Source organism: Choloepus didactylus, chromosome 3 (genome assembly GCF_015220235.1).
Source record: "Choloepus didactylus isolate mChoDid1 chromosome 3, mChoDid1.pri, whole genome shotgun sequence".
Taxonomy (NCBI): Eukaryota; Metazoa; Chordata; class Mammalia; order Pilosa; family Megalonychidae; genus Choloepus; species Choloepus didactylus.
In genome coordinates, this window is record NC_051309.1 from 57,013,986 (window position 1) to 57,074,933 (window position 60,948).

The 60,948-nt window shown below is 40.7% G+C and overlaps 1 protein-coding gene and 1 pseudogene across 1 annotated transcript; one reads left to right on the plus strand and one right to left on the minus strand.

Annotated features, from left to right (window-relative positions):
- Positions 1-36,576: 36,576 nt before the first annotated feature.
- LOC119530260 lies at positions 36,577-43,928 on the minus strand (annotated as a pseudogene).
- A 12-nt stretch (positions 43,929-43,940) lies between these two features.
- SRD5A3 (steroid 5 alpha-reductase 3) lies at positions 43,941-59,635 on the plus strand. Its single transcript, XM_037829836.1, has 5 exons — positions 43,941-44,269; positions 50,307-50,449; positions 52,289-52,486; positions 55,939-56,073; positions 56,927-59,635. Exons 1-5 carry the CDS (start codon positions 44,049-44,051, stop codon positions 57,184-57,186), a joined length of 957 nt encoding a protein of 318 aa, XP_037685764.1. The 5' UTR covers positions 43,941-44,048; the 3' UTR covers positions 57,187-59,635.
- Positions 59,636-60,948: the final 1,313 nt, after the last annotated feature.

Here is a 60,948-nt window from a genome sequence, read left to right on the forward strand (position 1 = left end):
ATATTACCCATTTGAGTATCCCCTATGTAAATCTCATTTGATGGATTTATTATATTAATAAGTGCTAAGAAAACATTTATTTCCTCTAAAGAACTAGTATGATTCCTCCATTTTGATAATGAACTTTACAACACTGATTGTATTTCCCTTCTTGTTTTGGCTGCCAGAAATCTCTCAGTTAAAGTTCAAGTCGTACTCCAACAACTATGCTCACCTGATAGTAAGGATGATTGTTATTTTCTTTTCCCTAGACATGATTTTATTTTTCTATTTAGAATGGAATTCTACATGGAATGTACAAAGGCAAAAATCATGTAGAGTAAAATTACCAGAGAAAATATCTTATATTGCCCTAATAGACGCTAAATAATTAAGTATATGTACAAAATATAAGGTTAACTATAGTTATTATTTCATTCTTGTTCTTGAATTCCAATATATTAGACATGCCATTACAATTAAACTGCACCCATATATTTACCTTGGTCCTAGTATTATGCTTCTATTTTATTATATTCCTGTTTTAAGTTGTCTCCAAGCTTTTGAGGTACAAGGTAGGAAATGAACATATTTATGGAGAGGGAGAAGGAGAGGGAGAAAGAGAGAGAGCAAACCTACATAATTATGACTCATAAAGCAGTCTGTTGCTATCAACATCTCTTTAAAGATTTGATTCCTTCCAAAAGATAAGACCCAATGTTTATATAGCACTATATAGTTGAAGTGTTTCCATACATACCCTCAAGCTTTATTTTAATCTATACAATTTCCATTTTCAGGCAAGGAAAATGAGACTCTGAAAGTTTAAGGAATTCATCAAGCCCCCTCTACTAGAAAACATCAGATCTGGAGTTTGAACCAAAGGAGAAGGCCCTTGGACTGGTTGAAGGAAAGTGGTGTTCCAGGGGAACAGAATATGATACTTGTCCTTTTTTTCCCAGGGTTTTTTTTTCCCCATTTTAAAATTGTGGTAAAATATGTATAAGACAAAAATCATTTTAACCTTTTTAAGTGTACAATTCTGTGTCATTATGTACATTGATCATGTACTACCTATTTCCAGAACATTTTCATCATCCCAAACAGAAACTCATTTTAAGGGGTTCCCTCAGTATCAACTCAATTCTGACAACCCTTGACTTGAGTGTTATATCTACTTGCATAACAGCCTATGCCCAGAAAAAAGGACAATAGGATCTTCTCTGAGCTTCTGGCTATCCTCTGGTTCCACAAAGGAGCTCAATAGTGAAACCAAGTATGGTCTATTTTAGGGGCCTTCACTGTTCATCCCTCCAGGACTGTACTCACCTGTCACTTTCCTGAGAATTAGGGAAGTCCTCTAGATTGGAGGCACACCTGTGACTTGGTGAGTGAAACAGGGTGACATGAGGGACCTCTTGCCCTTTGCCAGGGGGCTTTGTTAGTGCTCCTATAGTACCACCTGCGAGGCAGCCCCACCCCACACCTAAAGGATGAGACAGCATTCCTTAGGCAGTGGTTGATGTTGAACCTAACACACTGAGCCACTTTCATTCTCTTCCTCTCTTAGGATTCCTTTCCCCTTTTCTCCTCCTTCCTTGTTTCTCCCCTCCCACCCACATCTGCCTTGGGGCAACGCAACCACAGCGGCAGCCAGGACCTGCCCCCTAGTTCACCATGACACTTACCCACTGTGCTCACCTCTTACCTAGAACAAGGAACTTCCTCCTGAGGGGGCACCATGCACCTAATCCCTGCACAAGTGTCTTAGACTGGAACAGGCAGTCCTCCCTTGAGAAGGCTGACAAAATTGCAATCAAAATATGAATTTTCACCAACATGTCCAAAAGCTAGTCCCTGGCCTGTACAACCAACCTCCACTATTTTTTTTTTTTAAATCTGACAAGGCAGTGGCACAGAAATCATAGGCAGTTTGCTCCCGTGGTGGCATTAATATGTAGATAGATGTGACTTCGAAGCCTGGGTGTGCTTTTTTTTCTTTAATTCATTTTTATTGAGATATATTCACATACCATGCAGTCATACAAAGAATTCATTCAATTGTTCACCATACCATTATATAGTTGTGTGTTCATCACCAAAATTAATTTTTGAAAATTTTCATTACCACACACACAAAAATAATAAGAATAAAAATTAAAGTGAAAAAGAACAATTAAAGTAAAAAAGTACACTGGGTGCCTGTGCTAGTTTGCTAATGCTGCCGGAATGCAGAACACCAGAGATGGATTGGCTTTCATAAAAGGAGGTTTATTTGGTTACACAGGTACAGTCTTAAGGCCATAAAGTGTCCAAGGTAACATATCAGCAATCAGGTACCTTCACTGGAGGATGGCCAATGGTGTCTGAAAAACCTCTGTTAGCTGGGAAGGCACATGGCTGGCGTCTGCTCCAAAGTTCTGGTTTCAAAATGGCTTTCTCCAAGGACGTTCCTCTCTAGGCTGCAGTTCCTCAAAAATGTCACTCTTAGTTGCACTTGGGATATTTGTCCTCTCTCAGCTTCTCTGGAGCAATAGTGTGCTTTCAACAGCCATCTTCAAACTGTCTCTCATCTACAGCTCCTGTGCTTTCTTCAAAGTGTCCCTCTTGGCTGCAGCTCCTCTTCAAAATGTCACTCACAGCTGCACTGAGTTGCCTCTGCCCATCAGCTCATTTATGGGGCTCCAGTGATCAACTTAGACTGACCCCGAATGGGCGGAGCAACACCTCCATGGGCACAGCTCCACATAAACACTCAAAGAATTACAGTCTAATCAACACTGATAACATCTGCCCACACAAGATTACATCAAAGATAATGGCATTTGGGGGACGTAATACATTCAAACTGGCACAGTGCCTTTTTTTTTTTTGCCCCCATTTTTCTACTCATCCATCCGTACACTGGACAAAGGGGAGTGTGGTCCATATGGCTTTCCCAATCACATTGCCACCCCTCATAAGCTACATTTTTATACAATCATCTTCAAGATTCATGGGTTCTGGGTTGTAGTTTGATAGTTTCAGGTATTTACTGATAGTTATTCCAATTCATTAGAACATAAAAAGGGTTGTCTATATTGTGCATAAGAGTGCCCACCAGAGTGACCTCTGGGCTCCTTTTGGAATCTCTCTGCCACTGAAACTTATTTCATTTCCTTTCACATCCCCCTTTTGGTCAAGAAGATGTTCTCCATCCCACGATGCCAGGTCTAGATTCCTCCCTGGGAGTCACATTCCACGTTGCCAGGGAGATTTACTCCCCTGGGTGTCAGATCCCATGTAGGGGGGAGGGCAGTGCCAACCTCCACTATTGATGTACTGATTGGGTCTAGCTCAGCCAGGGCAGTGCTGAGGGAACCACTGCTTTCAGCAAATCATGCCAGAGATATAACGGTGCTTTTAAACAACAGCCCATATTGGGAAACAAATCCTTATTTTTAAAATAATTGTTACCAGGAATCACAGGCCCAGCTCATAAAGCAGGGAATTTCAGAAAGCACTTCCTATATAATGAAACCCTCTGTTCTGAAGCAAAACGTTTCAATTACTGCTTAATATTCACATGCAATTAAATAAACTGTGGATTAAAAAAGAAAAGAGGTAGCAGCCAACAAATAATTTCGGCACTAGAACTGAAATTAATCAGAACATTTAAACCAATATTCCTCCTGACCAATTGTGAAGAATTACACATTGTGCATTTATCTTACCTAAAATGAAGAATATTCTTTTGTACTCATAGAAGAAAAACTTTCTCCAAGAATTTGGTGTGCAAAATTAACAGCCAATTGCCTCTCCCTTTGGCTGCATTGCAGGGGGTGGGGTAAGAAGGCATCTTTGTCTCCCCAGCTGGCACAACCTAGCTGCTCAGTAAAGAAGAGTTGAGACACTGGTAGAGCACAGGCTCATTTTAAACCTGGCTCACACAGCTAAACTTCTTCCCAGACACCTCGGGTCTCTCTTTAGCACTACGCTTTTCAACACCAGTTGTGGGGAGGGTTTGAATTCTTTCCATTTGGCGCTCCTGGGCCCCATGCAATTAGGGGGTGTCCCTGAGCATACTTTGAGACAATTATGAAGTCATGCTGTCACTCCATTGGAGCTGCAGAGGCTTGTCTGCCTGAAGGACACACAGCACCTCAGCACAGACTTCCCCAGTGTGTGCCTGAGTCTCAAGTCCCACCCACCCAAGAGATCCTCACAGATGGAGACTTTCACAGAGATGTGAGAGAAGCAACTGTTTCGATTGTGCTAGGTTTAGACAAGACAAGTATAAAGATATATTCCAAATGACTAATGCAGAAACACACTTATAAACAAAATAATAGAGGAAATAAGGAGAAAATGACCTCTCCACGTAGTTTTAAAAAATGCATGTAGCAAATATTAGTAAATTCTACATAGAAGGTAGATACACTTGTATCTGAAAATTTATTTTCTTCAAAACATATCTTTTTACCTTAACAATGATTACCCATGAATGGGAGTTAGTTTTCTACTTTGTATGCTTCTATCTATTTTTCAAGTTTTAAACAATGCACACATTGTTTATAACAAGAAAAATATATATTGTTAAAATTCTACAGGGCAAGTTCCCATCTTTAGAAACAATTGACACATTAGGTATAAAATACAATACCTATAAATAGGAAAACAAACAATAAAGGGAAAGTAAGTACATGATCATTTCACAGAATCTCTGAAGAACTTCCAAACATATCCGGCTCATAAAGCAGATCCATTGGTAGGGATGCTATAAGAATTTCCAATGTAGGACGCATACCATAGGGATGGAGGGTGGGTACCTCTGGACCCCACCACTATTCCAGGCATTTTCTCCAACCCATATCTAGGGGTGCTGGGATGGAACAGATCTGCAGAAGGGATACCCCACTATTTACTAAGGACATAAGAACTCCTTAAGTTTTATGTGCTAAGTAGGATATCTGTGTCATAGAGAAAAACAAATGGGATATAAATGCAAATTAAAATAATAAAGTGTCATTTCCCCTATCCCATAAGATTGGCAAAATGTTTAATGTTTGAAGATATCAGGTATTGGTGAGGATTAGAGAAAATGGGTCTTTTGTACAATGATGGTAGGAGTTTAAGTTGGTTTAGCTACTCCAAAGGACAATTTGGAAATTTTGTTAACTACACACAGACAGACAGACAGACAGACAGACAGACAGACAGACACACACACACACACACACACACACACACACACACACACACACACACACTAGCCTTGTAAAGTACAGGGCTGATTATCGCAAGAGCAAAGCAAATAATACTTTTCAGTCAGTCTGTAATATCACAAAACCTAAAAACAAAGATCTTGAAAATTATATTGTATGCAATGACAATTTGCTAAACTGAAAAAATTCCAAGTGATTATGGTAAGAGGTCTTTAGCTAATTGCCTTTTGAGAACAAGGATTAGGTGGAGGATGAAATCCAATCAACCAATTTCATTATATCCAAATTCAAATTACAGTATCCTACAGAAACAATCATGTATGTACATAAGATTGCTCATTGGAGCACTGTTTGCAACAGAATGGAAATCACCCAAAAGTCCATTAAGAGAGACAATGTTTAAATGACAATGGCTTCATGCTATGACGTAGCAAAAGAATGAGGCAGATGTACATAAACAGACATGGAAATATCCCCAAGAAAAATTACTGAATAAAAATTTTAGAGCTACAGAATGATAAACACAACTGATACAGCTGATGCCACCTATGTAAAACTCAAATACATATATTTATCTGGATATAATGTGTAAATGAATTTTTAAATCTTTGAAAGAATATACAATTATCCCTTCCACATCGCGACTTTCCCCATCGTGGTTCCAATATTATCACCGATCGGCATAAGAAATTAAATGGGAATTTTAGGGGAATTTCCCGGAAGCCGCCACTGCGACATTAATGAGTTGACCGTAAGGCATATCAAGAAAAAAGAGAAGGACACCTGCGAAGTCACTGCTGCTGCTACACCAACAACTGCAAAACATTTGCATAAATCACGAGATTCGCATCTCTTGCGGGTAGAAAGTGCAACGTCCCTTTAGGTGCAGTATTGATATGAAAAAGGCATTCCGGTAGTCTCTGGCATCACACAAGAAAAGGCTAAGGCCTTATATGATTCCCTAAAGGAAAGTGAAGGTCAAATGTTTACCGCTACAGATTTTCAGGTCAGCAAAGGCTAGTTTGAAAATTTTTTTAAAGGTTCAGCCTATGCAATGTAAAAACAACCAGAGAAGCAGCATATCAGCTAGGGAGTTTCCTGAAGCCCTGAAAAACAAAAAACGTTTTTTTGCATGGATTTTCCAGGTGGCAAGAGTGCTGCGCCCTTATCTGGAAGGGATAACGGTATACTAAAATGATAGCAATAGCTACATCTGGGGAAAGAACTGGGATGAAAGGGGTAAAACAGACTTTAACTTCATCTGGAATGTTTAATGTTTAAATTTTACAGTAAAAATGTATTTGTGTATTCCTTGTACAATTATAAAAAATATTTTAAAAAGAAAGGAAAAATAATAAAAATTTAAAGAAAGAAAGGCACTCTTAGGGAAAGAGGCACAAACCCATGTGGACCATGCCCACGAGGGGAATCCCATGTGTTCATGGATTTACTTCTTTGGTGCTTTCCCTTAGGACTCTGGAAAAAGCCACATTTAGCAAAAATTTTCAACTTTTGCTCACCTGTGTTTTAATTCCCCTTTAAATATGCCTTGATTCTTTAGTAAAGAAAGCTTCCTGCCCCAAGGAGGAAGAGAAGTGGGGGAGGAGAGGGAAAGCAGGGAGACAAGAGAGAGGTGGATGAAGAGGAGGAGGAAGAAAGGAAGGAGGAGGGGAAGAAAGGGGAAGAACTAGGGAGAAGCACACTCATCCCTACACCCTGTGAGATAGAGCACCCACCTCACCCTTTCTCAGAAAGCTGAATATAGAATTTACCATATGATCCTCAATCCCACAAAGTATATATCCCAAAAGAACTGAAAACAGGGACTCGAACAGATACTTTCACACTGCCGATTATAGCAGCATTATTCACAATTGCAAAAAGGTAGAAACAACCCAAGATTCCATCAACAGATGAACGGCTAAACAAGTTGTGATATGTACATATGATGGAATATTATTCTGCTGTAAAAAGCAATGAAGTTGTGATACATGCTTCAACAAGGTTGAGCTTTGAAATCATGATGTTGAGTGAAATAAGCCAGACACCAAGGGAAAAATACTATATGATTCTGCTTATATGAAATACCTAGAATATGCAACGTCACAGAAACAGAAAGTAGATTTTAGGTTACCAGGGGCTGAGGGAAGAGAAATGGGGAATTATCGTGGTAATAGATTGTGTTGATGACAGCACAATATTGTGGATACAATTAATACCACTTGAAAATGATTAAAATGGGATATTTTGAATTGTACATGTTACCCCCACAAAAAGTTAGAAGAAGAAGAGGAAAGAAAGGGGCAAGCACCTGCCTTAGAATCTGGTCCTACCATTTAATGGTGGTGTGAACTTGATCAAATGCCTTAATTTTGGGATCTTCAGTGTTCTCTTCTACAAACAAGAAAGTTAGTAAGAAAGCATAGGTAAGTTTTCTGGTTTGGTGCCTTGTACATAGTTTGGAATAAGTAAATAGTGGCTCTGATCAGGGCTACTGGGTACTGGGAGCTGAGGCCCTGGAGGTCGGGGCTGGCTGGGCTCTTCTGCATTGGAGTTAGATTAACTCCATCTGATGGAGGCTGACCGAGTCCTACCATCTGTTATTTGGCAAAGAGAAGGGAAGTAGATTTATTGGCGAACATGAATCTGAACTCAACATCTTCAGAAATTCATAGACCCAAGGTTCATCAGGTCCATAGGTTATTATCATCAGACTATATTTGCAGCACTCAACAAATTCCAAAGTACTTACCTTCATGTTGCCTAAGTTGATTCTCAAGACAACATTTTTAGATAATCAGGGCAGATATTATTTGCATTTCCAGAGGAGGAAATTAAGGCTCAGAGAAGCAAAGTGACTTGCCAAGGCCATTTAGGAGTACAGCATGGATTAAAACTCAGTTTCATGTGGTTCAAAGCCTGTGCTCCTTCTACTGCACTTTTGTGCCTTCCCATTGATCCAGTAATATGAGCAGATGAGAGACAAGCCATGGAAGGCAATATCCCACTCCTACTACCAATTTATCACACACCACAGTTTGTTTTGTAGCTATACCGCAGAAACGACAGCAAATATCAGCTTCCTTTGTGGAAAAATCCTATCTCACTTCAATTTTGTATATCATCCAAAACCATCATGCTTGAATCTCCCTTATCTAGCTTTAAGATACCATACATGTCAAGCCATTGTGTGCCTTTCTCCTTAATGTTTTCACTCTTTCTCCAACTTTCCACTCTTTATACTCCATATGTGTTTGAGTTCCTTCTTGGAGGATATTTTGTTCTTGGAGGATATTATGAGATCCTGTTCTAACCATGAATAGTTTTTTTTCTAAGATCCCTTCCTAGTGCCAGAGGTAGATTGTCCCTTAATCTTTGGGGAGATTGAAATAGATTTTCCTTCTTGGCTTACGTGGGTTTGTTATTGGTCAGCAACAAAAGAGGAAATTTGACGCAGAATAATCATTTGGACTGGTTTTCAAGAACCTGGTGAAAAGTTTCAAGATTTTCATGTGTTCCTGTGTAGTCCCATACAGAAGAAGAAGAAGGAAAAGGAAGGGGAGTGTGGGGGGGGGGGGGCGGGGGACAAAGGTTGGGGAGGAACAAAATAAAAGAAAGAATCTCTTTTACATCAGAAAATGTTGACATTTTCAAAACAACGTATTTTTTTCGCCTGTGGCCCTTAAGCAATGCATCCAAATCAGGGCCTATAAAAATCACCCCAGAGTCACATTTCTGCAGTGTCTCTTTGCTTCCATAATATGCTGAAGTAGTCATAAATCCTTTGTCTTAAAGATGGGAAGGAAAGACAAATTTTTCATCCAGGCAACTTGGATAAGATAGGGAGCCAAATACCACAACATCTTTGTAAGCCCTTTTTCAATGAGATTACTTAAAAGACTGGCTTCCACTGCCAAAGCAAAGGAAATAATGGAGGAAGTTTGCTGCATAATTTAGATGGACTTGGTGCAAATTCCTCAAAAAATTGAGAACTGGGGGAATTAGAGGGAATAGACTTTCTTTGCTGGGGGAGTAGCTGCACTGTTCTGCTTCATTTGTCATTGGATATTGAGTTTCTCTAAAAAATAAAGTAAGCACATATGGGTGTAGCTTTTTGATATTTCTATTTTATTATTCTACAAAATTGATATTTATTGAGCATTCACTATCTAGGCCATGTGCTAAGTCTTTATGTCATCCTATTTGCATATATCATCTCATTTAATTCTCATGACAAATCTTCAGGAAAAAATATCAATCTGATTTTCAGTTGAGGAAACACATTCCAAGAGCAATTCAGTGAGCTGCCCAAGAGAGATTCAGTAAGCTACCCAAGATAACAGAGCCAGTAGGTGGCAATGAAAGAATTCAAATTCAATTCTATCACTAAATTCCATGCTCTCTGTGCCCCACAGTACACACACACACAAACACACCATCTTGTCTTACTGGAATCAAAATGGGAATACATAAAACTGCTGGGAAATGCATGCATAATCAAATATAATGAATATATTTTTACTATGGGTATGTGGGAGGAATTTATATTTGTGAAGTGAGTTGACATGAAGTCATGTCAGGAACTCAACTCATACCTCCATGAGAGTGATTTTCTATTCACTCACAGGAGAGTTAATAAGAAAATATAAGTATGGTTTTGGTCTATTTTATAGACGTAGAAAATAGAGTTTAAGTGGCTTGTCTTAGGAATTCACTAGTCAAATGAGAACTGAAATCAAAGGTCCCTGAGCTCCCTGGCCTTGTTTAAACATGTTAAGGCTTATCATTATAAAAGATACCCCTCTGCTATCTTAGTTATTGTAGATTGTAGTATTTGTTGACTGATTTGTTGACTGATGGGCAATTTCAGCTCAAGACAGAAGAGAGCTTTCCTAATGCAGTGTAGTAGTTTAGAGAATGAACTTTAGGGTAAAATAGATAGCATGTGAATTCTCTACCTCTTAATAGCCATGTGCCCAGGACAGGTTATTTAATCAACAGAGCACATGTTTCCTCATTTGAAATGTGTGGTAATGTGTGGATAGTAAGTAACTACCTCTTTGGTTTACTGTGAGGATTCAACAAGTTGACATACATAAACCACTTGTTCATGATGCTTAGCATATTATAGTTATCAATAGAAGCACACTAAGACAAAAGAAATAATACCAGTCTCAAAAAAATTGGACATTGGCCATACCTCCTCAAAAACTAACTCTGAGTTTTAAAATTATTCTTCTAGAAAATGTTATCTTTCAGGTATAACATGCCAGTAATATAGACATAATTACAGAGTTGAAATTGCAGTTAATTTTTATATTCATCACTTCCCCTTCAGACAACTCCATACATAAGCCACCAATACAAAGTACCAGTCTTCCTATATTAGATAAAATACAAAGATGGAGAAATATTTTCCTCCACTTCATAAAACAACTGTGTCCCAAAGTCATTATTTAGATCAGACCTGTAGCAGTCAGCAATTTTTCTGTTTCCACTTTTGCTCTATTAAATAGCTGGTCACCATCCTGTGGCAAAACTTCAAGTAATCAGAGATCAATCTTACATAGCCCCTCCTCCAAGAATAAATAACAATGACTTTAAGTATTCATTTTATAATTTATTTTGTCATAATAATACTAATTTCATTAGGCTCTGGTTTATTGGGTAAGGTTTCAGGAACATAATGTACTACCCATTAATAGGTACTAGAAACAAATTTTGAATGAATAAAGAGAAAAAAGTAAACGAGTAAAAGAATAAATAAGTGGTCTTTTGCAGTTCTCTCCCATGATTGTAGACACATTTTCAGGGACAAAACAAAGAGCATTAGCACCACCTGGAGGCAGGAGCCTATTTAAAATTTACAGTCAACAAGTATGAAAGGGGCATCAGAGATAGCCCAGCCCCAAGCTGTCATAGGTAGCACAAAAGCATATTGAGCGCTTGAAATGTGGTGAGTCCAAATTAAGATGTGCTGTGAGTATAAAATGAACACCAGATTTCAAAGACTTAGACATGAAACAAAGGGTATAAAATACCTCATTAATAATGTTTATGTTGATGACATGTTAAAATATTTTCAGTTATATGAGGTTAAATAAAATATATTGGTACAATTAATCTTACCTATTTCTTTTTACCTTTTTAACGTAGCTACTAGAAAATTTAAAATTGTGTGTGTAGCTCACATTATATTCCTATCCGACAGCACTCATCATGCCCCTTACTCATAATGCGGGCCATCAACCAGCAACATGGACATTACCTGGGAGCTTGTTAGAAATGCAGAATCTCAGATGCCGTCCCCTGATCTACTGAATTGGAATCTGCATTTTTGCAAAATCCCCAGGTGCCCGGAAAGTGTATTAAGACTCGCCAATCTGATCCAAATCCCTCGTTTTACAAAGGGGCAGACATGGCTTGTTCATGGTTATCCAGCTTATTACCCTAAAGCCTGATTCCCCAGTGGTCTCAGAACTACCAAATACCGCATCCCACAGTGCATCACCCTGCAGACGCTTCTTGCTCTTAGAAGAAAAGTAAAGCAGTTGCTGTTTCGCTGGCAAAAACAAAACATTTTATTTTAAATAGAATATAGCATCTTCTGGGAGATTTCTAACAGAATTCTAGAGTGTTCTTCAGCACTTGTGTAGGTAAATCACTGCTCTGATGCGGAAAATCTGTGCTTTCTAAACAATTATTACAAATAACATGCTTTGACAGTGACAAAAGGCTAGGCTTTTGAATGAATAATGTGCATTTCAATCACCGAGTCAGTAAACACAATTTAAAGGAAATTGATTCCTTTAGGATAAGGAGTTAAAGAAGGAATTGTAGTTTTGTAACCGAGTTCCTTGAGGGAGGGTCTTATTCATTATTTGAATGTCCAGCTCCTCAATGTATGTTTGGCACATAAAAGGCTTTGAATAAATATTTGTTGAATGAACAGACTGGTTTCTGTAGATTAGGTTCTATATCTCAGGAAATGCCCCCTTCTTTACATTGTCTAGTAACAATGTAAAGAAAATTCAGGAAAACACTTATGTAGGAACAGTAGCTAAAATTAGTTGTGCTTTTATGCCAAAATCCCTTTGTAACTAAGCACATTGTCAAGAGAAAATTCAAACTGATACTAACCTTGGTTTGTGAAAATATAATCAGTTGCATAGAAAGAGGAGGTTCTAGGCAAAATAAGATAATATTGGCAAGTAATTCCAAGGAGCAAAAGTTGGTAAAAAATATTTTCATTCATCATTGTAAAGATTTTTGCTAAGACAGCTAAATGAATCAAGCCTAATCAATTTCCAGTATTTTATGCATATGACTGAAATGTTTTCTCTCATAAAAGATTACTTTTTTGTGTGTCAGCTGGAAACTGTAGATTTAGCTTAGGAAATGAATTTCTGTGTTATATGAATGGAATATACTAAGTAGAATAGGAAGCACATTAATGAAAATGATTTTTTTAAATGATGTAAGTCATATAGGAAGGAAAGTTTAACTCCCACTCTCTTCCTTTTAATTGTCTCATTTCCTCATGTTTTTTCCATTACTCATGTCATGTTTTGTTATTGACCTAAATAAAATAATCCTGCTTATTATATATAATAATGAACAAATGGCTGTCCAATATAATTATTGGAATTGTTATAAAAATAATGGGTCCAAACTATTAATTTATATATCATTAATTTGGTAATGAAGTATGCACTGCCTTATAACATTTCTTCCACTCATGTCTTGAATTGATATTGAATGATTCATTCATTCATTCAACAATCTTAATTGGGCCCTTACATGCCAGGCACTGATGCAGGCACTAGAAACACAACAGGGAATGAAACAGTCCCCGCCCTCCTAGAGCTTTGATTCTAGTGGGAAGAGACAAACAATAAACACACAAATGATGAAAGACATAGTATGTCAGATTGTAATAAGTGATGTGGAAAACAATAAAGGGGGGTAGGACAAAGGGAGGTACTACTTTATACAGGCAGGTCTCTACTAAGGTGAATTTTGAGCAGAACACGAAAGAAGTGAGGGAGGAGGCCATGCAGATATATGGGGGACAGCAATCTGCCCAAATGGAACAGAAGGACTGAGGTCCTAAGGCAGGAGCCTACTTAGCAGGCTGAGGAGCAACATGGAGGCCAGTGTGATGGGGGCGGAGTGAACACAGACAAATCAAGAGGAGATGCAGTCAGAAAGGCAGGAGGGGCCAGATAAAGGAGTACCATAGAAGCCATTATAAGGACTGTGGATTTCCCTCTACATTAAAGGGAAAGCCCCTGGAGGTTTAGCAGAGATGTGGCAAGATCAGATTTAACCTTTGCAGGGACCCATTCTAGCCGCTGTGTTGGAAATAGACGTTAGGGAGAAGATTTAGAAGATTATTGCCATAATCCAGCAGAAAGTGCTGGTGACTTGGACCAGGATGACAGTGGTGGAGATAATGAAATGGTGTCAAATTCTAGACATATTTTGAAGGTAACACTAGCAGGATTTGCAGGTGGATTGGATGTGATGTATGAAAAAACAGAGTTTTTTGAGCAATTTAAAGAATGGAGATAGCATTTCCTGGCAAAACTAAGACATGAGTAGTTTTTTTGGGGGGGTTGAGAGGTAAGGAGTGGGGAAGAGAAAGATCAAGGATTGCTTTCAGAGATAAACTTAAGATGGTTTTTGAATATTCATTTTTTTTTTTACTGGATACGTGAGACTGGAGTTCAAGGGGGGAGGTTGAGGCTAGAGTCTGGCATTATGTCAATCCATGAGACTGGATAAGTTCACCAAAGGAGTGAGTGTATGTGCAACAAAGAAGCATTCAGCCCTCAGCTTTGAGCATCCCAACATTTAAAGGGGTGGGCTGTGCTTTAATTGCTCAGATGTTTAGTGCTGCCATCCCCCAAACAAACTGCAAGCTCCTGGGGGCTACAGTTCAAGCCTCTGCATTCCTCACTGTGCACTTTGCCCATGGTGGGTATGTTCAATAAATATTTGGCAAACTAATGAATAAATGGACATTCCAGGCAATGTTCGGAGCGTTACGAAGAAAAAGGAAGAGTTATAAAGGGAGGACTGTATCTGGCATCTTCTCCCAGTTCCCACCATTCAGTCCTCGCCACGGGAGGAAGAATGACTTGCCTGGTTGATGAACTGGGGAAGGAAACTGAGAATGTGAGCCTCAGCAGTCTCTGGGCTCTTTCTTTTCCAGGAGGAGGCCCAGAGTTCTAAGTAAGATTGCCATTTGGGGACTAGGAGGAGAACAGGGGAGTGATACATAATTCCCCTCAAACCTTGATGTATTTTTAGTTACTTTAGTCTGAAAATATTGAGCAATGGGCGACTTTGGACTTCATGAGGATAAGAGGCTTTATAGGCTTCTGGGCTGGGTAAGCACAGACCTGTCTCTGCTAAGTCAAGCAGCAAAAAGTTTACAAAGGGAAGCAACTAGATCCCTCTGGTGTCAGAATGGAGGATGAACTTGAAGAGCGATTTTAAGACCATTGCAGTTGGTAAATCAAAAGATGAGAACCTGTGCTATGGCAGTGGTCGTAGAGACAGAAGTGAAAAGAAATTCATGAAATGGTATCTCATGACTGAATTTTCATTTCCTTGTTTTCTAGTGAGGATGAGCATATTTCATGTTTCTCCTTGTTTGAATTGCCTGCTCTTATCTTTTGCCTTTGGGAAGGAAGGGGGAAATGTGCTTTATGTTATTGATTTGCAGGAATTCTTTACATATTATAATACTCTTTTATCAGTAGCGTGCAGATGTCTTCTCCCAAATTGTACCTTCTATTTTCTCTCTTCTATGGTGTCTTTTTTTAATCATATTTTTTATTGTCGAATATGTCATACATACATAGAAGTGATAACTTTCCATGTGCAATTTAACAAGTAGTTTGAGAGCAAATTCTAAAGAATATTATAGGCTACAGTTCCACAGTTTCAGTTATTTCCTTATTATGAAATGTACCATACATCCAAAAAGGCAATATCTTTCAAAGTATGATTTAACAAGTAGATATATAGGAAATTTCCAAAGTTGTTATGAGTTACAGAATCATACTTTCAGTTATTTCCCTATTGTGAAATATAACACATAAACAAAAAGGTACAGCTTTCAAATTACAATTTAACAAGTAGCTATAGAACAAATTTCAAAGGATGCCATGTGTTACAGTTCCACATTTCAACTGTTTCCTTCTAGCCATTCCAATACCCAAGCAACCAAGAAAAAGAAAATTATACAAAGATTCAGCATTCATAATCCTTTGTTAAATTACATCTTGTCTGTTGCTCCCCTTCCTCTAGTTTAATCATCTCCTGATCTTCAGGGATGTCTAGGCAGTGACCACCCTAACCTGTTCACATTGAAAGGGGTCTCAACTTTATGAGAAAAGGGGACACATCTAGTTGACGTTCTTGAAGAGGCTATTGCCTCTGGGTTCGGGGACTTAGCTGGCAAGGAGCACTCTAAAGGATTTAAGTTTCTGAAGAATAAACTTAGTGAGTGAAACTTTTATAGCATCCCAGATAGGGATCCGGGTATTCTTTAAGGTTTTGGGGACTACTGTTGACTTGGGCTTATCACACTGGGCATATCCAGGTGAAGGTTGCATAGAAGTAACTGCCAGGACAGCCTCTTGATTCTGTTTGATTTTTCTTAGCCACTAAAACCTTATTTTGTTCCCTTTCTTTTCCCCCTTTTGGTCAAAAAGGCATTCTCAATCCCTCGATGACAGGGTCAGGCTCATTCCCGGAATCCACGTCCCACATCTCCAGGAAGGCTCATTCTTCTTGGGGTTCCTGTCCCACATTGGGGGGAGGGTGCTGAATTTATTTGCAAATGTAAGCTTAGAGAGAAAAAATACACATTTGAGCAACAAAAGAGATTCTCTGGAGGTAACTCCTAGGCATAATTATAGGTGGACTTAGCCTCCCCTTTACAGCCATAAGTTTCACCAGAGCAAGCCTCAAGATCGAGGGCTTGACTTATAGAGTAGAAGGCTCCTAAATTCACATAGCATATATTATGTCCACGATAATCAATCCATATGTCACATTATCATCACGTAGTTGTACGATCCTCATCACTCGCCGTTTTAAACAATTCTCATGACCCAAAACATCTCATAGCTATTTTCAGCCCTTGATTATTTGTCCCTAGTATTTGTGTAATAGTAGTGTGGTATTCCTATTATAGTTCCTAGTATGCAATATGTAGATTTTTCCCATATACCCTTCTGTTGTCAACTCTCTGTGCTAGTATCATACCTTAGAAGAGTATCATGCAAACACCTATCTATATTTGTGGTGCTGATCTGTGGGATATATGCCTTTAAACAACCCCTTTCAGTCCTATTCACTTTCAACACAGCTCTGATAGGTATAATCCCATTAACAAACAATCATCACCCCTCTCCATTATCATACCTTTGGATTCACCATCATTAACATATCTGAACACATTAGATTATCATTCCCCCTCACTAGCTGCTGTCTATCATTAGGTTCCCAATATTCTTATAAGAAATAATGCTGAGTGAAATAAATCAGACACAAAAGGAGAGATACTGTATGTTACCACTTCTATGAACTATCTGAACAATGAAAAATCTGGAGAAGTAGCATCAAGCCTCAATTCTATCCCCCAACATAGCTGCCTCCAAATGGTGTAGAGCACAAAGTAGGTAGTACCTGAGCTTTGGGGGCCAAGTAGCTAAGGGGAGCTGGAAGCCACAGATCCATGCCAGAAAGTCCAATTCTTGCGTGGAGAACCCATGGCAGAGCTGGACCTATGTCAAGAGAGGCATTGACCTGGAGCAGCCCAAAGCCAACAGGCCCAGGGAAGTGAGTGGGAAGACATGGGTCCCAGTTTCAGCTCCAAGGAAATAAGGCCAAAAGTAGTCCTTCAAAAGCTCAAGGCAGAATACTGAGAGGGCTGGCTATGGAGGAGGAAACCAAGCAGCTATGCTTTTATGGAGCCTGCCTTCATGCCTGGGGTAGGGCAGCCAGATTAAAGTCACCTGCTCAGGTTTGACCAACAGGAAGGAGGTAAGAACAGATGCTGTTTGACCAACAGGAAGGAGGTAAGAACAGATGCTGTTATAGGTGCATTGAGTTCACCTCCAATGGTCTTTCCTAGGAAGTCAGATTTAAGGTCACCTGCTGAGAGTGAAGGGAGGTGGGGCAAAGTGCCAGATGACTTGGATAGAAGAGGTTGTGAAGTCCCAGCACAGTGATGTGAGAGGAAGTTAACTAGGTTAAAGGATTGTCTGGTGGCTTTGATTGTTCAGCTGAGTGGAGATGTCATAATCCTGTAATGATCAGTGGTTCTCAGAGAAACAGAGAATGTAGGTGAGGGGTTCACACAGGGTTAGGATGTGCGGAGCTGCTGCAAAAGAAAGAAGGAAATGAGAATGATATGAATGGGGCAGAAAGCAGAGATAAGTAATGGTGAAGCATGAAAACAAGCTGGGAAGGAAAAGGAAGCAAAGCCTACATCTTCCAAAAGCATTCACTCCTCACCCCCCATTACCACAGTTTTAATTGAAGCAGACAAAGGCTTCTAACCGCCTTTGTCATCTTCTCCATTTTATCCAACTCTGTTCTACCCATTCTCCACCCTGCCACCAGAATAAACTGAAAGACGTAATCTATTCATGTTGCTCCCTGTTTAAAATTGTTCACTATGTCCACCTGCCCCACTGCCTAAATTTAGCAGTGATAGCATGTTGTACAAGATATTCTCTTCAGCAGAGGAACCCATATCGTATAGAAAAAGGAGCAGCTGCATCAAATTTGACATGTTTGCAGCTGAAGTCAACACGCCACCCGTAGTGCTTACAAAGTTCAAAGTCAATTCCTTCAGAGATTTGACCACTCACCCCCACACCCACGATTAAAATATGACTTTGCTCATGCCATTCACTTAGGCTAGAAGGTTCTCTCTCCATTTTGCTTCTTTATCTACTAGGAGCTCCCACCATTCTTCCAAACTCAGCTAATATACCACTTCTCCAAGAAATTTCACTGGCCACAGCAGTCAGAAATGATCTCTCTGTACTTCCATTTAGCCCTTATTCTGCTTCCATTGTAGTTACTTTTTTCAAATGTTCATGAAACTAACTTCTCTTGAACACTTGTGCAACAGGTGATGTGCATGGTTCTTTGACTTAGGTGAATCTTATTGATCTCCTTAAGGAAGATCATCATTCCCAGTGTACAGATAAGGAGAAGGCAGACAGGAGCTAACACTTATTGAGGACCTTTTCTGTGCAAGGAACTTTCCACACCTGACTTCATTCAATCTGCAGAGCAGCCCTGTGAAACGGGTTCTATCTTAGAGGGGACAACAAACCAGGATAGGATCACACAGCTTGTTGTAAATGAAGAAGTGGACAGTCAAACCCAAGTGTGTCTGCCTCCAAAGCCCATGGACTCTCCACTCTGATATGCTGCCCAAGAAGGCTGTGAGCCTAGCTTTTGAGGACCACCCACCACCCCATAGCTTATAGTATAAAACTTTATACATGATGGATGCTCATTAAATTTGTTCACTCATTCATGAATTCAGTCCACAGTATTTATTGAGTACATCCTATGACCTAGGCACTGTTGTAAGCAAAACAGCCAAAACTCTCAGTGTTTACCTCATGGTGTTTACAATCTAATGAGGACAATAAACAAAATAAAAAAGGAATGCACATGGCATGGTGTTCTGTTTTGCTTAAGCTGCCAGAATGCAATAAAATACCAGAAATGGATTGGCTTTTGTAAAGAGGGTTTATTATGTTACAAATTTACATGAAGCCATAAGTGTCCAAACTAGGCATCAACAAGAGGATACCTTCCTGGAAGAAGGACCAATGACATCTGGGGTTCCTCTGTCACACGGGAAGGGACATAGCAACATCTACTGGTGCTTCTCTCCTGAGCTCCAGTTTCAAAATGGCTTTCTCCAAAATGTTTCTGGGTGTTTCTGTCTCTGCATCTGGGTCTGTGCTGGCTCTCTTAAGGACTCCAGGTAACTAATTAAGACCCACCTTGAATAGGTGGGTCACATCTCCAAGGAAACAATGTAATCAAAAGATCCCACCCAACAATAGGCCTGTCCGCACAAAATTGGGTTAAAAGAACATAGTCTTTTTTTAACACAGTTTTGAGATATAGTCACATATCCTACAATCATCCATAGTCTATAACCAATTATTCACAGTACCATCATATAGTTGTGCATTTATCACCCCAGTCAATTTTTGAACATTTTCCTTACTCCAAAACTAAAACTAAAAATACAAGTAAAGAACACCTAAAACATTCCATCCCATCCTATTTTTTATTTATTTTTTGTCCCCATTTTTGCACTCATCTGTCCATACACTGGATAAAGGGAGTGTGAGCCATGAGGTTTTCACAATCATACAGTCACACCATGTAAGCTACATAGTTATGCAGTTGTTTTCAAGAATCAAGGCTACTGGGTTACAGTTCAACAGTTTCAGGTATTTCCTTCTAGCTATTCCAATACACTAAAAACTAAAAAGGGATATCTATATAATGCATAAGAATGCCTTCCAGAGTGACCTCTCAACTCCATTTGAAATCTCTCAGCCACTGAAACTTTTTGTTTCTCTTCACTTTCCACTTTGGGTCAAGAAGATTTTCTCAATCCCATGATACTGGTTCCAGGCTCATCCCTGGATGTCATGTCCCTTGTTGGCTGGGAGATTTATACCCCTGGGAGTCATGTCCCAAGTAGTGGGGAGGGCAGTGAGTTCACCTGCCATGTGGGCTTAGAGAGAGAGAGAGAGAGAGGGTCATATCTGAGCAACAAAGAGGTTCTCTGGGTGTGCTGGTTTGGATGTATTATGTCCCCCCCAAACACTATGTTCTTTAATGCAGTCTTGTGGGGGCACACATATTAGTGTTGATTAGGTTAGAATCTTTGGATTTGGTTGTTTCCATGGAGATGCAACCCACTCAACTACGGGTAACACGTTGATTAGATTATTTTCATGGAGATGTGACCCCACCCATTCAGCAAGGGTCTTGATTAGTTCACTGGAGCCCTATAAAAGAGCTCACAAACAGAAGGACCTCAGAGCAGCTGCAGCTGAACAGACATTTTGGAGATGGTCATTGAAAGCAGACTTTTGCTGACATTTTGGAGATGCTAGCAAAGAGTTTGCTCCAAAGAAGCTAAGAGAGGACAAAATGCCCCAAGAGCAACATTTCGAAGAATGCACAGGAGCTGGGAGAAGAGCTGGAACATAATCTGGGATCAGTAGGCACCAGCCACATGCCTTCCCACTTAACAGAGGTTTTCCGGATGCCATTGGCCTTCCTTCAGTGAAGGTATATGTGAGTTGATGCCTTAATTTGGACATTTTCAGGCCTTCAGACTGTAAAGTTGTAGCCAAATAAATGCCCTTTATAAAAGCCAATCCGGAGGGGGGGCAAGATGGCAGACTGGTGAGCTGTATGTTTTAGTTACTCCTCCAGGAAAGTAGGTAAAAAGCCAGGAACTGCGTGGACTGGACACCACAGAGCAATCTGTCTTTGGGCATACTTCATACAACACTCATGAAAACGTGGAACTGCTGAGATCAGCGAAATCTGTAAGTTTTTGCGGCCAGGGGACCCGCGCCCCTCCCTGCCAGGCTCAGTCCCGGGGGAGGAGGGGCTGTCAGCTCCAGGAAGGAGAAGGGAGAATTGCAGTGGCTGCTCTTACCGGAAACTCATTCTACTGATTCAAACTCCAACCATAGATAGACTGAGGCCAGACACCAGAGACTCTGAGAGCAGCCAGCCCAGCAGAGAGGAGACAGGCATAGAAAAAAAACAACACGAAAAACTCCAAAAAAAAAGCAGAGGATTTTTGGAGTTCTGGTGAACACAGAAAGGGGAAGGGCGGAGATCAGGCCTTGAGGCGCATATGCAAATCCCGAAGCAAGGCTGATCTCTCTGCCCTGGGCACTTTTCCTTAATGGACCTGGTTGCTTTGTCTATTAGCATTTCAATAACCCATTAGATCTCTGAGGAGGGCCGGTTTTTTTTTTTTTTTAAATCCTTTTTGCTTTTTCTAAAACAATTACTCTAAGAAGCTCAATACAGAAAGCTTCAAAGAATTGAAATTTGGGCACGTCAAGTCAAGAGCAGAACTAAGAGAGCTCTGAGACAAAAGGCAATAATCCAGTGGCTGAGAAAATTCACTAAACAACACAACTTCCCAAGAAAAGGGGGGTGTCCGCTCACAGCCACCATCCTGGTGGACAGGAAACACTCCTGCCCATCGCCAGCCCCATAGCCCAGAGCTGCCCCAGACAACCCAGTGTGACGGAAGTGCTTCAAATAACAGGCACACACCACAAAACTGGGCGTGGACATTAGCCTTCCCTGCAACCTCAGCTGAATGTCCCAGAGCTGGGAAGGGGGAGCAGTGTGAATTAACAAAGCCCCATTCAGCCATCATTTGAGCAGACTGGGAGCCTCCCAACACAGCCCAGCAGCCCAGAACTGCCCTGGGGGGACGGCACTCACCTGCGACATAGCACAGTCATCCCTCAACAGAGGACCCGGGGTGCACAGCCTGGAAGAGGGGCCCACTTGCAAGTCTCAGGAGCCATACGCCAATACCAAAGACTTGTGGGTCAGTGGCAGAGACAAACTGTGGCAGGACTGAACTGAAGGATTAGACTATTGCAGTAGCTTTAAAACTCTAGGATCATCAGGGAGATTTGATTGTTAGGGCCACCCCCCCTCCCCGACTGCCCAGAAACACGCCCCACATACAGGGCAGGCAACACCAACTACACACGCAAGCTTGGGACACCAATTGGGCCCCACAAGACTCACTCCCCCACTCACCAAAAAGGCTAAGCAGGGGAGATCTGGCTTGTGGAGAACAGGTGGCTCGTGGACGCCACCTGCTGGTTAGTTAGAGAAAGTGTACTCCACGAAGCTGTAGATCTGATAAATTAGAGATAAGGACTTCAACTGGTCTACAAACCCTAAAAGAACCCTATCAAGGTCAGCAAATGCCACGAGGCCAAAAACAACAGAAAATTATAAAGCATATGAAAAAACCAGACGATATGGATAACCCAAGCCCAAGCACCCAAATCAAAAGACCAGAAGAGACACACCTAGAGCAGCTACTCAAAGAACTAAAGATGAACAATGAGACCCTAGTACGGGATATGAAGGAAATCAAGAAGACCCTAGAAGAGCATAAAGAAGACATTGCAAGACTAAATAAAAAAATGGATGATCTTATGGAAATTAAAGAAACTGTTGACCAAATTAAAAAGATTCTGGACACTCATAGTACAAGACTAGAGGAAGTTGAACAACGAATCAGTGACCTGGAAGATGACAGAATGGAAAATGAAAACATAAAAGAAAGAATGGGGAAAAAAATTGAAAAACTCGAAATGGACCTCAGGGATATGATAGATAATATGAAACGTCCGAATATAAGACTCATTGGTGTCCCAGAAGGGGAAGAAAAGGGTAAAGGTCTAGGAAGAGTATTCAAAGAAATTGTTGGGGAAAACTTCCCAAATCTTCTAAACAACATAAATACACAAATCATAAATGCTCAGCGAACTCCAAATAGAATAAATCCAAAAAACCCACTCCGAGACATATACTGATCACACTGTCAAACATAGAAGAGAAGGAGCAAGTTCTGAAAGCAGCAAGAGAAAAGCAATTCACCACATACAAAGGAAACAGCATAAGACTAAGTAGTGACTACTCAGCAGCCACCATGGAGGCGAGAAGGCAGTGGCACGATATATTTAAAATTCTGAGTGAGAGGAATTTCCAGCCAAGAATACTTTATCCAGCAAAGCTCTCCTTCAAATTTGAGGGAGAGCTTAAATTTTTCACAGACAAAGAAATGCTGAGAGAATTTGCTAACAAGAGACCTGCCCTACTGGAGATACTAAAGGGAGCCCTACAGACAGAGAAACAAAGACAGGACAGAGAGACTTGGAGAAAGGTTCAGTACTAAAGAGATTCGGTATGGGTACAATAAAGGATATTAATAGAGAGAGGGAAAAATATGGCAAACATAATCCAAAGGATAAGATGGCCGATTCAAGAAATGCCTTCACGGTTTTAACGTTGAATGTAAATGGATTAAACTCCCCAATTAAAAGATATAGATTCGCAGAATGGATCAAAAAAAATGAACCATCAATATGTTGCATACAAGAGACTCATCTTAGACACAGGGACACAAAGAAACTGAAAGTGAAAGGATGGGAAAAAAATATTTCATGCAAGCTACAGCCAAAAGAAAGCAGGTGTAGCAATATTAATCTCAGATAAAATAGACTTCAAATGCAGGGATGTTTTGAGAGACAAAGAAGGCCACTACATACTAATAAAAGGGGCAATTCAGCAAGAAGAAATAACAATCGTAAATGTCTATGCACCCAATCAAGGTGCCACAAAATACATGAGAGAAACATTGGCAAAACTAAAGGAAGCAATTGATGTTTCCACAATAATTGTGGGAGACTTCAACACATCACTCTCTCCTATAGATAGATCAACCAGACAGAAGACCAATAAGGAAATTGAAAACCTAAACAATCTGATAAATGAATTAGATTTAACAGACATCTACAGGACATTACATCCCAAATCAACAGGATACACATACTTTTCTAGTGCTCACGGAACTTTCTCCAGAATAGATCATATGCTGGGACATAAAACAAGCCTCAATAAATTTAAAAAGATTGAAATTATTCAAAGCACATTCTCTGACCACAATGGAATACAATTAGAAGTCAATAACCATCAGAGACTTAGAAAATTCACAAATACCTGGAGGTTAAACAACACACTCCTAAACAATCAGTGGGTTAAAGAAGAAATAGCAAGAGAAATTGCTAAATATATAGAGAGGAATGAAAATGAGAACACAACATACCAAAACCTATGGGATGCAGCAAAAGCAGTGCTAAGGGGGAAATTTATAGCACTGCATATATTAAAAAGGAAGAAAGAGCCAAAATCAAAGAACTAATGGATCAACTGAAGAAGCTAGAAAATGAACAGCAAACCAATCCTAAACCAAGTAGAAGAAAAGAAATAACAAGGATTAAAGCAGAAATAAATGACATAGAGAACAAAAAAACAATAGAAAGGATAAATATCACCAAAAGTTGGTTCTTTGAGAAGATCAACAAGATTGACAAGCCCCTAGCTAGACTGACAAAATCAAAAAGAGAGAAGACCCATATAAACAAAATAATGAATGAAAAAGGTGACATAACTGCAGATCCTGAAGAAATTAAAAAAATTATAAGAGGATATTATGAACAACTGTATGGCAACAAACTGGATAATGTAGAAGAAATGGACAATTTCCTGGAAACATATGAACAACCTAGACTGACCAGAGAAGAAATAGAAGACCTCAACCAACCCATCACAAGCAAAGAGATCCAATCAGTCATCAAAAATCTTCCCACAAATAAATGCCCAGGGCCAGATGGCTTCACAGGGGAATTCTACCAAACTTTTCAGAAAGAACTGACACCAATCTTACTCAAACTCTTTCAAAACATTGAAAAAAATGGAACACTACCTAATTCATTTTATGAAGCTAACATCAATCTAATACCAAAACCAGGCAAAGATGCTACAAAAAAGGAAAACTACCGGCCAATCTCCCTAATGAATATAGATGCAAAAATCCTCAACAAAATACTTGCAAATCGAATCCAAAGACACATTAAAAAAATCATACACCATGACCAAGTGGGGTTCATTCCAGGCATGCAAGGATGGTTCAACATAAGAAAAACAATCAATGTATTACAACACATTAAAAACTCGAAAGGGAAAAATCAATTGATCATCTCAATAGATGCTGAAAAAGCATTTCACAAAATCCAACATCCCTTTTTGATAAAAACACTTCAAAAGGTAGGAATTGAAGGAAACTTCCTCAACATGATAAAGAGCATATATGAAAAACCCACAGCCAGCATAGTACTCAATGGTGAGAGACTGAAAGCCTTCCCTCTAAGATCAGGAACAAGACAAGGATGCCCGCTGTCACCACTGTTATTCAACATTGTGCTGGAAGTGCTAGCCAGGGCAATCCGGCAAGACAAAGAAATAAAAGGCATCCAAATTGGAAAAGAAGAAGTAAAACTGTCATTGTTTGCAGATGATATGATCTTATATCTAGAAAACCCTGAGAAATCAACGATACACCTACTAGAGCTAATAAACAAATTTAGCAAAGTAGCGGGATACAAGATTAATGCACATAAGTCAGTAATGTTTCTATATGCTAGAAATGAACAAACTGAAGAGACACTCAAGAAAAAGATACCATTTTCAATAGCAACTAAAAAAATCAAGTACCTAGGAATAAACTTAACCAAAGATGTAAAAGACCTATACAAAGAAAACTACATAACTCTACTAAAAGAAATAGAAGGGGACCTGAAAAGATGGAAAAATATTCCATGTTCATGGATAGGAAGGCTAAATGTCATTAAGATGTCAATTCTACCCAAACTCATCTACAGATTCAATGCAATCCCAATCAAAATTCCAACAACCTACTTTGCAGACTTGGAAAAGCTAGTTATCAAATTTATTTGGAAAGGGAAGATGCCTCGAATTGCTAAAGACACTTTAAAAAAGAAAAACGAAGTGGGAGGACTTACACTCCCTGACTTTGAAGCTTATTATAAAGCCACAGTTGCCAAAACAGCATGGTACTGGCACAAAGATAGACATATAGATCAATGGAATCGAATTGAGAATTCAGAGATAGACCCTCAGATCTATGGCCGACTGATCTTTGATAAGGCCCCCAAAGTCACCGAACTGAGCCATAATGGTCTTTTCAACAAATGGGGCTGGGAGAGTTGGATATCCATATCCAAAAGAATGAAAGAGGACCCCTACCTCACCCCCTACACAAAAATTAACTCAAAATGGACCAAAGATCTCAATATAAAAGAAAGTACCATTAAACTCCTAGAAGATAATGTAGGAAAACATCTTCAAGACCTTGTATTAGGAGGCCACTTCCTAGACTTTACACCCAAAGCACAAGCAACAAAAGAGAAAATAGATAAATGGGAACTCCTCAAGCTTAGAAGTTTCTGCACCTCAAAGGAATTTCTTAAAAAGGTAAAGAGGCAGCCAACTCAATGGGAAAAAATTTTTGGAAACCATGTATCTGACAAAAGACTGATATCTTGCATATACAAAGAAATCCTACAACTCAATGACAATAGTACAGACAGCCCAATTATAAAATGGGCAAAAGATATGAAAAGACAGTTCTCTGAAGAGGAAATACAAATGGCCAAGAAACACATGAAAAAATGTTCAGCTTCACTAGCTATTAGAGAGATGCAAATTAAGACCACAATGAGATACCATCTAACACCGGTTAGAATGGCTGCCATTAAACAAACAGGAAACTACAAATGCTGGAGGGGATGTGGAAAAATTGGAACTCTTATTCACTGTTGGTGGGACTGTATAATGGTTCAGCCACTCTGGAAGTCAGTCTGGCAGTTTCTTAGAAAACTAGAGATAGAGCTACCATTCGATCCAGCGATTGCACTTCTCGGGATATACCCGGAAGATCGGAAAGCAGTGACACGAACAGATATCTGCACGCCAATGTTCATAGCAGCATTATTCACAATTGCCAAGAGATGGAAACAACCCAAATGTCCTTCAACAGATGAGTGGATAAATAAAATGTGGTATATACACACGATGGAATACTACGCGGCAGTAAGAAGGAACGATCTGGTGAAACATATGACAACATGGATGAACCTTGAAGACATAATGCTGAGCGAAATAAGCCAGGCACAAAAAGAGAAATATTATATGCTACCACTAATGTGAACTTTGAAAAATGTAAAACAAATGGTTTATAATGTAGAATGTAGGGGAACTAGCAGTAGAGAGCAATTAAGGAAGGGGGAACAATAATCCAAGAAGAACAGATAAGCTATTTAACGTTCTGGGGATGCCCAGAAATGACTATGGTCTGTTAATTTCTGATGGATGTAGTAGGAACAAGTTCACTGAAATGTTGCTATATTATGTAACTTTCTTGGGGTAAAGTAGGAACATGTTGGAAGTTAAGCAGTTATCTTAGGTTAGTTGTCTTTTTCTTACTCCCTTGCTATGGTCTCTTTGAAATGTTCTTTTATTGTATGTTTGTTTTCTTTTTAACTTTTTTTTTTTTCATACAGTTGATTTGAAAAAAGAAGGGAAAGTTAAAAAAAAAAAAAAAAGAAAAAAGACAAACAAGTAAAAAAAAAAAAAAAAAAAAAAAAACGATGTAGTGCCCCCTTGAGGAGCCTGTGGAGAATGCAGGGGTATTCGCCTACCCCACCTCCATGGTTGCTAACATGACCACAGACATAGGGGACTGGTGGTTTGATGGGTTGAGCCCTCTACCATAAGTTTTACCCTTGGGAAGACGGTTGCTGCAAAGGAGAGGCTAGGCCTCCCTGTATTTGTGCCTAAGAGTCTCCTCCTGAATGCCTCTTTGTTGCTCAGATGTGGCCCTCTCTCTCTGGCTAAGCCAACTTGAAAGGTGAAATCACTGCCCTCCCCCCTACGTGGGATCAGACACCCAGGGAAGTGAATCTCCCTGGCAACGTGGAATATGACTCCCGGGGAGGAATGTAGACCCGGCATCGTGGGATGGAGAACATCTTCTTGACCAAAAGGGGGATGTGAAAGGAAATGAAATAAGCTTCAGTGGCAGAGAGATTCCAAAACGAGCCGAGAGATCACTCTGGTGGGCACTCTTACGCACACTTTAGACAACCTTTTTTAGGTTCTAAAGAATTGGGGTAGCTGGTGGTGGATACCTGAAACTATTAAACTACAACCCAGAACCCATGAATCTCGAAGACAGTTGTATAAAAATGTAGCTTATGAGGGGTGACAGTGGGATTGGGAATGCCATAAGGACCAAACTCCACTTTGTCTAGTTTATGGATCGATGTGTAGAAAAGTAGGGGAAGCAAACAAACAGACAAAGGTACCTAGTGTTCTTTTTTACTTCAATTGCTCTTTTTCACTCTAATTATTATTCTTGTTATTTTTGTGTGTGTGCTAATGAAGGTGTCAGGGATTGATTTAGGTGATGAATGTACAACTATGTAATGGTACTGTAAACAATCGAAAGTACAATTTGTTTTGTATGACTGCGTGGTATGTGAATATATCTCAATAAAATGATGATAAAAAAAAAAAAAAAAAAAAAAAAAAAAAAAAGCCAATCCATTTCTGGTATTTTGTATAACAGCAACATTAACAAACCAGAATACTGGGGGAGACTCTTAGGCACAATGATAAGTTGGTTTAGCCTCTCCTTTGCAGTAACAAGCTTCATAAGGGCAAGCAACAAGATTGAGGGCTCATCCTACTAAATTGTTAGTCCTCAATAGAACATAGTCTTAATTTTCTTGAGATTGTTCACATACCATACAATTGTCCAAAGATCCAAAGTGTACAATCAATTGCCCACGGTACCATCCTACAGCTGTGCATCCATCACCACAACTAATTTTTTTTTCAATTTTTAGAACATTTTCATTATTCCAGAAAAGAAATAAAGACAAAAAAAGAAAACTCAAATCCTCCCATACCCCTAACTCCTGCTCCATTATTGACTCATAGTATTGGTATAGTACATTTGTTACTGTTGATAAAAGAATGTTAAAATACTACTAACTGTAGTACATAGTTTGCAATAGGTATATTTTTTCCCATTATACCACTCTATTATTAAGTTCTATTTATAGTGTCATACATTTTTTCTAGTTCATGAAAGAGATTTCTAATATTTGTACAGTTAATCACAGATATTGTCCACCACAAGATTCACTGTTTTATACATTCCCATATTCTAACCTCCAACTTTCCTTCTGGTGACATATGTGACTCTAAGCGTCCCCTTTCCTCCACATTCACACACCATTCAGCATGTTAGTTACTCTCACAGTGAGGTGCTACCATCACCTCTGTCCATTTTCAGACACTTAAGTTCAACCTTGTTAAACATTCTGCTCATAATAAGCAACTGCTCCCCATTCTTTAGCCTCATTCTATATCCTGGTAACTTATATTTCATGTCTATGAGTTTACATATTATAATTAGTTCATATCATGAGACAACACAATATCTGTCCTTATGTGTCTGACTTATTTCACTCAATATAGTGCCCTCAAGGTTTCTTTATCATCCCGTTTTTTTTTAAGATTTTTTTTTCACCCACCATACATTCCATCCTAAGTAAACAATCAATGGTTCCCGTATAATCACGTATTTAAGCATTCACCACTATCACCACTGTCTATACAAGGGCTTCTCCATTTCTTCCACAGAAAAGGAGGAAGAGTCAAAGAAGGTAGAGAGACAAAAGAAAAAGAAAAAAAATGACAGCTAAAAAGCAACAAAAGGAAAGATAGACTTAAACTAAAGTAGAATAAAAGAGTCAGACAACATCACCAATGCCAAGAGTCCCATTCCCCTCCCTTATGTCCCCCTCTTAAAGGCATTTAGCTTTGGTATATTGCCTTTGTTACATTAAAGGAAGCATAATACAATGATTCTGTTAACTATACTCTCTAGTTTGCATTGATTGTATTTTTCCCCAATACCACCCAATTTTTAACACCTTGCAAAGTTTGACATTCATTTGTTCTCCCTCATGTAAAAACATATTTGTACATTTTATCACAATTGTTGAGCACTCTAGGTTTCACTGAGTTATACAGTCCCAGTCTTTATCTTTCCTCTTTCCTTCTGGTGTTCCACATGCTCCTAACCTTCCTCTTTCAACCATAGTCACAGTCATCTTTGTTCAGCGTACTTATATTGCTGTGCTACTGTGATGGCTGGGTTCATGTGTCAACTTGGCTAGGTGGCCTAGCTGTCTGGTCAAGTGGGCACTGGCCTGACAATTGCTGTGAGGCTATTTGAGGCTGGTTAATAAACCAACAGGCTGGTTTGTCGGATCATCAGTCAATTGACTGCAGCTGACTAATGACTCATCAAGGGGCGTGCTTCCACAGTGAGAGAATGCAATTGGCTGGATTTGGTCCGGGTGATCAGTTGGAGGCTTATAAGCCGGACGGTTAGAGAAACCTTCACTTCTTCTTCAGCTGCTCAGTGAAGCTTTTCCTGGGGAGCTCGTCAAAGTTGCCAGTTCGTTTCCTGAGGAGTTCGTCAAAGTTGTCGGTTCGTTTCCTGAGGAGTTCGTCAAAGTTGCCAGTTCGTTTCCTGAGGAGTTCATCAAAGTTGTCGGGTCGTTTCCTGAGGAGTTCATCGGACATCTTCCTTGGAGTTGACAGCTTGTTGACGGCTCTGCAGAATTTGGACTCATGCACTCCCACAGTTGCGTGAGTCACTTTTACAATTTGATAATAAGAGACATCTCTCATTGATTCTGTTTCCAAGGAGAACCCTAACTAATACAACTTGGTACCGGAAGTGGTTCTTGAGAAACGGAATCTTAAAATGGGCTTTTACAATTTGTTTTCTACTCTGATTAGATTCAGAGGCACTAATGACTCTATTTCCAATAATCAAGAGGGTACTAAGAGTCCATGGCAGGAGTTGGCAAAGGAAATACGCAAAATAGCACCATTTGATTCTCCTAATTGTGCTCTAGTACGAAGCGAGGCTCTGGGTGACAGCGTTTTTGACACTTTCACGGAGTTTTGCAGTATTAAGAGGTATAATGATGTTGGCCTGCTACTGGGCCTTAGTAGAGACAGAACGCTTAACCATGGGCCACCAAGTTACCATGAGACCTGAGTTACCTATCATGAGCTGGGTGTTATCTGACCCACCAAGTCATAAAGTTGGGCGTGCACAGCAGCACTCCATCATAAAATGGAAATGGTATATATGAGATAGAGCTCGAGCAGGTCCTGAAGGTACAAGTAAGTTACATGAGGAAGTGGCCCAAATGCCTATGGCCCCCACTCCTTCCACCTTACCTTCTCTTTCCCAGCCCAAAGCTATGGCATCTTGGGGAGTTCCTTACAGTCAGTTGACTGAGGAAGAGAAGACTCGGGCCCGGTTTACAGATGGTTCTGCACGATATGCAGGTACCACCTGAAAGTGGACAGCTGCAGCACTGCAGCCCCTTTCTGGGATATCCCTGAAGGACAGTGGTGAGGGGAAATCCTCCCAGTGGGCAGAACTTCGAGCAGTGCACCTGGTTGTTCACTTTGCTTGGAAGGAGAACTGGCCAGAGGTGCGTCTGTATACTGATTCCTGGGCTGTTGCTAATGGTTTGGCTGGATGGTCAGGGACTTGGAAGGAACATGATTGGAAGATTGGTGACAAAGAAGTCTGGGGAAGGGGTATGTGGATAGACCTTTCTGAGTGGGCAAACAACATGAAGATATTTGTGTCCCATGTGAATGCTCACCAGAGGGTGACTTCAGCAGAAGAAGGTTTTAATAACCAAGTGGATAAAATGACCCGTTTGGTGGATACCAATCAGCCTCTTTCCCCAGCAACTCCTGTCATTGCCCAATGGGATCATGAACAAAGTGGTCATGGTGGTAGGAACGGAGGTTATGCATGGGCTCAGCAACATGGACTTCCACTCACCAAGGCTGACCTGGCCACAGCCACTGCTGAGTGTCCAATTTGCCAGCAGCAGAGACCCACACTCAGTCCCCGATATGGCACCATTCCTCGGGGTGATCAGCCTGCTACCTGGTGGCAGGTTGGTTACATCGGACCACTTCCATCATGGAAAGGGCAGCGATTTGTTCTTACTGGAATAGACACATACTCCGGATATGGGTTTGCCTTCCCTGCACAACATGCTTCTGCCAAAACTACAATACGTGGACTTACAGAATGCCTCATCCACCATCATGGTATTCCACACAGCATTGCTTCGGACCAAGGAACCCACTTCACAGCAAATGAAGTGAGGGGATGGGCACATGCTCATGGAATTCTGTGGTCTTACCATGTTCCCCATCATCCAGAAACAGCTGGGTTGATAGAACGGTGGAATGGCCTATTGAGGACTCAATTACGGCGCCAACTAGGTGGCAATACCTTGCAGGGCTGGGGCAGTGTTCTCCAGGAGCCTGTGTATGCTCTGAATCAGCGTCCACTCTATGGTGCTGTTTCTCCCATAGCCAGGATTCATGGGTCCAGGAATCAAGGGGTGGAAACAGGAGTAGCACCACTCACTATCACTCCTAGTGATCCACTAGGGAAATTATTGCTTCCTGTCCCTGCAAGTTTAAGCTCTGCTGGTCTACAAGTCTTGGTTCCAAAAGGAGGAGTGCTTCCACCAGGAAACACAACAATAATCCCATTGAACTGGAAGTTAAGGCTGCCACCTGGCCACTTTGGGCTTCTTATGCCTCTGAATCAACAGGCAAGTAAGGGGATTACTGTACTGGCTGGGGTGATTGATCCTGACTATCAAGGGGAAATAGCACTGCAACTACACAATGGAAGTAAAGAAGAGTTTTCCTGGCATACAGGAGATCCCCTGGGGCATCTCTTAGTACTACCATGCCCCGTGATTCAAGTCAATGGAAAACTGCAACAACCCAATCCAGGCAGGACTACCAATGGCCAAGAAACTTCAGGAATGAAGGTTTGGGTCACCCCACCAGGCAAAGAACCACGGCCAGCTGAAGTGCTTGCTGAGAGTAAAGGGAACATGGAATGGGTAGTGGAAGAAGGTCGTGATAAATATGAACTACGGCCACGTGACCAGTTACAGAAATGAGGACTATGATGATATGAATATTTCCTCCTCGTTTTGTGATGATTATGTTTGTATTTGTCTGTGAAGAAAATATTTTTGCTTTCTTCTCTGTCTCATCCCCTTATCATATGGCATAAGCTGTAACGTTCATTTAGAAGATAAGGTTTTAGGTGATGTGTACAACTGCCAAGTTGACAAGGGGTGGACTGTGATGGTTGGGTTCATGTGTCAACTTGGCTAGGTGGCCTAGCTGTCTGGTCAAGCGGGCACTGGCCTGACAATTGCTGTGAGGCTATTTGAGGCTGGTTAATAAACCAACAGGCTGGTTTGTTGGATCATCAGTCAATTGACTGCAGCTGACTAATGACTCATCAAGGGGCGTGCTTCCACAGTGAGAGAATGCAATTGGCTGGATTTGGTCCGGGTGATCAGTTGGAGGCTTATAAGCCGGACGGTTAGAGAAACCCTCACTTCTTCTTCAGCTGCTCAGTGAAGCTTTTCCTGGGGAGCTCGTCGAAGTTGCCAGTTCATTTCCTGAGGAGTTCGTCAAAGTTGTCGGTTCGTTTCCTAAGGAGTTCGTCAAAGTTGCCGGTTCGTTTCCTGAGGAGTTCGTCAAAATTGTCAGTTCGTTTCCCGAGGAGTTCGTCGGACGTCTTCCTTGGAGTTGACAGCTTGTTGACGGCTCTGCAGAATTTGGACTCATGCACTCCCGCAGTTGCGTGAGTCACTTTTACAATTTGATAATAAGAGACATCTCTCATTGATTCTGTTTCTAAGGAGAACCCTAACTAATACAGCTACCATCACCCAAAATTGTGTTCCAAACCTCTCACTCCTGTCTTTTCCTATCTGTCTATAGTGCTCCCTTTACTATTTCCTGTAGAGCAGGTATCTTGTTCACAAACTCTCTCATAGTCTGTTTGTCAGAGAATATTTTAAATTCTCCCTCATATTTGAAGGACACTTTTGCTGGATATAGGATTCTTGGTTGGCAGTTTTTGTCTATCAGTATCTTAAATATATCACACCACTTCCTTCTTGCCTCCATGGTTTCTGCTGAGAAATCCACACAGTCTTATCAAGCTTCCTTTGTATGTGATGGATCACTTTTCTCTTGCTGCTTTCAGGATTTTCTCTTTGCCTCTGACATTTGATAATCTGATTATTAAGTGTCTTGGTGTAGGTCTATTCAGATCTATTATGTTGGGGTACACTGCACTTCTTGGATCTATAATTTTATGTCTGTCATAGGAGATGGGAAATTTTCAGTGGTTATTTCCTTCATTATTGCTTCTGCCCCTTTTCCCTTCTCTTCTCCTTCTGGGACACCCATGACACATACATTCATGTGCTTCATGTTGTCATTCAATTCCCTGAAACATTGCTTATATTTTTCCATTCTTTTCCCTATCTATTCTTCTGTGTGTAAGCTTTCAGGTGTCTTGTTCTGCAGTTCCTGAGTGTTTTCTTCTGCCTCTTGAGATCTGCTGTTGTATGTCTCCACTGTGTTTTTCATCTCTTGTGTTGTGCCTTTCATTTTCATAGATTCTGTCAGTTGTTTTTTCAAACTTTTGATTTCTACCTTATGTTCACCCAGTGTTTTCTTTATATCCTCCATCTCTTTTTCCATATCTTCCCTGAACTCATTGATTTGGTTTTTCATTTGATTTAGCATATTTCTTTGAAAATATTTAATTGATTGTTTCATTAAAGTGAAACAATATCTCAACTGTATCTTGATTGAGGTGTTTCTTCCTTTGACTGGGCCATAGCTTTGTTTTTCCTAGTATAATTTATAGTTCTCTGTTTTCTAGTCATCTGGTTTCCTTGGTTACCCCAGTCAGATTTTCCCAGACCAGAATGGGTTCAGATCTCAGAATGGGGTTATATTCAGTTTCAAGTCTCCCTGAGGGTGTGTCTTAGAGATTGACTGACTTTTCTGTGAGGCCTCTAGCCACTGTGCTTTTCCTAACCTGCCCAGCATGTGGCGCCTGTCAGCCTGTCACTCCCGACTGGTGTAAGATGGTGTGGCCCCTTTATATTTTTTTTTAACTTTAAAATGAGCTTTAATTTGTTTGTATTCCTTAAGTGCATTTATAGATATAAACAGAGCATGTTAAGGATCCTAGGGGAGAGCAGACAATTGCTGGTAGGTTGGTTTTAACTTGCAAACAGAGCTGTTACATCGGCAACAGCTTGGAATGATGGCAGCTTGGGGGGAAAGGAAAGGAACCAAAGGCTCTCTCACTGATTGACGGCCCCCTCTCTGGCCACCTGGTCCCAATGGCATGGTCTCTCAGGAGGAGGCAAAGCTGCCAGGGCAGTACCTGCTCCATGGCCGGCCTGCCCGCTGGAACATTCTGCCTTGCTCCCAGGACCTTGCCTGGCTGGAGCTGTGTGCTTGGTCCTGGCAGCTGGGCCTGCCATTGGGAATCAGAGCCAGAATCACTTCGTGGCACTACAGATCTGGAGAAATGACCTCCGTGAGGAAGAGTCAAATTTGGAGATGGCGGGAGGATGGGGAGGAGGGGCTGATCAAGGGGTGGGCCATGGGGGCCTGTTTTCGGGGTCTCTGGAGGCCTCCCCTTGAAGGTAACCCAGGGACCATGGGGAGCACCTGCTCATAGTGGAAGGGGCCTGGAAGGACCCAGAAGGACCCAGAGACCAGAGCCTAGCCAAGAACAGGAAAGGACTGGCCTACACTTCCTCCCTTCTGAAAGTGTCACAAGATTTTCTGAATTTGTGCTTCCCTTTGGTTTGCCAGTTAAAAAGAAGGGGTGGGATCTTAGGCTTTAATGTATTGGAATAGCTAGAAGTAAATACCTGAAACTACCAAACTCCAACCCAGCAGTCTGGACTCCTGAAGGCAATTATATAATAATGTAGATTACAAGGGGTGACAGTGTGATTGTGAAGACCTTGTGGATCACACCCCCTTTATCTAGTGTATGGATGAGTGGAGGAATGGGGATAAAAACTAAAGGACAAATGGGGTGGGATGGGGGGATGATTTGGGTGTTGTTTTTTCACTTTTATTTTTTATTCTTGTTCTGGTTCTTTCTAATGTAAGGAAAATGTTCAGAGATAGAGTGTGGTGATGAACGCATAACTATGTTGTCATACTGTGGACAGTGGATTGTATATCATGGATGATTGTATGGTGTGTGAATGTATTTCAATAAAACTGAATTTAATAAAAAAAAAAAAAAAGAAGGGGTGGGAGGGTGGGGGGCAGAAGAGGTTTTTTTCACTCCTCCAAAACTGGGAAGAGGTGACAGTGGGAGCGGGGTGGCTGGGCAGGTGCTTCTGGGCCTTGGCAATGGGGATGCAGGGCTGTAAGGCGGCTGAAGCCCCTGGCACTCCTGGGCCGTCTGCTGGCTTTGGGGGGCTTCCCAGTAAGATGAGGAGTTAGAAGCCCCAAGACGAGGGCTGCTGTGCTGGCAGCTGTGGGTGGCCCCGTCGACTCCATCTCTCCCTGGAGGCCCAGCTTGGGGGCCCATTGGGCCAATGTGACAGGAAAAACAGCAGATTCTCCACTTACGCCATCTCCAGAGGTGGAGAGACCAGTCAGTTACTAGGATGAAACAATTTCTCGATTGCATTCTGGTGGCTGAAGGCCCGCATGGAGGAGGCACAGTCAGATTGGTGAGCGGGGCTCAGGGCGGTGGAGCCCTCACAGGAGAATGCACCAGAAGAAGCTCCTCTTCTGCTGGTCAGGTATGATTTTGACTCCCTGGTTGCTGCCCTGGGAGCTGTTGCCTTCCAATTTTTTGTCCATCTTTGCTTTGATGTCCCTTGCAAGAGTGAAAAACGCATTCTCCACTTTGATGTTGGCCTTGGCACTGGTCTTCATGAACTTGATCCCGTAGTCCAGGGCCAGCTTTTCTCCCCACTCCTTGGACACCTGTCTCTTGTCGTTGACGTCACACTTGTTCCCAAGGATCATCTTTTTGACATCAGTGGAGGCATGCTCCTCAATGTTCCGGATCCAGTTCTGGATGTTGTTGAATGACTTCTCATTGGTGATGTCGTACACCAGCATGATTCCCATGGTGCCCCAGTAGTAGGCCATTGTGATGGTCTGGAAGCACTCCTGGCCGGCTGGTGTCCTGTATCTGCAGTTTGATTCTCTTGCCATCAAGTTCTATGGTTCTGATTTTAAAGTTAATTCCTATTGTGAGATGAAGGTGGAGTTGAAGGCATACTCGGAGAAGCAGAACAGGACACAGGTCTTCCCCACCCCCAAGTCCCCAGTCAGCAGCAGCTTGAACAGGTAATCGTAGGTTTTCACTGTATTACACTCTCTGGTATGGCCCCTTTAGTTTCTGTTTTGACTGTTTTCCCCCAGGCTCTGGGGTCTGAGTTTTGAAGGGAAGGCGGGAGTAGAGGTGGCCCCACCTCCTTCCTCTTAGGGAAGATAGACCCCCTAAGGAGTTATCTTCTGCATTTGAATTACCAGTTTGTCTCTCTGACTCTGTTATCTCCACCTCTGTCTGGGTCAGAGTGCTGCGAACTGAAAATGGCTGAGGCTGTCTCCACTGAGCCACGCAGGTTGAGAGAGAGAAAAAGGGAAAGAAAGCCCCCTTTCAGAGCCAGTCCATGGCCTCGAGTTCCATCTGTCAGTCAGAGACAGCACTTGGTCTTCTGGTCTCCCTTTCCCAGGACACAGGAGTTTTCTGGCTCTTTAAGATCAGTCATCACTAAAAACCTCTGTCTGCTTGTTAGGGGTTTGTCTATGTTTGTGCTTATATTCAGCAGTTCACATTTGTTAGTTAAAACCCCAGTTGGAGCTAGGCTGAGCTATATTTGCTTGCTCCCCACAGGGACTGCTGGTTTCTCCCACAGCGAGGTCTCATAGCTCAGCCTGCCATGGGTGGGGAGGGGGCTCCTGGCATGGGTTCACAGTTTTTACTTACAGATTTTATGCTGCAATCTCAGCCATTCCACTGAATCCAGGTTGGCATACAATGTGTGGATAGTCACGGTTGTCCCCTAGCACTTATTCCAGATTATTTACTAGTTGTTCCTGGTTGTTTGTTAGTTACTCCAGGGGACTAACTAAATTCCACTCCTCTCTATGCTGCCATCTTGCCTCTCCCCCTGAACATAGTCTTGTATGCGGTACATAACAGATTCAAACCAGCACACATGGCATATAATGGCAAGTGCTATGGAGTAAAACAAAGTGGGCTGGGAGTATGGGGTATGGAAGGGAGTTGCTATTGTAAATTGAAAGATCAGAAAAATCCTCATTTATAACGTGAAGGAGCGGCCATTCAGTTATCTGGAGGAAGAACATTCTAGGCAGAAGGCATTAAGGCAGAAACATGCATGGTGTGTCTGAGTAACCATTAAGCCAGTGTCGCAAAGAAGCAGATAAACGAGGGGGAGAGTAGGAGATGAACTCAGAGAACTGGGTTGGGTGGGGGTGTAACTTGGTTTGGCAGGACCACTATGTTCCATTGTACTCTTTGTCTAACCCTGCTTCAGTACCACACTGTCCTAATTACTAAAGCTCCAAATTAGTCTTAATATTTCATAGTACAAGTCCTCCAAACTTATTCTTTTTCAAGAGCATCCCAGCTTATCTTTAGCCCTTTCCACTTCCATATAAATATTACAGTTTGTAAGTTCCACAAAAAAATGGAGATTTAATTGGGATTACATTTATTCCATAAATCAATAAGGGATTAAGATTTATCATTTTAGCCCTATTGAACATTCCAGTCTATGAACTTAGTATATATCTCCTTTTATATAGGTCTTCTATAGTATCAGTAGCTTTTTATAATTTTCTTTGAAGATTTGTTTCTAAATTCATAATATTTATGCCATTGTAAATGGTATCTTTAAAATATCAATTGTGTTTGTTTCTGAAATAGAAATAATTGATATTTATAAATTGATTTTTGCATCCAGCAATCTTACTAAACTCTCTTATGAAGTCAAATAATTTATCTGCAGATGCTATTTAAGGTTTTATTATTGCTGTTTCTTATTATCTTCAAATAAGGTGGACAGTCCTTACACCTTTTATTACTTTTTCTCATTTATTGAGCTGGCTAGGGCCTTTAATAAAACATTGACTACAATGGTTGATAGGATTCTGGATATGTATTTTGAAGACAGGGCCAATAGGATTTAGTCACAAATTGTATTTAGGCTGTGAGAGAAAGAGAAGAATCAAGGTCAAGTCCAAGGTTTTGGCCTAAGCAATTGGAAGGATTGCATTGCCACTTCCTTCAGGCATGGCCAAAGTTTTGTCATTCATATAGTGCAGGGAAATTAAATGAAGGGTGGGGGAGTGCTTACTGATACTTACTGTTAATGATCTTTCTTACATATTTTAGACTGGTTTTCTACTTTTGAAATACCTCACTTCAGTAAGGATTTAAACATTTACAAATGCTCTCATTGAGGGTTTGATGTCTGGCTTCTTCTTCAGTCACTGCCCTCTTCAGGGAGTAATTGTCTGAATATAAGCTGCAAAGCCTGATTAAAATCCAAACCAGATGCAAAGTATAAGAGTTCCAGGTCATTCTGGATGGTGGAGCAAGACATTTCAGGGCTCCATCCACCCACCAAAGCTTGAACAACCAGCAAAAGCTGGCAGAAACATCTTTCTCAAAACTCTAGAAAATGGTTAAAGGACTGCAGTAATAAGAAGAGTACCAAATTAACAAAAAGGCTACTTAAAACTGGTAGGATCTCATTGAGCCTTGGCTGACTCTGCCCCCACCCCTCACTGGCTCAGTATGGAACCAGCATGCAATCCCAGTATGGATTCATGGTCCCAGTTCCTGACAGAGCAGAGTGACCCTCATGTACATACTGGGAGCATGTAGGTCTGGCCCAATCTGTCTGGTGGTGGCCTGAGGAACTTGCCATCCCAGAACTTTCACTGCATGTAGAAGGCAGCATATACAATTCTCCTACAGAAGGCTGTAGAAGAGCAGTCAAGTTGCGCTGCGTAAGGCAAAGGATTGCTGGCTGTAGGACAAACAGTGTAGTGTCCTGGACCATGAGGAGACTGTTTCCTAGAGAACAGGGGACATTTGGAACAATGTGAAATGGGGAATTCCTAGGTCAAATGTGCATATACAAAACAAGATGCATGTTTAGAAAGGTTCAGGTAGGCCCCTATGCTTTGGCCTAGGGCTATTCTCTAAACTCGTTGTATAGATAATTCCTGAAGAAGAACATTTATAATGAGTCAATCTGTAAAGGCTTGTAAAGGTGTTTTCCTTTTCCTCCCTTCTTCCTCCTCCTCCTCCTCCTCCTCCTCCCCCCTCCTCCTCACCTGGCATTCAAGGAAAGTACTGTCATAACACTAGGTAGATACAAGCTTAAGGAACAGAAGCCTCAGACTCTAAATTCCAGATATTACATATTAAGATATCAAAATGTCAAAGTTTCAAAGAAACAGGAAGCAGTGGTCCAAGCAAAGGGGAAGATGAAAGCATTAGAAACCATCAATGAGAGGACCAGAACTGAGACATACCAAGCAAAGACCTTCAAAACTAACCCTAAATATGCTCAAAGAACTAAAGGAAAACATGGACAAAGAACTAAAGGAAATAATGAAAACAATAAATGAATACAAAGAGAATATCAAAGGGGAATGGAAATGGTGAAAAGGAAACAAACAGCACTGAAGACAACAATAACAGAAATTTAAAATTTCCTAGAGGGGTTAAAAAGCAAATTGGAGCTAGCAGAGGAAATAATCAGAGAACTTGAAGATAAGGCAATTGTAATAATTCAGTCTGGGGAGTAGAAAGAAGAAAGAATGAAGAAAAGAAAACAGAACCTGAGGAACCTGTGGGACACCATTAAGCATACCAATATACACATTGTGGGAGTCCCAGAAGGAGAAGAAAGAGAGAAAGGGGCAGAGAGAATATTCAAAGAAATAAGGACTGAAAACTTCCCAAATTTAACAAAAGACATGAATATACACATCCAAGCACTCAATGAACTCCAAACAGAATAAACCCAAATAGATCCATACCATGGCATATTATAATCAAACTTGATTGACAATTCTGTTTTCAGAGAATTCTGAGAGCCACAAGAGAGTAGCAATGTGTTATGTACAAGAGAACCTCAATAAGATTAGGGCTGATTTCTCATTGGAAAACATGGAAGCAAGAAGGCAGTAGGATGATATATTTAAAGTGCAGAAAGCAAAAAATGGCCAACCACAAATTCTATGTCCCATGAGACTGTCTTTCAAAAATGAGGGACAGATTAAGAAATTACCAGATAAACATAAGCTGAGGGTGTTTGGGTGAGGGTACCAAAATATTGTAAATGTGATTAATCCCACTGAATGGTATGCATGGGAGTGGTGGAGATGGGAAAGCTTATGCTATATATACATTTCCACAGTTTAAAAAAGAGAGCAATACAGCAACTAAAGAAATAATGTCAATTAAATGCAATACATGATCCTAGATGGTATTTAGTAAAGGAGGGGAAAAGGCTCAAAGAGACATTGGAACATAAGAAAAAACTGGAATACAGACTATGAGCTTTATATAAATGTTAAATTACTTCAACTTGATAACTGTACTTACAGTGGTGTGGTAGTTTGGAAGCTGTATGTACCCCAGAAAGGATCATGTTCTTTTAATCCATTCCTGTGGGTGTAGGCCTATTACAGGTGGGACCTCTTGAATAGATTATTTCAATTGAGATGTGACCCACCTGATTCAACGTAGGTATTAATCCTCTTACTGGAGTCCTTTATAAGAGGATAAAACACTTCAAGATGAAATTAAGATTAAGAGAAGCTCACAGAAAGAACCCCAGAGAAGCTGAGAGGAAGCCAGAAGCTGGAAGCAACAGACCTGAGAGAGAAGGACCAGCAGACACTGGGCATGTGCCTTGCCATGTGACAGAGGAGCCCCAGATCCACAATAGCCTTTCTTTGGGGAGAAGGTATCTTCCTGTTGATGCCTAAATCTGGACATTTTCACAGCTTTAGAACTGTAAATTTGTAAGCTAATAAATCACCATTGTTAAAAGTCAATCCATTTCTTGTATGTTGCATTTTGTCAGCGTTAGCAAACCAAAACAGGTGGTTACATAAGTGGATATCCTTGGTCCTAGGACATATACATAGCAGTATTAAATGTTCAAGGAGAATGATGTACACAACCTATGCTCAAGGGTTCAGAGAATGGATAGACAGATAGATAGATAGATAGATAGATAGATAGATAGATAGATAGAATGACACAACAAATATGGCACAATTTAATAATCAGTGGATCTGGGTATCTGGGGGTAGGGGTATATTGGAGTTCTCTGTATGGTGCTTGTATTATTTTTGTAACTGTCCTGTAAGTTTGAAAGTATTTCATAATAAAAAGATTTTTTTAAAAAAAGTTCCCATTCCTCTACTGTATTACTTTATTAAAAGATATTTATTAATTCATTTGCACTATTTTTATAATAAAAATATATATAGAAAAAAACGAAACCAACAAATATGGAATAATTTTCCCTCCAGTCTCAATCTTTCCTCTTCCCAATCCCCACACACTCACACCCCTATCTTGTTTTGCAATCTTTTCCCAAATCAGGTGACTGTAAGAGAGATTCCTACCCAGGAAACTTGGGCCTTGCAAGGCCTTTACAAGCAGCTTCTCTGGAACACTGTCATAAAAAGGCTAGCCACATTGCTGGTGGGATTAACCTAAGATTAGGGAAGAAACAATGCAGGAGTATCTCATGCAGAAGACACCCTGCCTCATTTTCCTACCTGGAAAGCCAATTTGACCATCCTTTACCACGCGGGTCTTAGGGCATTGGGAAAGCCTTAGATGTCCTTGCATAAAGTGGCAAATCTCAAAAAGCTAGCACATTTAACAATCTAAAGGATTGTTGAGGCCCCGTTAGTTTATCCAACCATTTTCCTGATGTTTATTTGACATACATGTACAGTATCTCTGGGGTAAGAAAAATGAGTCCCCCATCACTCCCCTCTCCCACCCTTCCAGCCGACACCCAATCTCTAGAATGTAAGCTCCGAAAAAGAAGCACACTGTCTTGTAAGCCCCTTTTTCTTCAGGGTCCAGAAGGTCCATGGCATATACAGGTGTGCACTTTTTTTTCTTTTTTTTTTTTTTTTTTTTTGGCATTAACATTTTGAAAACTTTTTTTAAAATTACCTTTAAAAAAACTAAATTTTAATTTATAGTACAGAACATCAATATTGATTAAAATCGATGAATCAAGAACTAGCATTGTCACTACATGGATGAATTATCAGAAGAAACAGCTGGTGGAGTATTAAGCCTTGCCTCTCAGAGCAAATCTTCTTAGTGGGGAGGGGAACTGCTGTTGTCTAAATATAATTTTTACCACTGCTTTATTTTTGTATTATGTTCATTTACTTTGGTGATTTTCAAAAAGAAAACCTACTTTACATGTTTAAATGAGCCACATTCCCAAAATCCTATGCAACTATTCATTTATGTCTATCATCTGCCTTCTTTATTCACAAATACACACATTCATATTTATATAGCTGTTGGCAATCATTGCTATGTATTTTACAGTTGGCTTTTTTCAGTTAACATAGTTTCCGTTATAAAGTCTTCTATGCTTCTACAATCTGTAGGCATTATCATGTTATACTAATGTTATCACGTTAAATTCTGACTGATATTCCAACGCGCTGCCGTACCATAACATAGCTAAAATCCCTAAAATGGAATACCTCCGTTTTTCCATTGGAGATAATGCTGCAATGAAGGTTTGCAGGCACGTGGTCTTGTTTGCTTCGCTCTTTTGTTTCTATTGAATCATATTCAACAGATCCTTGTGTCAATGGAGGGACAGAGAGCTACAAGATATAACCAGCGTGATCTAGACCGGGAACTGCGCAGCCCCGCGGATCCTCCACCCTAGAGAGAGGCCGGGGCGGGACCACCCGCGTCATCGCCCCCGCGCCGCGTCACCGAGGTCGTGCCCGCTTCCGACCCGCTCCTGAGTGGCCTCCCCTACAGCTGACAGGCGGGTGGCGCGGGCGCTGGGAGCGCGGAAACCTGGCGCGCCGGTCATGGCTCCCTGGGCGGGGGCCACGCTCACCACGCTGAGCCCGCTACGTGCGCTGTGGCTCACGCTAGCCGCCGCCTTCCTGTTGGCCCTGCTGCTGCAGCTGGTGCCGCCGGGCCTGCTCCCGGGTTACGAGGTTTTCCAAGACCTGATCCGCTATGGGAAAACCAAGCGCGAGGAGTCGCTGCGTTCGGCCGCCTTCCGGGCCTTCGGTATCCCCAAAAGGTAACCACGCCTGGGTGCGAGCCCCGGCTGCCTAGGCGCGGAGACCCAGGGGCGCCCGGCTCTCCGGCAGCCGGCAGGGGGCAGCAAAGGCGGGCGCGGGGCGGGCGCCGACCAGGTCCGGAAGGCCGAGACGGGCATCCCTGGCGCGGCGCTGCCTCGGCCCGGCTTCTTGGCCCTGCTCGCGTTGGCTTATTGGCCCTGCGGACTGAATGCCCCGAGTGTCCGCGGACCCTGAGGGAACTGAACTGCGCGCACTTTCGAAAGCGCAGGAATGTGAACTTGTAGCTGCACGGGGGAAATGGCAGCGCATTCGAATTTAGGTCTTGTCCCCAGGCGGCAAGTGAAAGTTTCCTTTGTCCCCAAATTGTCCTCTGCCACCTCCCCTGCAACCTAGGGACCCATAATCAAACTTGCGGTCTACGGAACTCACTTTTGGAAATGAAAGCAGGTCCGCCCCTCGCCCCTCTGTTTTCCGATTCTCGCAGGACAAAATGGGGAGACGCCGGGCATCACCTGGGCAAAACCTCCCACTCGGGCATCACCTCTTCAGCCGCCTAACCCGCACCGGGACAGGTACCTGGAGAAGGTGGCCCAAGATGGCACATTTTAGGCAGGCCCGATCCTGAAGCTCTGTTTGACTTTCAGCAGACTTCATGACCAAGTTTAGATTTGCTCTTGTCTTTCAATGAAAGATAAAATCGTCAGGGATTAAATAGAATTCTTTCAGAAATTATGACGTTAGCGTTTTCTTCTTTTTTTTTTTTTTTTTTTCCTTAAATTGAATTAAGAACATCAACTGGGAAGAGTATAACCAAACACTTTCAGATGGTAAGAATATAGCAGTGTCTTTCAAACTACCTTTAAGATGGGTGGTGCGTCCTAATTTGGCATTTAGGAAGGAATCTGGAGGAATGTGATACAGTTTTTGATGTATTGAAACACCTGCTTCAGGTATTATTGCTTAAAATTCTTAGGCAGTGCACAACTCGGCAGGTGAACTCACTGCCCTCCCCCCTATGTAGGACCTGACTCCCAGGGATGTAAATCTCCCTGGCAACAAGGGACATGACTCCCTGGAATGAATCTGGACCCGACACCGTGGGGGGATTGAGAACATCTTCTTTACCAAAAGGGGGATGTGAAATGAAATGAAACAAAGTTTTAGTGGCTGAGAGATTCCAAATGGAGTCGAGAGGTCACTCTGGTGGGCATTCTTATGCACTACATAGATAACCCTTTTTAGCTTTTAGTGCAGTGAAATAGCTAGAAGTAAATACCTGAAACTACCAAACTGCGAACCCAGTAGCCTTGACTCTTGAAGACAGATTGTATAGCAATGCAGCTTACAAGGGTTGGCAGTGTGATTGTGAAAGCCTTGTGGATCTCAGTCCTTTTCTCCAGTGTAAGGATGGATGAATAGAAAAATGGCAACAAAATAAATGAAAAATTAGGGTAGAAAGGGGGGGCAATTTGGGTGTTCTTTTATACTTTTATTTTTTATTCTTTTTTTCATTTTTTCTGACACAAGGAAAATATTCCAAAAATAGATTGGGGTGATGAATGCACAACTATATGATGGTACTATGAACAATTGATTGTATATACTTTGGATGATTGTATGGTATGTGAATATATCTCAATAAAAATGAAAAAAAATTCTTAGGCAGTGCAAACAGCAGAGGGGCTAAGTATAACGTGGCTTCTGAAATGTAGATAATGCCCAGTTTTGACTGCTGGAGTAAAAATTGTCAGGTGTTAATGAGAAGCAAGAACTAGGCCATTCTGAGGAAAAGTCAAGAGAATGAAGCCCTGCTAAGTAGTGGTCCCATGCTAGCCAAATTGGTTGAACCTATTTTTAGAGACTCTTTTAAGTGGAAATTACCTGTCATCCTATTTTTAGTCAGTTTTGATAGCAGTATTTCCTTTTCTATATAGCAGTGGCATTCCTGGATTGTCATTTTTTTAATGTTTCAAAGTGAAAATATTTCTTAGAGAATGCTAGTTCTAGCACTTTATTTTCTAAATCCTCCAATGAAAAGGCACATGTAAAATCCCTCTATGCACCTGTTTCTCTGAATCCGGTACTCCAGCTGTTACTACTCAAGTCTGTCCTTATATAACAGCCAAGAAAAAGACTTGGTACTTTTCCCTTATTCATAGCTATAACAATTGGTTCTCTTTGGGCTTCTTGTAATTTCTACTATATTATGAAATAACTTAGGCTATTTTCTCCTCCCAGAATTCTAGAGTAGACCCTCCCATGGTCTTCATGGGATGTGGTTTTTGTTTTTTGTTTTCTAAATTTGAACAAGCATTGTTTTAATATTGGAAAAGCAGGACAAATCCAGGCCAATAATGAAAGGCATTTTTATTGAGACGAAAAAGGAGCACTTGTGTCACAGTTGGCAGGGTGTCCAAAATAATTAATAGACATATCACTCTCCTTTTTAACTTTGTACACCTGTTTATATGAAACTGGGGGTAGGGGAGTGGTTAGAGTTGGATGGAGGTCAGAGGCTACAGCCTGTTTTGTGCTTGTCTGTATTTTCCAAATTGTCCTCAATGACAATGTGCTTATCAATTTTATCAATTAAAAAAAAAAGCAACACGTGTTAATGGCCAAGGAACACAGACAAAAGATTTTATTGGTTTTTAAATTAATAGTAACCATCAACTGTTTTTCATACAAGATGACTAATAAGCACTCTGTATGCCTTTTCTCATTTATTCCTTTCAACAGGCCCATGAGGGAGATGTTACTATTACCTATTAACAGATGTGCACACTGAGGCTTAGAAGAGTCACTTGTCCAATAGTGCAGTGCTAGAAAGTGGCATGGGTGGTACTTGAACCCCACCTGTCAGAATTTAAACCCTGAGCTAGTAACTACTGGCATGTCTTGGGGAAGATTGTTCTCCATTTGAAGCTGAGGCATGAGTAAGGGATTAAATAGGGATGGATTTATCCCCAGACTGTGGCATTTAGTAATATCTTGGTTAATCCAAATTTGAAAGTATTTGGTGGTCTTAGCCTTGGTCCTTAGATTTAAATATTTTCCCTTGTTAAAATTTTAGCAGTATCCTTGAAAGTGAAAATACACCTAGAGTTTTTACCTTAGAAATAGGCAGCTGTAAGTCACATTTTTGCACACAAGATAGTGCTCAGATAATTTTATTTGGACTTATTTTTTCCTAAGGCAGGCAAGAATAAAATCTGAAGTCAGCTAATGGAATGTTTGTTTCCATTACCTGGTCCGGTGTCCCCAGAGCCCAGAGCAGTGCCCGCCTCACAATAACCTCTCAAATATCTGGTAGATCAAAGGAGTGCTCACTCTATGTCAAGCCCTGTGTTATCATAAGGATCACCTTATGCCTGCTACCAAGGGCTTACAAAACAGTGCTACAACTAAGAAAAGTGCCAAGGGAGGAAAAAGAAAGAGAATATCTAAAATGGAAGGAAGTCCCGTGTTTAGGTCTGCTTATAGAGTTTTGAGCTGCATCTTTAAAAAAGCAAGAGATGTGATTTGGTATTAAGAAAGAAAATGTTTTCTACAGAGTAAAATCGGGTAAGCAAAACAAAAGAGACAGAATGTACAAAATAGTGGAAAACAAAACAATCTGCCTGTAAATCAAAAACAAAACAAAGAAAACAAGGCACAAATCGAGTCCAGGAAGATGTGGCGTAGCAATTTATACACAACACACTTGAATGATTTGCTTGACTTTAGGTTTAATATAAATCAGTATGAGTAAGAGAGAGCCCAGAAAAGCAGGTTCAGGCAAGCCTAGGTTACATGAATAGGGCATGGTGGTGTGGTTTTAACTTCAGAATCATCAAGGCTGAGGCTGGAGCCAAGTGTTGCCACTTACTGTGTGACCTGGAATAAGTAACTTAACCTCTCTGAGCCTCAGTTTGTTCATCTGCCACTTGAAGATAACCACATAAACTTCATAGGATTGTTTTGAAGATGAAATGAAATAAATTTACCTGGCTCCACTCTGCAACCCCCACCCTCCCACCCTATTCCCCTTTCTACCACTAGATATTTATTCTCTACCTAGTTGCCAAAAGGATCTTTTTAAAGCATTAAGTTATTATTAGCTCAAGTCAATCCTCTGCTCAAAGGTTCCCCATGCCACTTAATAAAAGCTGCTGGCCTTTCAAAGTTCTGTTTCCTCTGCCTAACCCCAGCCCCACCACCTCACCTCCTGCCACGTCTCCCCTTTGTCAATCCATGCCTCGAACACCCACCCCAGAGCCTTTGCTGTTGTTGCTTCCTCTGCCTAGAAAATTCTCCCAGAAATCCAAATTCTACCCAAAGTCACTTCCAGAGAGGCTGTCCCTGACCACCCCTCTATAGTTACCTCCCCTCTGCACTCTCTTGATTCCCTTACCCCACTTATCGCCACTCAGTGTCATATTGGATGTCTGCAGGTTTAGCTGTTTACTGTCTAACTCTCCACCAGAAGGTAAGCCTCATCAAGACAAGGACCTGGTCTGCTTGCTTCCTGCTGTGTCCCTGGCTCCAGCAACATTGTCCAGCACATGCTAAGTGTACCGTACATACCTGTGAGAAGATGGAGGAGGCAAAATGGCTAGCACAGAGAAGTCTGCCCCTCCCCTGTCCATGGCAACCTGCAGAGAAGGGTGCTGCTGACTTCCACCCAGCTCTGTGCGGTTCATACCACACCTGCGTGCAGTTCTGGGAACTGTGCTTGAAGACTTCAGAAAAATCCTGGCGTGCAGCCAGAGGCCACCAGTGGTGGAGGGTGGGGGTGGACAGGGATTGACCCTGATGCATGAATTTTGGAGGAAATTAGGAAACTAGGCCTTTGAGCCTGGAGAAGACCAGAATCCAGAATAGTGGCTCTCTTCAAATAGCTTAAGAGCTGTTCTGTGGAATTAAAATGAATCTTGCTCTGCGTGGCCAGCGAGGGCAGCTCTAAGGATAGAACTGGCTAACATTAGTTGGGAGAAGGAAGTGGTTTGCTGAGGAATGAAGGGTCAGAGTTAGGTCATTTTTCTCAGACAGGATTGTGGGCGTGGTCTGGGGAGCTTCGAGGTCTCTTACAAGCATGTTCTGGATTATCTGGAGCAGCCCCTGAATTTATGTTTACTTCTCTTTTGGCTCTAGGTGGTCTTACTTTAATTGTCATGGACTAATTAGAAAAGGAGGGAGGTTAATATATACGTGATGCACTGAAGATGGGGAAGGCCAAATGACCTCAGGGCACACTGTAGAGGCAGAAAGGTTTTGAATTGGTTTGAATCAGGAGAAGTGAGGAAAGTCTAAGTAAAGGGACCTCAAAAGAACCTGTGCCATAATAGGGTGATTTCATTTCAGCAGATCAACATCATCGTTCACATTAAGTCAGCTGTGTTGATTGTTTGAATCTTATTGGTTTTGTTTGTATTTAATTTGTGAATTTGCCAGTTGCAAAATAGGTACTTAGTTTTATGAGAGTTATAAGTATAAGGAGTTGATTGCTGCCTAATTTTTGTCAATTTCTGTCATATTATAATAGTCATTTTGGTCAACACAATCTAGAAAAACATTGCGTTAGAAGACCTTTAAGGTTTCTTCCAGTCCTGAGAGTCTGTTGTGCAAATCTTGAGCAACAATTGTGTGGCTATTGCTGCAATAGTGCTTGAGATTAAGAAATCTTTCACAGATTTAGCTCGTATTAGCACTGTGGAGGTTCTCTCTGCCTAGGTCTGTGGTCCCTTTTGAAACTTGAGCCCAGTCCTATTACCCAGAGATAGAAAGGGATTGCTAATTGACCCTCCAACTAAGTATGACAGGGTCAATTTTGTTCTTGTTAACCTCAGACAGGCTGGTTTCTTCCTAAGAGTAAAATGGTCTCATCAATTCGAAAGTTTTTAAAATCTGGACACCTGCAGTATTCAAGTTCTATTAAAAAGCCAAGCTGTACTTTGGAAATGGGGGAAAGAGATAAGGAAACTAAAACTAATCTTCCTGCATTACAGGTTAAAGTGGATCTACCCTGATTACTGCTCGAATTGTTTTCTTTTGCAGGTATTTTTCACACTTCTACATCATCTCAGTGGTGTGGAACGGCTTCCTGCTTTGGTGCCTTAGTCAATCTCTGTTCCTGGGAGTGCCTTTTCCAAGCTGGCTTCATGGTTTGCTCAGAATTCTTGGAACCGCACAGTTCCAAGGTAATGTTTCTCCTGGCTAATTACAACCATTACATCCTGTTCCTTTCATTCCTGTCTGCAAGGAAGCTGTTCTCAGCATTTCCTTAGATTCTCCCAGGCTCCTTCTCAGCCAGGCCTGGCAAGAGGAGGGCGAGAGCACAAAGAGTTTGCATGGTTCATAGCGGGATGGCCAAAGGGATGTCCCCAAGTCCCTCACCGAGATGATGGCAGAGCCACAAGTTAGCACTTTATCTTCTGCTTCTCAGCCGGTGCGCTGTGCTGTGCTCAGACTGGCAGTCCTCCCTCGGATATTTTTAGTACTGTTGTTAAATTTATAAAGAAGTCTTTATGCTTAAGGGGAAAAGCTTTTAGGATCCTTCAGGTTTGCCTTGAAATATCATTTACCTGGTTCCAACCCAAAATCATGTCTCAGAACTTCAGAAACTTGACAGAAAATTGCTTTTTGGTAGATACGTAAAAAGGTTTGTTATGCTGGGAGATTCTAAATAGTTATTGATCAGATGATTACAAAAGAGCCTTTAAGTTAGCCTTCCTGTGCTTCAAATAGAGTATACTTAGAATAAGTTTTAGAATAAGAAATTGAAGATGAAAATCATGAAGTGGCCTAAATTAAGGTCAGACAGAATTAGAAACAAATGTTCTGGCCCTATCTCTGTCCTTTTGTCCCAGCAGCCAATCCACTGGCTCCCCAGGAACAGGCTTTTTCTGTATAACCAGAAGACCTTGTGGAAAAGATGACAATCCCAAGGGAAAACCCATGCATATCTCATCTGGGAGGAGAGGATACTTCAGCGAATCCCACTTCCTATTCATTAAACTTTATCTGTTCATTTGTACTGTGGGAGTGGTAGATTAGATTTTTGGAATGTTGGTTTTAAGGGGTTTTATTTGGTTGTTTATTTTAACCTATTTCTAAAGAGTAAAAACTAGGTTTCAATTTATTTAAAATACAAAAACAGGCAAAGCTAATCTACACTGATAGAAGTCAGTATAGGGGTTACCCTTGGGAGGGTAGGGGGCAGGGGGTAGTGACTGGAAAGGAACACAAGGGGGTGCTGGTTGTGTTCCGTTTCTTACTCTGAGTACTGATGAGATGTGTGGAATGGGTGTGTCGTTGTAAAAATTCATTAAGCTATATCCCTATAACGTGTGGGTGTGTATATACATACATATATATGTGTATGTGTGTGTGTGTGTGTGTTACACATTAAAAAACTAAGTTTTATGTTATTTTAAAAACCAGTATTTCTCCTGACTTATTTTGGGGTGAATGGGTAGGAGTCCAGTAGGAAGGTAGATGCCAGGACTCAATGTTCCCCCAGTAGTATACTTTTTTTTTTCTTTTTTCATGGGAAAGAAATGCATAACTCTTCCTGTCTCTGTTCCTGTTTCCCTCTCTGCCTCTGTGGGTACCTCAGTCTCTTGTCTTCCCTGATCCCAGCAATCCCATCAGATGGGGTTGCTCAGAGATCATATGGGAACTCCTAATGATCATTTGCACATGGGACCAGAAACCCACAGAGTGTGGGTGTGAGTGCACAGACCCCTTTGTGGTGATGTCCCCACAACCTGGAGGCTCTCACCTAATGAAGAAGAGTCAGTGATGTGGATTTGTTCCAGCTCTGACAATAACTTACTGTGAAACCTTGAGCCAAATTCCTGACTTGACTTGGCCTATTTTCTCATTGCTAAAAAAAAGGAAGGCATTAGACTTGATGGTTTCTAGGGCCCTCTCTGTGTTCTAATCTTATTTAATACTCTGTTTAACAGTAGGGAAAAGCATAACTTTGGATTAGTCCTGGAAGAGGGATGCTGAATGTGTTGCATTCTGAATTGTAGGGGGTGAGCTGGCGCTGTCTGCGTTCTTAGTACTTGCATTTCTGTGGATACACAGCTTGCGAAGACTCTTCGAGTGCTTCTACATCAGTGTCTTCTCCAATGCCGTGATTCATGTTGTGCAGTACAGTTTTGGACTTGTTTACTATGTCCTCGTTGGCTTGACCGTGCTGAGCCAAGTGCCGATGGATGGCAGAAACGGTGAGTGGTCCCTGCCTTGCTCAGAGCTCACGGATTTGAGTCACTGGGTATGTGAGACACTCTTCAAGTATTCCACTACACATTATGAGAACTTTGAAAGTAGGAGACATGCTCAATCCATTTTGTATTTGAAGAGTTTAGACTCTAGTAGTAGATTTTAAAAAGTCAACATGCCCAAGAATATATGCATTAACTTTAACTGCTAAAATCTTAGAGATACCAATAAGCAGTAATGTCTTCAGTAAAGATAATGAAGTGTAAAATATTCAGGGGCTTGGGTTGAGGATTAGGAAATCGGGTGTATGGTTTCCTGAAGGGATTGAAGTCAGTGAAACCATGTGTGTTAATCTGTGGAGAAGAAGGGAGTCTGCTCAGGAAATGACCAAGAAATCCCCAAGAACAGGAGAAAGGGTCAGCCAAATAAGTTGCTTCACAGAAGACTCCGTCACCCTGGGGTGCATGTGAGTGGAGGTGAGTGTGGGAGAGGGGAAGTTGTGGTACAGATTAAATTATAGACAATAAGGAGGGGCTGGGCTGGGCTCCTGGTGAATACTTGACTTGAGATGAGAATAGGAAGCCATTTTGTTGCCATTTTGTCTTGTGATTGCCCCATTTTAACAGCTCTTCTTCAAGTGAAGCAGTCTGAGGAGAAAGGATGAAAGAGAATATAGTAAATAAGAATTGTGTTCTTAACATTTCTAAGCCCTCACTGCCAGGAACGGGGAAGCAAAATCTTTTCTTTGTTTATGAAGAGAAAATGGAGTTGTTTTTTGAAGGGAGGAGAGGGTTGTTTTGTTATCTAAAATAATGACTATCATTTTCTTAAAACCAATACATGCTTATTATGATGAATTAAAGTCATTTTGGGTGATTGAAATGAGTTTTTTGTGCTGAGTTTAACTTGACCTTAGAGCCTTGGTATCCGTCAGCCCAGACATTGTACAGTAGGTCTTTCTCATGACTGTTTTCTCTTAGTCCAAGGCTCCACACCCAAGCAGCCCTGTCCATCCCTGTAAAATGAAAGTGAGATCTAGATATTTCCCAACACTGCCATGAGCTTCCTCCTCAGGTTTCATTTCAGTGTCAGATTGCCCCTTGAAAGTCCTCTCTCTGCTGCTGTGGTACAACCTCAGGCCTCTTTGGTCTGAGGAATGAGTTTAAAGTAGGACTTATTGACAGTCTTTCTCAATTCATTAATTATTCATCTGTTCTAGCCACTCAGCTAGCATCTCCCCTTCTAATTCTTCTGAACTTAATCAAGTCAGATATTCCATCCTTTCCTTCCTGGTGTATGGTGCTTGGTTTTCGACCCAGAAGAGGCTTTCCAAAGAACCTCAGTAACCCACTAGTTTTCAGTCAGTTAATTCCTACTGGCATTACATGTCTTTTCTGGAGTTCCCCTGCTGGCTGGACCCCAACTTCTGCCTCCCCTCCTGTTAAGGAAAGGCAGCCGAGGTACCCAAGTAAATTGCTTTCTAGACACTCCTTTCTGAAGCTGTTTTCTCTTTCACCTACTTGTTCTTCAAGAGGGTGCCTAGGATTACTTGGGACAATATGGAGAAAGCTGGTGTCAGTATCATTGAGAGAGAATGCACTAGGGCATTTGCCAGCAGCAGGATCTGATAGAATATGGGAACATTGGGAGATGGGCTTGAGTCTGAGTTCTGGCTGACTTAACCTCTCTGAGCTTCCAAACTTTCCTCTGTAAATTAGGGACATATACCAATATCACTGAGTTGTTATGAAAGTAAGAAGAAAGAATCAATCTGTACACTTAGTCCGGATCTTCACGTGTTCTCATCTTTGAAGTCTCAGGTCAAATGTCACTTCCTCAGAGAGTTTTCCCACAGTCACCCTCCCTTACATTTTCTTTTCTTCAGAGTTCTATCTCTAGCTGAAACTATCTTGTTTATTGATTTGTTTACTAGATTCTGTTTGTCTCTCACTGCTAGAATGTAAGCTCCATGAGGACAAGAATCTTGCCTGACTTATTCACTGTTTTATCTGTCATGGCGATAACAGTGCCAGGCTCAACAGATACTCAATAATAATTAATTAATACATGAATAATTAAATACTATATAGATTAGACCCTCAGGAAATATGAGCCTTTCACCTGCCTCCCCTTTCCTGTATTATAACTGTAGACTTACTCTTACAGATTCTGTTTCCCTCGGAGTTAATTTCCCTGCATTTGGACAACATAGGGATTTGAATTATCAGAACTTGCTTTAACTTTTAATCTTATAGTGATTTACTCTCTCTCTGTTTTTTTAAACAGTTTTATTCACACTCCATACTGTTCATCCAAAGTGTACAATCAATGGTTCTCAGTATAATCAAAGAACTGCGATTATATAGTGATTTGCTCTTAAAGCCCTTCAGATTTAACATGGTATTTTTAATATTTTATTTTTAACATGTAAAAATATAACCTTTTAGTAAAATGGCTAAACCTAGTAAACATTAAGAGACTAGTAGGTTATATATATAGAATAAGTTTTTTAAAGAAATTAAGTTTGGTGGATTTTTGTTAGTCATTACCTAGGTGCACATTTGGAATAGAATGTTCCTTTGGTTCTCTTACTTGAATCAACTTCACAGGGGCTCCCTCTCGGCTCCAGGGCCTAGGCCCTTCCCCATGGTCAATGGGCAACTTTGTTTCTTCAATCATGGTAGCCTGACTGCTTCCTGCTGATCATAGGAAAGTCCTTCATTTGCTTTTCTGAGGCCAGCATTTTGTTCTTCAGGTCCTTATATGGCCCACAGTCTTTCCTTCTTCCTGGTAGCCAGAGAAGAAAGAGGAAGTTGATACTTGGAGTGATTCTACTTCTGAACCTAAATCTCTCTGACTAGGTTCTCTCTAATCAGAAAGGAACACCATTTTACTTTTTATCTTGCAGTTTACATTTCTCTTCTTTTGACAAGTCCCACTCTTAGCCTTTAACACAAGTGATTTACTTCATTGGCCAGAACCATTATAGTCAACCTTCAGGGTCTCCCTTGCAATGGTTTAGGATGGTAGCTCTGGGAACGATTTCTTTAGAAAGTATTTTCCTGACAGTAGAACATAAAAGGAAGAGAACTTAAAGCCAGGCTTAAATACAGAAGCACTGAGTAGTCTCATTACACAAGTATAGATCACAAGAGGAAAAGGCAGACTGAACTTTGTACTTGAAGCATTTGAAGCAAAGGAGAACTTGTGAATATAGAATTCTCTGCCAGGGGCCAGTGAAGCTGCCATGGCGGAGGAGCCTATCTCTTTTGTGGTGTTCTCCTCTCTGTATTTGGGAAATTATATCAGGGTAATTTCCTATAGCCATCTGGCACAAACTAAGTGGATAACTGTGTTCCACACTAAGGGACTGTATGTTTTTTGTTTTTTTTTTTTCATTTTCTGAGCCTCTGAGTTTTTGCAGAGTTGGCTAATAAGATAATTCTTCTATCTGTAGTCTATGTAATAGGGAAAAATCTACTGATGCAAGCACGGTGGTTCCATATCCTTGGAATGATGATGTTCATCTGGTCCTCAGCCCATCAGTATAAGTGCCATGTAATTCTCGGCAATCTCAGGAAAAATAGAGCAGGTGAGATATCTTTTCAAGCCGCTGCATGTGGATTTTAACCCTCAGAACTTGGCCGTCCATGTTCCTTCATCCTTTTTCTTTCCTGCCCTAATTAGTTGTCTTATTTGTCAAGTATTTGCTTTTGACAAGATACCTCTTCTGGGTCTTCATCTTCCCACCTGTAAAAGGAGAGAGTTACACCGAAAGATTTCTCTGATCCCGTTTATCCTTGACGTTCTGTGATTCTATTCTGTGCTTACCTGTTGGGACCTGCACTGCACAGATGTGTCTGATCAGCATGTGAGAGTCACTAGTGTTTCCATGCTGACTTAGTACCATCCCAGCCAAAGTAAAAAGATGGTTTTTTAGTTAACTAGTGTAGATTTATCACAGGAAAATTTTTCAGTTAGTTATGAAGTATTAAACATGTAATTTATAATATTTAACATTTATCGGGTGCTTATTTTGTGCCGGTCCCTGTTCTGAATCCTTTACACATGATGTCATAATACCCACATGAGATGGATACATTATTATCCTTATTTAAAGATGAGAAAACTGAGGCACAGAGAAGTTAAATAACTAATGAAAAATTACACAGCTGGTAAGTGGTAGAACCAGGATTTGAGCCCATGCATTACTGGCTTTGAGGACTGCTGGAAAAACTAGCTTTCTTTTTTGTTGATAATATAACCTCAGGATGTGACTTTTTAATCTGTATTAGATAGACCTTGGAAGTGTGACAGGACTGTTGTTTGCACACAGATGTGGGAAACTCTTTTCTAAACAAAAGTTTTAATAAATGATTTGGGAAATGAAGTGGTAAAATGTTCTTTTCAAATATATGCTAATGAAGTATTCTTTTCAATTTCAGGAGTGGTCATTCACTGTAACCACAGAATTCCTTATGGAGACTGGTTTGAATATGTTTCTTCCCCTAACTATTTAGCAGAGCTGATGATCTACATTTCCATGGCTGTCACCTTTGGATTCCACAATTTAACTTGGTGGCTAGTGGTAACATATGTCTTCTTCAGCCAGGCCCTGGCCGCTTTTCTCAGCCACAAATTTTACGAAAGCAAGTTTGTCTCCTACCCGAAGCATAGGAAAGCTTTCCTGCCATTTTTGTTTTAAGGTAACCCAAATCATGGAGAACATAAACTAGATGACAGGTTTAATTCCTAAGGAAAACAAAGTCTAGAGACCAAAGTACAATTTCTGCAGAACTGTCTGAAACTCTCTGTTCCGTTTTTATACCCCAAAGTCGTCACAGAATGAGCAAAGCAATATCCTTTGAGAAAATGAATCTTCAAAGTGTCTTCAAAGAAGAAATACTTCGAGCAGACCTGGGATTGCTGTGTTTGCTTTCTGAGATGCTTTATAAAACAAACCAACTGAGGAAAACTATAGGAAATTCTTCCAAGTTGCTTCAGAAGAAAACTAACCAAAATAAACAGCTTCAAATGTAACACACATACACAAAAGAAAAGATAGAATAATTTAGGGCTGTGATGGTCTGTTAGGAAAAAATTAACTGGACTACATAATAAGTAATATAGTAGGTGCTCAATAACTATTTCATTTCAATAAATAAGCAGAATAGCCTTTGAAAATAACAATATATAATATTACACTGATGGTTTCAGAAAAAAGTTATTTGTTGGAATTACTTTATACTCGCACATAGTACCACAAACTTCTCCAGTATTACGTAAATATCAATAGTCATTCCTACCTGTTTTCCTCTCCAATCATAGCCTAACAGAAAGTTTTGAAGCCTCTTTTATTTAATACTTTGACATCCCTTTCAAGGAAGTATCTTGTAATGAAAGCATCTGAAAATAAAATATTTTTGTATTATGCATAAAAAGCCTTCATGAATAGGACTGACATATTCTGGATTGGTAATGCTATAAGGATCATTCATATGTAGTTATTCAAATTGGATTAATGTCTGCCTGAGTTTAGTTAATAGCATGAATCTGACAATATTTAGTAATAAAGTTTATACTTAAAAGAGCTACATTAAAGAAAATACTAGGCATTTCCCATGATTAAGTCAAAGGGCAATAAATGCACAGTGTGAAAGAAGAAAAACAAAAACTTGAAAAAAAATTCTATAGCCTGAGCAGTACAGCAAATCTGAACATTTGAGCAACATAAGATTTTCCGGCTTATTGGCTAAGATATTAATTTTATTCATTTTATGCAGATTTTGTATTATAATCTACTAAACATTGGAAGTTTTGTACTAATATGTACCATAGTATGGGGGAAGGAACCTTGTTATTAACCAGATACATATCAAATGCACAGTGTAAGAATCCCCCCACCACCACACACACATACCCATCCATGGAATAAAAAAGACTGTTAAACTGAGATTCTTTTTAACCCAACTTTAAATATATGCATATCAAAGCACATTCTAAAGTTATCTTATTACAATAATATTTCTGATGTAGCATTTTCTTTGCCATCAGTCAAACACCACTTAACTAAGATTAATCTATTGCTCAGTCTGTTCAAATAAATGACATATTTCACTCATATAAAATTTGCCATCCTCAGGACTGGGACTCAGGAACAAAACTCGTTCTACATTGGAAATGTGAAGCATGTCGTAGTTTGGTCCTAATTTCTACACAAATATAATAATTTTTAATAGCAAATTATTTGGGAAAAATTATATTTTACTTTAGTGTGCAGTTTTATACTTAGGTTAGACTAGGGATTTGGCTGATAGCCTCTGATTTCATTATACTTTTAAATAAATTAATAGAGCATCCTGTATGAAGAGCCATATCAGGGGCTGTGAGAAAGCTTTCCAGTTTCCCAATCCCAGTTCCTGCTGCCTTCACTGTCACTCACCCTTGCTTCCCTTTCTCTTACTTCCTTTTCCTACCTTTCCCAAACATTGCATTGCTAGCTGAAGGTAAAAGGGAGTAGTGAGGTCATCCAAGGGGTTGAGAACAAAAGAACATGCATGGCCTTGGTGAAAGCCTAACCGATGGAGAATAATTGAGAAAGAGCTGTGCTTGGAAAATCAGAATCATCTTTGTTTTTTATTAGTGAAAATATACCATATCCCTAAAGGGAGAGCACCATAGAGAGTCTATAAATTCTTCTCACAAGCCAGAAATAGCTTGTGGGTAGAGATTCGTGATTCTTCTGTCTGTTGGTTGAATAACCTTACCCTTCATTTTCTGTTACTGTAAAGCTGGGGAACTGATACCGAACTACCTCATAACAGCATTCCCTGGATTAATTACTGGCTGCGTAAGTGTGCTGAAAATAGACTACTTTTGTTAAGTTTTAGGCTCATCCTATATACTAACAGTTGCTTATGGTGAGCTTGGATTATTTTGGCTTTACATTTTGTATTACGTTTTAAATTTGATGAGTGATTATTGCTAGAATTCCCATCAAAAAAAAAATGCCTTTGCAAATATGTTTGTATGTAATTTCATACTCAGTTTAAAGATGACTGGAAATGTGCAAAACTAAAAGTAAGTGAAAACTCAAGAATCACTGATAAGTAATGTAGCTCAAAGTGAACTGATACATTAAAGAAGACCTTAAAATAGTGTATCAGCAAGTAGTTTTGTTTTTTTTTTGACTCCTGTAACCTATCTAACCAATGTCTACCCACTCTTTCACATTGCTTATCAGAAAAATCATTCACCTGGCTTGTATAAACATTTTATATTAGTCTGACCTTCCCAAATTTTTCTGGTAAGTGGACAAGAAGCAGTGGAGGTGACAGTTTTCCATAAATAAGGTAGCTGACTCATATTTCTTCATTTTCATCAAATAGCCATGACCTCCTAGAAAGCAATGTGTTCAATCATCTAAATAAAAACTATATAGAAGAGCTGCTCTATGCATGTAATTAAGAAAGTATAATATTGGGCCTTGTTTTAATTTCCTAGACTGCTAAAAGCAATATACCATGAAGTGGTTCGGCTTGAACAATGGGAACTTATTCACTTACAATTAAGAGTCTGGGAAGATGTCCAAATCAAGGCATCTTCAAGGCAATGCTTTCTTCCCAAAGACCAGCTGCTGGCGATCCTTGGTTCCTCTGCCACATGGCAAGATACATGGCGGTGTCTGCTGGTCTCTCCCTTCCCTTTGGGTTTCGTTGATTTCAGCTTCTTGCTCCTGTGACTCTCTCTCTGTATTCATCCCATTTATAAAGGGCTCCAATCAGTGGATTAAATCCCATCCTAAATGAGGTGGGTCATACAGTAACTAAAGTAGCCTCATCACAAGATCCTACTTACAATGGGTCCACCGTCACAGGAATGGATTAACTTTAAGAAAATGTTTTTTCTGGGGCACATACACTTCCAAACCACCACAGGCCTCTTCCTTCAAAAAGACTGAACGCTTGAAATTCTAAGAGAACACAAGTTTAGTCGGCATTTCTAAACAAAAGGACAAATCCTCACTCCATTTCTCTGGGTAAAAGCTCATAACACGTGTGCTGTCCTTCACAGCACCTTTCTACAAATTAAAAAGGCATCACTTTAGGAATCAGCCCTATGATAGCAGGCTATGCACCTTGAAGGACACAACAGGCAGCTGCTGCTGGGGCTGCATCTCAATAAGCAGAGCTCAAGATGGATCTCAACCTCACGTGCCCCCTCAGCCTGGGGTCCTTTGTGCAGCCTACAAACTGCACAACCTTCCACAGAGACCCTGCTCATCATGCTGCCTCCATGTCTGCAGATTCTATTCACTCCTAAAAAAACAAGACTGATTTCATGGAATCATCTCAGTGAGAGAGACCATAAGAATAATCTAGGATAATTTACTACTAGGAAGTAGTCCATGCAAAAACACCTGTCCTCACGCGAAAAAAAAAAAAGGTTTGGTATTAGCAGGAGAGTG

Bases quoted from the DNA above. Each gene is read 5' to 3' on its own strand.
- SRD5A3 (XM_037829836.1), top strand. From the start codon at position 44,049: ATGGCTCCCTGGGCGGGGGCCACGCTCACCACGCTGAGCCCGCTACGT. The intron at 50,450-52,288 runs GTAATGTTTCTC...TCTGAATTGTAG, and splicing joins TGGAACCGCACAGTTCCAAG to GGGGTGAGCTGGCGCTGTCT. The intron at 56,074-56,926 runs GTGAGATATCTT...TTTCAATTTCAG, and splicing joins TCTCAGGAAAAATAGAGCAG to GAGTGGTCATTCACTGTAAC.